The sequence below is a fragment of the Pinus tabuliformis genome, chromosome 3_1, assembly GCF_031772625.1.
Source record: "Pinus tabuliformis cultivar Carrire ecotype Pingquan chromosome 3_1, CPIR1, whole genome shotgun sequence".
Lineage (NCBI taxonomy): Eukaryota > Viridiplantae > Streptophyta > Pinopsida > Pinales > Pinaceae > Pinus > Pinus tabuliformis.
In genome coordinates, this window is record NC_142301.1 from 893,887,375 (window position 1) to 893,959,463 (window position 72,089).

General features: G+C 36.5%; 1 protein-coding gene and 1 pseudogene across 1 annotated transcript; one reads left to right on the forward strand and one right to left on the reverse strand.

Annotated features, from left to right (window-relative positions):
- Positions 1 to 14,378: 14,378 nt before the first annotated feature.
- LOC149190504 (chlorophyll a-b binding protein 8, chloroplastic-like) lies at positions 14,379 to 18,117 on the forward strand. The gene is made up of 2 exons (XM_089410531.1): positions 14,379 to 14,671; positions 17,730 to 18,117. The coding sequence occupies exons 1-2, from the start codon at positions 14,379 to 14,381 to the stop codon at positions 18,115 to 18,117; spliced, it is 681 nt and encodes a 226-aa protein (XP_089266657.1).
- A 43,134-nt stretch (positions 18,118 to 61,251) lies between these two features.
- LOC149190505 (UDP-glycosyltransferase 92A1 pseudogene) lies at positions 61,252 to 62,978 on the reverse strand (annotated as a pseudogene).
- Between the last annotated feature and the right edge of the window lie 9,111 nt (positions 62,979 to 72,089).

The following is a 72,089-nucleotide window of genomic DNA, read 5'->3' on the forward strand; positions in this document are numbered from 1 at the left end:
ATTTGGAAGAGGAAATCTACATGAAGCAACCTGAAGGCTTTGCGGTGAAGGGTAAGAAAGAACTGGTATGCAAGTTAAAGAAGTCTCTGTATGGGTTAAAACAGTCACCAAGGATGTGGTATCAGAAATTTGATACATTTATACGGGGACTTGGCTTCACCAGAAGCAAAGCAGATCACTGTGTGTATTTTAAATTAATTGGTGACCGTATTATTTATATGGTCTTGTATGTGGATGATATGTTGCTGGTTGGAAATGACAAAGAAATTATCCAGGATTTGAAGACCCAATTGTCCTCCAAATTCGACATGAAAGATCTTGGTGCTGCAAACTATATTTTGGGCAAAGAAATTAAAAGAGATCGGTCAAAGAGGAAGCTCTGGTTAAACCAGAGGAAGTATGTCGAGACAATACTCCAAAGGTTTAATATGCAGGATAGTAAACCGGTGAAGGTTCCTATTCCTGTAGGTGTGAGGTTATCTGCTGAACAGTGTCCCAAGACACAAGAAGAGGAAGAGGACATGTCTCGTGTTCCATATGCAAGTGCAGTGGGTAGCCTGATGTATGCAATGGTCTGTACTAGACCAGACATTGCACATGCAGTGGGAGTATTGAGCAAGTTTATGTCAAAACCCGGGAAGGAGCACTGGACAACAGTGAAGCGGGTTTTCAGGTATTTGCGTGGCACTAGTGATTATGGTTTGTGCTACCAAGGAAGACCAGGATTGGACAGAGTGTTGGATATTCATGGCTTTGTTGATGCAGACTGGGCTGGAGATTTGGATCAGAGAAGATCTACAAGTGGGTATGTGTTTAACCTATTTGGAGGTGCAGTCAGTTGGATGAGTAAGAAACAATCTGTAGTCGCACTATAACCTACAGAGGCAGAATACATGGCATCCACTCATGCAAGCAAGGAAGCAGTTTGGTTGCAGAGATTGTGTTCAAGTATGGGGTTAGTACAGGGAGCTATAAGAATAGACTGTGACAGCCAAAGTGCAATTTTCTTGGCAAAGAACCCTGCTTATCATTCAAAGACAAAGCACATTGATGTTCAGTATCACTTTGTGAGGGATATGATAGAAGACAGAAAGGTGTTGCTGGTAAAGGTGGACACTTTGAAGAATACTGCAGATGCATTGACAAAATCTGTGAGCTCTGAGAAGTTCTCTTGGTGTAGAGAAGCAATGGGAATCTCAGGGTTGAAAAATGACTAAGCTCTCCTGTGGCCCCCTGTGGAAAGAAAACAACAAGTGGGAGATTGTTGGGTTGTGTTATATTCTTTCAACGTAGTTATAGGGGGTTTGAAGGGCACCCGTAACCCCACTTTATGGGGTCCGGGGCAGTGCCCCGGAAAATTTTGGTTTTGTACCATATGTTAGGTTGGGCGGACCCACCTATGGTTTTGTGCATGATTTTCACACATGTTTTTTGGACGCGATGGTTTTTTGGTCCATGGTATTGGACGCGATGGTTTTCAGTCCATGGTATTGGATGCTTCGGCATGTATAAATATGTATTGTAACATTGAGAGGAACATAATGAGAAATCAAGCTGGTAGTCCCGATTTTGGGATCCAGGGAAAAATCTCTGTGCATATGTGTTTTATGGGTTATGCTCTCGCATTGTTTATTTTCTTTGTTTAAGAATTCGTATGCAGGTAATTTTTGTACAGGGTTAAAACCTACAGACTTATCTTTTATAAAAGAACAAAATATGTTACTATTATGCACAAGGGCTCATATGAGTGCATATTATATATTTTTCTAATATACAAACAATAAAGATAAAATTTAAATATGTCCTAAACTAGATATTACAAATGTGAAGTATTTAATAATTTGCAACATATTTGTGTGTCCAAACCCTCACAGTTGTTTACACACCTACCTAAACATTCCATGAACCATTGTGTGCCTCATTAGCTCTCTTATGATAAAAAGAGAATCTGAGTCCATGTAACATAATAAATACAAATTAATGGTAGGTGGGGCCCTTACTCTATGGGTGAAATAAGGTGGATATCATACTTATTTATTTGTGCGGTATAAGAGAATATGCACTCAGTCTTATTGGTCATAAAAGAACTATCAAGTCGTTAAGTAATTTCTAGTTACCATCAATAAAAGCACTATTATGATGATGGTTTATGCTTCTTTATACTTTGAAGTTTTAGTTTATAGATGTGGTGCACAAAAGTATCTTTATAAGGCTTCCCTCTAATCCTTTATCACTGGGATTTCATTTAGGGAAATTTTAAAGGACAAAAGAAACAATATTAATTGTTTTTTTTGGGTAATAACACACCTAAGTTTTAGAGTTTGTAATTCGCATCCATATTACTACCTTTTATTCAAGCACCTCATGTTATGTCTTGCCATATTGATATATGGCTCAAAGTTATTATATTACAAAGACCTTACTATACGAATATAAGTGCATGGACTCATAAGAATCGGTGTTTCTTTTAAATAAAAGTTTCACCTTACAAGTATAATTGTAAGAGCATTTATTTGAGGTGCATAAAAGGTTTACATTACAAGTGGTATAACAAATGCATTTGTTGTATGTAAAAAATATTTTGGTGATAATCACATAGAAGAAAATATTGTCGACGCATTTTGAACTAACTAGTGTGGTTCATCTTCAGGAAAAGATGAAAAACCATATCTTGGCATCAAATTAAATAGATGTAGAGAGATTTTTTCTCGCAGTTAGAATATAATAGCTAGTTTTGACTCAAGAATTATTATTTATTAATAAACATATTTTTAATATAAATAAAGAAACTAATGTTATTATTATTATTATTGTTTTAATCAAAGGATGGTCATAAAATTAAATAATGATATGTTCTAACAAAATTATTCGAAAAAAAAAAAAAAAAAAATCTTAGCAAATAAAATAAATAAATGAATAAATAAAATAAAAATATAGACAAATTTATTAAAAATAATAATAATAATAATAATAATAATAATGAATAAAACCAATTTTATTATTACTAATAATATTATTAAATCAAAAGGAAGGTTTTCTATAACTAGCTTTAATTAAATAAAAAGGTCAAACAAACTAAGTAGGAAGACAAGGTAGGGATCCAATACTTGCTAATACTCCAACCATCGTCTCTATTCAAATTGAAATTTACAATGATGAAAATGATAAATCCTTGCAATTACCCTTTCCTCTTCAATGCATATGTGATGATTTGTCTTTTCAACACGTTCTGTTAAAGTGGATGAGCGGTACCTTGAATGTTTGATGTTTGTTGCATGCTCATAAATCCTCTGATTTATTGACTGGCCAGTTTCACCAATGTATGTTGTCCCACAAGATCATGGGATGATGTAACCACCTTTCCCATCTTTACGGTTCATAGGGTCCTTTATGGATCCTAGAGAGCTCTGAATAGTGTTTAGGGGTCTAAATGTCAAAGGAACCTTATGATTTTTCAAGATCCTTGCAATCTTATCCATGGTCCCTTGAAAATGGAATATGCAATCCTGAAAACCGATCCTTAAGATATATTTTTTATTTTAGGACATTTTTCAGCCTTAAGGAAAGCTCTCAGCCATTGGTTTATGTTATAACCATTCTTATTAAAAACATTAAGGAGATAGGTTTTTAATCATTGAGGTGGTTTTCATCAGAAACTTATAACGCCCGAGTGGCTAAGGTGTTGAGAAAACCTATTTTTTTAACAAGGAAATGATGCAAACTAGCCTGAAGTTATTGCTATGTGTGAGTATTCTTCCGAAAAACCTGATGGGAGAAAGAACCATCATCTCTTTTTGAAATAAGAATGTCGAGGAAAGGTAGACTACCATCAACTTCACATTCCATAGTAAACTTTATGGAACTAGATTGATCGTTAAGATGCTAGAAAAAGAGCTCCAATTTTTCCCTACCATGAGACCAGACAATGCAAGTGTCATCCACAAACCTTTTCGAATTTTAGGTTGGAATAGAGCTAAGGAAAAATGCCTTGGATTTAAATTCCTCCATGAATATATTAGCTACTATGGGGGAAAGGGAGGAACCCATGGTAACGCCACATGTTTGTTCATAAAATTCCCCTTTGAAACTAAAGAAAGTGGAGGTAATACATATTTCAACTAAATAAGTTGTATCTAGATCCGTAATGTGTTTGATGACTTTAATGGCCTCGTTAATGGAAATATTGGCATATAAGGAGAACACATCAAAATTCACCAAATTATCACCAGGATCCAACCTTATACCCTTTAACTCGTTGACAAACAAAGACGAATCTTTGACAAAGGATTCAGTTCAACCAACAAGAGGTTTAATCTTATTGGCTAAAAACTTTGCAAGGCCAATAAGCTTAAACCTCTTGAAAATTCAAAAAAAATTAACCAATTTCATCAGATTGGTTTTCTTAACTTAGGTGGCCAACAAGCTTATTTCATGGCCCCTCCACCTTCTAATTCGCTAACCAATATTAGTACCCATGTCTCCACGTGTTAGGCTACATTGTCATCCCGACCAATAAAGGCTAAAAAGATGTTTTCCATATCCCTCAACACAAAGTCCAAGGATGGCCCATTGTTTCTTTCCCACTCCCACCACCTCCTCCACATGTACATCCAACTCATCATGCTCTATCTATGGCCTCACATGCCCACTTTGCACTACATAAAAAATTCCAAAATGCATGAAGCTCAATGAAAACAAAAATAAGTGGCTATGAAGTCTAGTTCATCTCAGAAGTATTCTCATTTAGTCACATCACATGTCCATCATGATTAGCATTCTGCAAAGGTAGACTCACACACCATAAAAGAGCAGTAATTAGAAAGCAATTGGAAGAGGAAGGTTGCATCACATAGAAAATATGGTTTATGGTTGTGTTCAAGATGATGGATGGTTGTTGGTTTCTTTTTACATGTTTATTTTATAGACAACTTTTAGTTTGGTTTCAACACTTTGATCTTACCACACTTTTCAGTGCTTTACACAATATAATTTAGCTTGATATTTTTGGTGATCACATTATATTTTTATACTTTCATGGTGGATAGCACATTGAATTTATGAAGATATATATTAGTATGCTACAACTTGGTTTTTTTATTTATATGTTGATTTTTTCTTGCCGCTATACACATTCTGACGGGAGATACAAGCATCTTCATGGAATCATTTTGTATGATGATAGTTTTACAGTACACACATTTTGTCACAAAATTTGGCAGGCACAAGGTGTATGTTTATACTTCAGTTTTTCACAATCATTGTTTTTATGAGATTTGGGTGCTATATGATATGGTTTCTTTAATAACATGTATATAATTCTAGTTGATGGCACATGTGATGGGATGAATAAGGAGGATATTTTTCAGAATATATTTTTCATATTATTTTATTTATTGTTAACACATAAGGTGCTAGAAGTCATGAGTAATGTAGTCTATAAGGTATACCAAAGGGAGCATCTACCGAATTTTATTTAAAGTTAAATTAAATTTTAACATATCCTTTAGAATACTCCTTTTCCGAATGATAATGAAAGATATTAAAATAAAAATAAACTAATCACTCAAATAGTTTAACTGCCTAACTCTGGAAATGAGCCTCTGAAGGAAAGGGGGAATTCTCTATGAGGAAAACTATGCACAAGTTTTAACAGTTGTTATTTAATCCTCTAATTTATCATTCAGTGAGTTCAAGAAGCTAATATATTTGGTGGTATAAAACTCATTCAAAGGAGAGATCGAGTAGAAACACAGATTCATCTAATTATTCTGAGGATTTTTTAAGTTATCTTGATTTCCTGCAATTTTATTATGCTAGTAGGGTATGGTTTTTTATGTTAGTGCTAATAGATGTTAATTTTGTAGAGAAGGCTTGTTGACTTAATTATATTAGACTGCCCAAAGGAATTTCTTGTAGTTGTTTCACATCATTGTTTTCTCTCTAAATTTATTTTACATTGTAGACATTTCAAATGGAGTTATGGCCAAGATTTTTCACAAAGACTTGCTAAACAGAAGGTTGTAACCACTATTTTTAATACAAATAAGTCATTTTCAGCCACTTATATATGTGCATACTTCTATAAATTTATTCATTTTCATGCATAATTTGGCATTAAAGTTTGTTTAATTCTTTGATAAATTTTACAGTAGAAATATTTCAGTTTTTGTGTAGCCTTGTGGCTCATGGAACACTCTATAATTGTTCATTTATTGTTTTACTTTAATTTCAAATTGTTCATAATTTTACATGTTTTTATATTGTATATGTGTATCTTATTTCACTTTCCTACCAAAAATTTTGTATAAATTTAATCTCTTGTATTTTTCTTTAATTTTGTACCTGTCAATAATTGATTTTCTTTGTTGTAAATGAACCTGTAAATTTGAAAACCACTCACTAAATTCTTGCATAAAATACTTGGGCCAAGTCTTGTTATTTCACTTTCCCGTTGAGATTCGAGGGCTTGATGGATAAGATCAAAAACTTCCCTCATCAACAACAATCTTGTTATTTCACTTTCCCGTTGAGATTCGAGGGCTTGATGGATAAGATCAAAAACTTCCCTCATCAACAACAATCTTTTTATAGTGAGCACAGTTGGACTTGTAAACATCAGCAATTTCAGGCACCAAAGGGCCATCTAGATTGGGGTTAAATAACATGGAACACATTAACAGAAGGACGTTGGAAATAGTAAGTCTAGTGCTCCATTGTTCCTTCAATATACATAACCATAGGCTTCCATTTAGATTAATATTTGGGTGATTAATCTGGAAAAAATATAAATCTAGTCAATCGTTTGATGTAGATATAGTTTTCTAAACCTGTGAATATTTGGAATATTCATTCACTACTAGATTTTTCTATCAGTTCAAACTTCAAAACTGGATGGCTAAATGGATTGAAGGGTGGAAAATTCCTATCTCTTTTGAGGTGCTACAAGGTCTCTAGTCTCTTGAAATTGAAGAGATTGGTGCTGCAAAATCCTTGAAGTGTACACTAATGAAAAATTAGTTGGCTAAATGGATTGAAGGGTGGAAAATACTTGATCCCTTTGAAGAACTACAAGGCCTTCAATCCCTTGAAACTGAAGAGGATGGCACTGCAAAATCTTCGAAGCATATGCTAATGAGTCCCAAAATTGTTACATAGGTTTCCTTGCCTACTTCCATGACAATGCATTTAGAAGAAAACTTGGTCATTTCTCTTCAATACTTCCTTCATCATAGCTGATGAAACTATAACTGATATTTTTTTGAGATGACAAGTCATCAAAGAATTGGAACTAATCACTTTAAACAACCACATAATAGGAGGTTTATTGTTGTGAAAAAACAAATCGTGTAGTGAGCTAGTGCTTTGAGGCGGAGGCGGTGGCAGTTAGGATTAAAGGTTACCCGAGACTATGTTACATGAACATCGACTACAGGAGTAGTCACCATTATCACAATAGTGAGGGATGTCAAAGAAGTATGATAGCACAGGGAAGTGTCAGTGTTAGTGCTACCCAAAATGACAACTTAAAAAATTGTTTTTCTTAAATTAATTTATTGATCCTGACAATTTTGAAAAAAAAAAATACGACAGGGTAATTAAGTCGAATCTCATACATCTAGACCAATCATAAATTGGGATTTTCAATTTTTTAATTAAGTAAAATAAATTTGGTTTCTATTGAGTAGTATCCAAACTTTTTTAAGAAGACTTGGGAATGCATGTAAAGCGAGTTTAAAATTAAAAAACACTTTGGATATCCATGTAAAAGTGAATAAATTAATAGGTTATCAATGTAGTTTGACCACAAGATAAAAGGTATAGTCCCTCTTAATAATAACTTATTTGAGCAATTCTTAGATAAATAATTTAAATCGTAGTATTTTTGTATCATTATATTTATGGTGTTGAAAATAGCAACAAGAAATGATAAAAATAGAATAGAGAATATTCCAATTTTAATTTGTCCTTGAATTAAAATTGTGAATTAAAATCAAATTTAGTCTCACCAGCTGCTTGGAAATAATTAATTAATTCATTATGGATTAATTAGTTGGAGAAATTCAAGTTAGAAGTTTTTCTAAAGTCATGCAACAGTTATCCCTTAAATTAAGGAGATTATCCCTTAATTAAGGAGATAAGATTGAGTTATATTTGAGTTGTAATTAGTTAACTCAGTTTACTGAGTTAAGTCCAGTTAAATTAGTTCCAAACTGTTTGAGGAACTAATAGAGAGTTAACAATCAGTGGATGCATGCATGCACTCAACTAGTGTACTCCAGTTAACTAAAGATTCCCTCATTAGAAACTCATGCATGTCTATTATGGGAAAGACCCAGTTGAGATTAAAGACAAGGACAATGTACTATCAGTTGCATGTGTTTTCCTATAAAGGAGACTCATACATGCAGTTAAGGTAAGGTTCCTTGAGGATTGCGCAGTTCTGACAGTGTGAGAGTAGTGTTCCACTGGGTGAAGGAGAATCATCCTAGAGGTACTGTGCAAGGAAATAGGAGCTTGGAGGGCAGAGGAGAAGGCTTTTGAAAAGCTTTGATTTCCTGTGAGCATCTATGAGGATTGTACTGAGAGCTGGCTAGCTGTGAGAGCTAAGGCTTTGTATAATCTTTATGTATTTCCGCCTTGTATGATAATACATATAGTGGGGTTTTTAGATGAGGTTTTCCCCAAAGTATGTTCATGTGTATTGTGCATTGATTCTTCTTCTTCTGGTTATATGTGTTCAGCTCGATCTTGCTCAATCTTTAAGCTTTCACAAAGCAAATTGATAGTAGAAGTAGGTTATAGTATTTTGCTTTGGTATATTGCATTATCGGGTTAATTTGTAGTTAGATTTTCTACATAGGCCTCAGAGTGAGATTTGTAGAGAATTTGCAGAATTTCTACATATGGTTTGTCTGCATAAATAGGGCATGCATTCTTTTAGACGATGAAAAGAAAAATTATGGCTCTAATCATTCACCAAGCGAGTTTGATATATCCTTTTATGCACAGATAATTAAATGTTTCCCTAATTCTGGACCTCCATGAAAGATGATTGTACTTTTTTAGATTAAAATAATCCAAATAAATGTAAGCAGTCAAATTAAAATATTCCAAATAAAGAATTTCATATGTGGACATCCCAAACAATGGGTGATTAGTAAAAGTTGATCCCACAAATCCAATAGTCATAGTCATGGCAATCCTCAACTGAGTTTCTATTCCTACACCATAAAAAACCTCAAAAATCATTACTTAAAATCCATATTGATAATGTTGTAGATTAGATCATGGATTTTATGACTCCTAAGTTTCTTAGAGGCCACACTTTGTCACTTCCAGTGAAAAGACCTAAGAGCTTCAAAACAGACTTAGACTTAAAAAAAAATGAACAGATAATCCACAACCTTAAATTCTTCCATTCTTATTTTACTCATGTCATAATGCATTTCGACATTTGATTGATTTCTTCCGCCCATAACTCATTTTTTGAAATTTTGGGCTATGATGATGAAATAATCAGCTCCCTCCTCTCGAACAATGTCATGCTTTCTAAAATGAAAATAGAGAAGAAAAAATAGAACAACAAGAAGAGAAGAAAAGTAATCAATGTCTTGTGAGAGTAGGATAGGATCTTGTGGCCTTCGACTGCTTCCATCACAAGACAAAGAGCCACCTTAACATTTGGAAAAGCCCAAGCTTTTTGTGGACACACTTTCTATCGAAAAGAGAATGGGAAATGTGTGATTTGAATAGTATAAAAATAGAAATATAAAATTAGTGCAATCATATAAATTGTAAAACATTAATTCATAATACTTATAGTCATGATACATCTCACTTTATTATCCCTACCACAAGCGGTAGATAATGCATTGTGTTTTTTGGTCAAACCCAATGCATTGTGTTTTTTGGTCAAACCCATATTAGTTTGGGTTTCACCATAAGAAATCGTAAATTTCTATATTTTAACATTGTAAATTAAAATATTTTATTTTTTAGCAATAATTTAATTTATTTATCTTCAACCTAGCTGACTATCAATTTTCATAGCAGTTGTTTATAATGCGACTTTTTGGAAGCCTTTCCGGTGGGTTTTTCTGGTCAAAATCCGGCAATAATTTATTGGAATCGCAAGTTTGATAGGTTTCTGCACAATCAAAGAGTCCTAGGGGTTTTCCAGGGCGCTGAATCCAAATATGCAGTTAAAAAACCATTTTAACTGCAATAAATCAAGATTTAACCTCAATTTCTTCGGCCGGATTATAGACAACTCCATTTTCATATATTATTTCTCATCCCTCAATTACCCAGCGAAGAGTACAAAGGTCGTATCAAGAGTACAAAGGTCGTATCATGGGTGGGTGGTATTGGGACGATACTAGGGTATGAACAATGCCTAATACGAACAATCCCTGAGTTTTCTCAGACCGAGGATCACTGGTCACAAGTCAAATCTGAAGCCTTTGTATATTTTTAGTAGCATACTTTTATGGAAAGCTTTTGAATTTGGTTGTTACTTTTTAGAGCTCAGGGCCCTAGTTTCATCATTTCCAGAGCTTTTCTCTTCCACAATTCAAATTTTCTTTGTAGTTTCAAAACTTTCAACAATTTTTCTTTAAGTTCGAGGCTTCATTCTTTCATTGAAATGAAGAAATGGTTATGGTGAATGAAATTGTCCATTTTCTATGAGATTTTGTAGTTTTGATGAATGTTTCAGTAGCCATACCTAGTTTTTGACCCCTGAATGGTCATTTACCATCTCAACTTAATTCATTGTCCATATATTCTAAGGCTTGGAGCTATGATGTGCTTACATTACTCTGCTTCTTGCTACCTTTTTTCCACCAAGCATCCCTAAATTCGATGCTTTCGTAATCTTTTAGCTGCGGCTTTTAATTTATGTGACCAATTCAATCTCGCAGAAGGCTAATTCATCAAACATTTTGTGCAAAAGACTTTGGAGCTAATGCTTAGGAATTCTTCTGAGTGAAGTTTCTATAACGACGAGCCTTTACTCTATTTAAGCTCCAAAATCTTAAATCTTCACTAGTATTTGAAGCCCTTCGATGCAGAGTAAACTTTATATTACTGTAAATTTTCAGGAATTTGGGTTCTTCATCTTCTTCAAGCGAGTTTGTTGTTTTTTAAGAAAATTGCAACATATGAGTGCAATATTTTACTGTTTGCTCATTCAAGAGAATATTTTTTTGTTTTTAAATCAAGTTATAGAATTTGAGTGTTATTTTCGAAGGCTTTCTCCTCCAGAAGGATCAATTATTTTGCTCTTCTGGAATAGAGATGCAGAGTTTGAGGGCTTTATTCAAAGAGTTGATCAGTCTCAAGCACGTTTCACAGTTTTTTAAAGGACTTGTAAAGCTTTAAGCTCGAGAGGACAACATTCCTATTTTGTTTCAAATATTTGGATTCAACTGAACCGTGATATTTTGTTACAAAGAAAGTCAGAGGTCGATATTATTATGCAACTTTCTTGCTGGTGATATAAGTAAATGCCAGTGTCGGGAACCTAAAGTTCAAAGGTTGTAGACATCGTTTGGTGAAAATTTTTACCTGTCAACGCATTTCAGCTTTGACGCCATTAATATATTTTCAAGTCAGTGTTGAGGGGTCAAGCTGCCGTAAATTGATTTTATTTTTTTAGCCATGGCTCCTAATGTAGAGAGACCTGCTGGAGAGGAGGGCTTTATGGTTCCGAGCAATAAGACTTCAACCTGCTCAGGGCAACAAGAAAAAATGACATTGATAAAAGACCAAAAACAAAGTATTTTCACAACCAACATTGCAGTCGGTCTTAACATCTCCTTCTTCCTCTTATTCATCCTCGACATCTTTTTCACCAATTTCTCCCCCTTGTTCAAACTTTAGAGCATCAAAGTCAGTGGAAAACAACTATAACAACAACATTATCTCCAATTTTTCCACCGACTCAGAAAGGGAAGAAATGTGCACAACACCCAAGGTAGAGGAGTATCGAATACCATAAACTATATTGTGTTGACTGGCTCTGAGGAAGCGAAGGGTTCTGTCAAGGTTTTTTGTAGTGACTTCAACAGGTTTTTTCATTGCTCCTGATTTGGATTCCATGTTTCCTCTGCATAAAATATCAGTTAAAATATAGAAAGAAAAGATCAGATCCACGGTCATCCTATATGGATTTTTAGATTCTACCTGAGGGTCCTTATGAATATAAACTAGCGACGAAGCCAGATGGTATATCTTCCTTTATACGATCCTACAGTTTGCACAGTGAGTATAGATCAAACCCTCGTTTGTTTTACTACATTCTTCGATATATGAGAATGGTCACACATTTCAATGTGATGGTTAAAATCAATCACACATTCATATAAATATTGACATGTGCATTGTTGTTGCCCTGGTACATAACCCATATGTCACACGACTGAAGATAATAACCCATATCTCACACGACTGAAGAGAAAAACACACTTTATTGTGATGGTGACCCTTAATGCCACATTAGATTTGGCGCAGTGTTCATTCCACTCTCAGCACCTTTGTTATGCCCCTATGCCACCATTTATAATATTTATACATTAGATTTGGCGCAGTGTTCATTCCACTCTCAGCACCTTTGTTATGCCCCTATGCCACCATTTATAATATTTATACACGCGTTGTTTACCGAGGCCACAATTTTTTTAAACAACTAGCTCATGAGATCACTAATATGAGGTATTGGGTTCATGAAAATATTTAATAAGTGCTTATAGCTTTAAGGTTCCTTGTAAATAATTTTAATAAGTGTTTATAGCTTTAAAGTCTCACATAAATAATTTGTGGTGGAACCATGCTTAATGCACATTAGTATACAAATAACTATATGCTGAAATTGAATCTTGTTAGCATAGTGAACCACATCCACATCATATCAAAATGGTCACCATAAATATCCTATTAACTTTATTCAAATCCTTATTACATCACTAAAAAATCTCACCATATACTTTTACAAAATAATAATAATAGTAACATATTTAACAAAAACATATATTTTACCCATGAGGTGTAGACCAATTGATTTGTGTTGGGTTTAGTCCCGACCAGGTGATAGGTTGAAATCTCATGGGGAGCGGGAGGAGTGGCAACCACTCTTGAGTGAAATTAATTAAATATTTTCCGAGGGGAATCCAAGCTCGGAGCTCAAGCCTTGTAAAAACCCAATGAATAACATCCCATTAGTGGGTAGATCCTTCCATCTTACAAGCAGGTGGGAGCCACTCTTGAGGGAAAGTAATTAAATATTTTCCAAGGGGCATCCAAGCTCGGAGCTTGACCCTTGTAAAATCCCAGTGAATAACATCCCATTAGTGGGTAGATCCTTCCATCTTTCGAGCAGATTGACCACGGCCTCGACTCAACCTAGTAAAAAAAAAATAACATATATAAATAATATAAAAAGAATTAATATATAAATTATATAAGGGCACTTTAATTAAGAGATGAAAATGGTTATTTTGGTCAATATTTGGAAATTCAATTTCAAATGTGGTTGTGATCTCTTGTTGTTTAAAATGCACTCTTTAATATATGGATAGATTCAACACCCTAAAAATTCCCCAAGGTACTCAAACATTGTAAATTAAGAAACATAAACTTATGATTTAGAAAAACTTCTACCAAATTTTGGACAAAATTAAGTAAAAAAAATAAGAAAAGAGTCATTTTGTATAATAGTGAGATTATGCAAATATATATATATATATATATATATATATATATATATATATATATATATATAAATATAAAATATATTATAAAGCTATAATAAACATTTATGGATATGATATTTTTATGTTGTAAGGCATTCTCCTTTGAAATCAACTCTCTTGGGTGACACCGTGTACTTTTAAGCGTCGTTGATACTGTGTGTTAGACGATTAAAGTATTTTCCCTCGTCGGATCACAATGTAGGTATTACGCTGAAGGTAGTTATAAGTGTAACTGGAAGGTTGGCTTGGGTTCATTACAGTCACTCCAAGGAGGTTCCTGGTTAAGATTCAGGGGCATCTAATGAAGTAATGCAGAGAAAAAAAACCCATGAAAGGGAAGCTTGAGAGCTCTTTAAAATCGTGGAGGAGCCTTGGTGCTAGTTTTGTAACAAAGCATTGTTTCCTGTGTAGGTTCCCATAACCATAGCGCTCACGCCCCCCATTGTGAGGTGAAGACAGGTCAAGGATAACATCAGGTATAGTTTTGGGTTTTATTTGTGATTGATGATGTGTGTGAGTTAAATCCTTTTGCTTTAAGGTTTCTTATGTTGTTAGTAAGGTTTTCAATATGCTATTGATGATCTCCACCCTTTTAAATCTGTGCTTAGTGGATTTGTAGGCGTTTAAATGTTTGGAACAAAGAACAAAATCAAGGGCATGTTCCTTTCGTTAAGTTTTATTTTGTGGAACAAGGACTTTGGGAGCTCCGGGTTTGCTTTGTTCGGTGTAGAATCTGCCGCCATTGTGACAAAGAAAAAAATCAACAAGTCCAAGTGCCTGTTCCTTTCTTTAAGTTGTGGCTTCAGAGTCAGACACTATGTTACCAGAAACGGGACGGTTGCCACAGTTTCCCGTAAAAAACCTGTAAGAAACGGAAACCAGACGGAAACGCTGTTTTCTACCGTTATTTTAGCTAACGGGTGCATATATTTTATGGGAAATCTTTTACCGGTGGTAGTTCGCTCTTTTGCATGTTATTCTCAGCCCTGTATTTTCACTTTTTATTGTAGATTTCACTCATGTATTCATTCAATAATCTAGAGGTTTATGCCAAGTATATAGAAAGTTGATCATTTCTGTACTATTGTCTCTTTTTTTAGTTTTGGTTGATTTGTTTTCCTTTAACATATATATTGTTAAAATTCATAGTTTAAACACTATTCTATATGTGGCTCAAGAAATTCACATTTAATTGCAAATTCTATTTATTGTTTATATATATATATATATATATATATATATATATATATATATATATATATATATATATATATATATATATATAATTATTTGGAATTTTTTTAAGGAAACAATAATTAGCTGATAAAAATGTATACACTTAATTGATTAGGAGGCATAAGAATGTATATATTTAATAGTCAATTTTCTAAGCATCAGTTTCTTATTTAAATTATTTAGGTTTTTAATAAAATTTGAGCTGGAAATTTAGTTGAAACTATATTGAAAATTGAAACTAACGCTGTATTTTTTATTTTTATTTTCATTTTCTCTCTCCTCGTTTTTTGAGTGCGAAACTTCCAAACTCCGTTTCTCGTACCGTTTTTGTTTCTCGTTTCGTTTCCCGTTTCTCGTTTCTGGTAACATAGGTCAGACAATACCACACCTCCGCATGTCGGTAGTAGATTATCAATGGATATAAATTCCAAACCCAAAACTCTCAAGCATAAATTTCCCAGAATCCAATTATCGAAGGTTTTATCTTCTTCCCCTATCTAGTTTAAAAAAAAAAACACATTATCTGAGGGTTTATCTTCATCCTATGTCTATTAGTGTTTTCTGTGTCTAGTAGTGTTTTAGAAGTCATTATTTGAGGTTTTATCTTCTTCCTCTGTCCACTTTCTCATGCTTGCAACATCTAATGTTTCATGCTTGAGTAAATTTGGATGAGCAACATATATCATGGAGAATAGAAGGCATAAAGGCATGCCTGGCGATTTTATAGTGAACGCTTTGGCAAATGTTAGAGCGCTCTCCAGGAGAGAGTATTGAGTCAATTATGGATGGCACTCAACGACCTATATAGAGAACTTGGAAAGAGATCAAATAATGATAGGGGCACTGGACTGAAAACATTTGGAAAGAGTGCCTCTGCAGGGAGTGTTTGGAGAGCCTCAGAGGATGATGCTACTCTCGTTTGCAGGGAAGAATGGAAAAACAGACCTATTGGATCCATGAAAGAAAAATTGAAGACCAAATACTTTCGACACTAGCACTAAGAAATTTAACTTCTAGAAGGACAAGGCATGAAAGTAGCATTTTCTGAAGTGTTTGGAAACTTGTTATAGACTTTCTCTGAATGGGAGATATAGACTTCGCATTTATAGAGGTCCTCTGTCCTGTGGAAGATCTAAAGGTATGCCTCTTCCAGAGCCAATGCTCCCTTAACCTATGTTTTCCTTTCCAAAATTCTAGTGAGGAAAAAAAATATCAAAGTCAAACACACTCACCTATTACTATAAACATCTCCTTAGGCTGGTCATTCATGCACCATTAATATGTTTGGAATGGTGATTCTTCTTATAGTTATTTAAATATATTTGGGTAATTACAGGCTTCCTGGTGACTTTGGATTTGATTTGTTGGGCTTGATGGATCTTGAAGGACCTAGAGGTTTTGTCGAACCAGGTTGGCATGCTTATGGAGAAATCATGGATGGTCGATACGCAATGTTGCTTGCAGTTGGAGTCATTGCTCCTTAAATATTAGGCAGCCTTGGGCTAATCCCACAAGAGACTGCACTTCCCTAGTTCAGAACTGGGGTCATTCATCTAGCAGGGACATATTATTACTAGGCTAACCCTTTCACTCTTTTTGTGCTAGAGATTGCCTTAATGGTATTTGCAGAACACATAAGATTACTATATTACAGAAACCATGGATCGATGGGAAAATAATATTTATTTCTTGGGATTTCAAAAATACTTGGGTGGTTCAGGTAATCTGCATACCCCGGGTGATCACCATTGTTGCAACATATTATGTGTAAGCTACATAGACAAAATGGTTCAATCTGTTTTGCAGACCAATTGTGGTAATGATATTCATTCCTGCAATGCACACCTGAGCTGCAAGAATAACAATATGGGGTTTGAATGAGGCCGACCAACTACCCATTTTTTCATAGTAAATAGAGGTTCTCATCTTACAAGGATGTCTTCAAGCTCTATCTGCTGAACTATGGAAATTATGAACAAGAAGTTATTATGAATGGACAACAATACCTGAAGATTGACTCCTAGGCCAAAAATATAGAAGGAATTACACTCTTAAAGTTCTTGAGTAAATTTGGATGAGCAACACATATCTTGGAGAATACAAGGCATAAAGGCATGCCTAGTGGTTTTATAGTGAACCCTTTGGCAGATGTTAGAGCGCTCTCCAGGAGAGAGTATTGAGTCAATTATGGATGTCCCTCAACAACCTATATAGACAACTTGGAAATAGATCAAATAATGATAGGGGCACTCAACTGAAAATGTTTGGAAAGAGTGCCTCTGCAAGGAGTGTTTGGAGAGCCTTAAAGGATGATGCTACTCTCGTTTGCAGGGAAGAACGGAAAAACATAGCTATTGGATCCATGAAAGAAAAATTGAAGACCAAATACTTTCGACATTAGCACTGAGAAATTTAACTTCTAGAAGGACAAGGCATGAAAGTAGCATTTTCTGAAGTGTTTGGAAACTTGTTGTAGAATTTCTCTGAATGGGAGATATAGACTTCACATTTATAGAGGCCCTCTGTCCTGTAGAAGATCTAAAGGTATGCCTCTTCTAGAGCCAATGCTCCCTTAACCTATGTTTTCCTTTTCAAAAATTCTAGTGAGGAAAAAAATATCAAAGATGAATACGCTCACTTGTTACTGTAAACATCTCCTTAGGCTGGTCATTCATGTGACATTAATATATTTAGAATGGTGATTATTCTTCTAATTATTTGAATATATTTGGGTAATTACAGGCTTCCTGGTGACTTTGGATTTGATTTGTTGGGCTTGATGGATCCTGAAGGACCTGGAGGTTTTGTCGAACCAGGTTGGCTCGCTTATGGAGAAATCATGAATGGTCGATATGCAATGTTGCTTGCATTTGGAGCCATTGCTCCTGAAATATTAGGAAACCTTGGGCTAATCCCACAGGAGACCGCACTTCTCTGGTTCAGAACTGGTGTCATTCCTCTAGCAGGGACATATGATTACTGGGTTGACCCTTTCACTCTTTTCATGCCAGAGATTTCCTTAATGGGATTTGCAGAACACATAAGACTATTGGATTACAAAAACCCTAGATCGATGGGAAAACAATACTTATTTCTTGGGATTTCAGAAATACTTGGGTGTTTTAGGTAATCTGCATACCCCGAGTGATCACCATTGTTGAAACAACTTCTGTGTAAGCTACATAGACAAAATGGTTCATTCCATTTTCCAAAGCAATTCTGGTAATGATATTTATTCTTGCAATGCATGCCTAAGCTGCAAGAATAGCGATATGGGGTTTGAATGAGGCCAACCAACTACCCATTTTTTCACAGTAAATAGAGGTGCTCATCTTACAAGGATGTCTTCGGTTCAATATTTTTTCTTAGTACATGCTTGATCACTCTGCAACTCTTTCTTGTACTAATTATGTGACTGATTCCCTTTTATAATTTGAAATACCTTGTTGATCTCTTGACAGGATGCATCAAAATTGTTCAAGTGATAATATGCCCATATTTAAACAATATAATCACAATCCATGTCCAATTACCAAAGGTACTACTATGACTGATCTAAACATAGAGATTTAATGTTTTGTTACAATGACAAGTGAGACTTCTCCATGCAAGCTTACTAGACTTCAACTAAGGCAATAAGGGCAAGATAAAACAACCTTGTTTAGAGGCCATGGGGAACTAAATCTCAACAACTGAATGGATAAGATCAGATAGTGTCAAAAGGCTTATTGACATTGATGGAGCTCTTCATGCATGCGCTAAGAAAGGCTATAGGCCGAACTATGGAAATGGGACTAATAGAGTAGTCTTTCCTAGAATGGTAGAATGAACTTGCTCTAACAACAACTCCTGTTATAGGGGTCCATGGTAGTTCTGTTGGGAAAAGACAATATTTGTTGCATATAGGGTCCCATATGGGCTTCCATTTCAATTAGTGGGGACTAACCACACCTTCTGCCTCTGTCTCATGGGTGTGCTACTATTGGGAAGGCAAGTTGTATCCGCTGAACTATGGAAATTATGAATAAGAAGTTATTATGAATGGACAACAATACCTGAAGATCGACTCCTAGGCCAAAAATATAGAAGGAATTACACTCTGAAATTTCTTTTGGCTTTGCCTGGTTCATGTCGGTTCATATTTTAAATATCTTGTATAATGAACCTTCTGTATCTGTAAAATTGCAATGTAAAAATAGAAGGATCACGTTCATGTTGAATAGTATTACTATTTATGAAATGTGTAATGAAACATATCAAATTATGTTGCAAAGTGATATTCAATTATCATCGACTACATTCATTGTTATTACAATAATATGCTATAGATTCGATGTATGTGTAGTTACAACAGCATTCAGTATGTTTGAGATTGCATAAGAAAATATGGCGGAAGTGTCTATGAGGCTTGCAAAGTAAAAATTCTCAAATACTGTGATCCTGCAATAATATGGTTAGAAATATTGAATACCTCATTAGTCTAATAATATTACAATTATTAGTTTAGTAATAATTAAACTCTAAGTTTAATTGATGATAATTGTGTTACTAAGTATTATGTAAACAGTAATTCAAGCCAAGCCAATTCTTATAGATCAATCCAACTGAAAAAAAAAAAGAAAATGATAATGAAAATTCCATTTGATTATGCACTTACCCACAAAGTGCAAGCAAAAATATCTGGAAAAATTTGGGGCAGGTCATTGCAGGATGTTTGTTTATGCAAAAACATGAAAATAGAATAATTTCAAACATTTAATAGATTAGAAATCATCAACATGTTTTGTTCCAGTTCAGACCAGACTTTCCAACTGTTAAAAACTATCTATCATATACTATACCTTTCTAGAAAATAAGCAAAAGGATTGATCACCATTGTTGCAACAACTTTTGTGTAAGCTACATAGACAAAATGGTTCATTCCATTTTCCAGAGAAATTCTGGTAATGATATTCATTCCTACAATGCATGCCTGAGCTGCAAGAATAACGATATGGGGTTTGAATGAGGCCAACCAACTACCCATTTTTTCACAGTCCAGCCCAGAAGAACTTAACCAATCAAAATTAACCTTTTCAACTCTTTGGAAAACTATTATGTAAGGGGATTTAATTCAAGTTAATTTCATTCTCTTCAAATGTCATTTGGTGAGGATAGAAATAAGTAGGTGAAGAATCAAGACTATTAGGTTGTTCTGTGCATAATGTTTGCAATCACAACACTGTAAATAGAGGTGCTCATCTTACAAGGATGTCTTCGGTTCAATAATTTTTCTTAGTACATGCTTGATCACTCTGCAACTCTTTCTTGTACTAATTATGTGACTGATTCCTTTTTATAATGCGAAAGACCTTGTTGATCTCTCGACAGGATGCATCAAAATTGTTCAAGTGAGAATATGCCCATATTTAAACAACATAATCATAATCCAAGACCAATCACCAAAGGTACTACTATGACTGGTCTAAACATAGAGATTTATTGTTTTGTTACAATGACAAGTGAAACTTCTCCATGCAAGCTTACTAGACTTCAGCTAAGGCAATAAGGGCAAGACAAAACAACCCTGTTTAGAGGCCATGGGGAACTAAAGCTCAACAACTGAATGGATAAGATCAGATAGTGTCAAAAGGCTTATTGACATGGATGGAGCTCTTCATGCATGGGCTAAGAAAGGCTATAGGCCGAACTAAGGCAATGGGACTAATAGAGTAGTCTTTCCTGGAATGGTAGAATGAACCTGCACTAACAACAACTCCTATTATGGGGGTCATGGTAGTGTTGTTGGGAAAAGGCAATCTTCGTTGTATATAGGTCCCATATGGGCTCCCATTTCAATTAGTGGGGACTAACCACACCTTCTGCCTCTGTCTCATGGGTGTGCTACTATTGGGAAGGCAAGTTGTATCCGTTGAACTATGGAAATTATGAATAAGAGGTTATTATGAATGGACAACAATACCTGAAGATCGACTCCTAGGCCAAAAGTATAGAAGGAATTACACTCTGAAATTTCTTTTGGCTTTGACTGGTTCATGTCGGTTCATGTTTTGAATATATTGTATAATGAACCTTCTGTATCTGTAAAATTGCAATGTAAAAATAGAAGGATCATGTTCATGTTGAATAATATTACTATTTATGAAATGTGTAATGAAACATATCAAATTATGTTGCAAAGTGATATTCATTTATCATCGACTCCAGTCATTGTTATTACAATAATATGTTGTAGATTTGATCTACTGGGTAGTTACAACAACATTCAGTATGTTTGAGATTGCATAAGAAAATATGGCGAAAGTGTCTATGAGGCCTACAAAAGTAAAAATTCTTAAATAGTGTGATCCTACAATAATATGGCTGGAAATATTCAATACCTCATTAGTCTAATAATATTACAATTATTAGTTTAATAATAATGAAACTCTAAGTTTAATTGATGATAACTGTGTTACTAAGTATTATGTAAACAATAATTCAAGCCAAGCCAAATCTTATGGACCAGTCCAATCAAGAAAAGAAAATGATAATGAAAATGTCATTTAATTATGCACTTACCCACAAAGTGAAGCAAAATATCTGGAAAAATTTGGGGCAGGTCATTGCAGGGTGTTTGTTTATGCAAAAACATGAAAATAGAATAATTTCAAACGTTTAATAGATTAGAAATAATCAACATGTGTTGTTCCAATTCAGACCAGATTTTCCAACTGTTAAAAACTATCTATCATATATTATACCTTTCTAGAAAATAAGAAAAAAGATTGATCACCATTGTTGCAACAGCTTCTGTGTAAGATAGACAAAATGGTTTATTCCATTTTCCAGAGCAATTATGGTAATGAGAGTGAAGAGAAAGGTGCCACAATTTCCTTTCCCCCTCTCCTCATACCATGGCAATATAATGATAATTATCATAAAAAATCCTTAGCCAGCCATGAAGCTAAAAAGCCTCTCACATCCAGGCATGGGCATGATCGCTGAGATCCCATTTTTTCAGACCCTAAGCCAATTTTTGAAAGATGTATGAATCTGAAATAGAAAGATGCTTGATCTAATAAACAATTTCCCTCCCTTTTAACTTTGTAATAATGAAATTTATTTTTGCAAAGTTGAATGAACAATCCAAGGCTTCTCATTCAGAATATGAAACCAATCATTATGATGGTTGAACTTCCAAAAAAAAACCCATTAAATATGGGAGTTAGTTGTGTAACAGGAGATTGGAGGGAAGAGAGAAAAAAGAGCTCGATGATGAAGGGCACAAGCAAAACATGAAAAACTCGGGATGAATAAAATGCATTATCAAAGTCAAAGGCTATCTCCACGCCAAAGCTACTGCGTTCTTACGACTGAGTGAAAAATACATGAAATCGCTTTTTGAATGTAGCTCACCATTTTAACAATTTCCTGAGCATATTAAAAGCCCCCTTCAATGTTGGTTTTCCTGTTTGGAATTTCAGGGTAAAAGCTCCGCTTCTTTGGTGCATCTGAATTCTCGGTGGTTACCTAATCATTGTGTCAATAGTATTTATTTATGATGTTTGCTATGTTTTTTTCTCTAATACACCTGTTTATGCTCCATTTGAAATGGATGTGCCATAGTATCATTCTCGCCCATTAACACTCCCAACGAATTAAGGTTGTTGGAATTTTTGGGTTTAGTAATTGAATGCTCAGACAACCTCTCTTTACTTGCCAGTGGCCATTTAGCTATGGATTCGTTTGATCAGATAGTGTGTGTAATCTTCCACTGGCCTCTACCTTGGGTTTATTAGCATGATGGCTAACCACAACAACAAACACATTTATTTGCCATTCGTTTCCCCGCGGCGTCATTTTACACTAAATGATCTTTTTAACCATGCCAGGGGAGTGGCGTGGGATCTTCGGGGATGGTCCTTGGTGCAGGACGATCAGACAAAAATACATGAAGGGCATATGCCTTGAATTCTGGTTTAGAAACGACACTATTGGCATTAAAACAGGATCGGCTATCTGGTTAAGTTTCAGGAAAGTTGAAAAGTTTTTCCTGTCAAGATTAAGATGGAGGATATTTACTGGTAACAGGATCTTTATTGGCCTCGATCCCATTGCTGGTAGACGCGATCTTTCCTTCCCAGATGTTCTTTTATCCGCCTTACACAGATTGCGTATCTTCACGTGGGATAGACTCATCTCAGACTGGAATGGCCTCTCCCCCACGTGGAAGGATGCAAGTGACATCGCTCTGCCAATTGATCTCCACCCTTCATGGTTTCTGTTCACAGCCGCATTACAGGATAGTGGGATTATTCGTGCAAGCACTCCTGATCATCTATCATGGTTCTCCTCAAACAGCTCGGCGGTTCCAAGAGTAAAAGACATTTACTCTGCCTCCATTTGCTCAAAGTCTTTGATCTCTCCACCTATCTTCCCGGTCGCTCTTTGTAATCCGGCTGCTCTCCTAGAATGATCCTTTTTGCTTGGCTGGTTTTTAACAACCATAATCTCTTTTGGGACAATCTTAGAAAGTGGCGCTAGCATGGCCCCAGTAGAGGCTCAATGTGCGAGTCTAAAAAGAGACTAACTATCATATGTTCTTTTTGTGCAACTCTTCTCAGAAAATCTGGTATGAACTCGCCATTTATTTTGATTTCCCTCACCATGTTTTTGACTCTGTTCATGCAGCTTTCCTTTGGTGGTGCTCACAATGCGAGGCAAGGCGTCCCCTTCTAGTTATCACGTTATGGCATGCCTGGAAATGGCGGAATCATCAAATTTTTAGAGATTCCAGGGCCCCTTTCTCTTCCATCCTGCATAGTATTTGCACTAGCTATGCTGCTATCACAGGTTATAAGGCATAATACTATCGTCATATCATGTCTTTTTTGCTCCCTCTATTTGACTTTCTGCTAAAGCATGCTCATCTCCAGCCGTCTAGCTTTATGTGCAATCATTGTATGTATCCATCTTACTCAGAGTTTTGCTATATGACATCCTTCCAACATGATCCAGCTCTATCTCACTGTATATCCACTCAAGTCCTTCTCATATGTTTTACATTGTAGCTCTTTATATTGACTTAATATAATCTATATCGCTTTTTCTTCTCGAAAAACCATGTCAGGGGAGTTTTCACTCCAGCCACATAGCCTCAATTTCTAATTTACTGAGTCAATTTCCAGTGGTATATGTTCAGGGAAAACATGTATTCCAGCCCGAGAGGCATTGAACATTTTATCCCCTTGGGCGAATTGCTAAGCATTCCCACAGCTCGATTTCACCCATCTCTCAATTGTTGTTGTACGTGATTGGGTACAGCCATACGCTTGCCTGAATGTTATGATAGAGTAAAGTTTGGAATGTGTTTGGGTTCTCACCAACAACCATTGTGGACCCGGTATAGAATCCACACGCCCACAGCAATTACATTGATTGTGTTTTTAATGTTTTGATCAGTGAATTGGTATAATTGACTGTGCTTTGTAGAAACCAAAGTTAATAGCTCATTTATGTGTATTATCCAGTTCATTCAATCATATGCTACAACCAGAATCCCTCTTGTGATGCATTTCCTGGCAGTTACAACCTTTAGGAATAGTTTATTCAATAGGGGTATATATCTAGATTCAGTTGCTCCCAGCGATGGGCATGGTATCTCACCTACAACGAACTGTGATTTGGCAGATGTGCCATTGTTCTAGACGTTGGATATAATTTTGTTGTAAAGCAAAGTATATTTATATATACATAAAGGCTAAACGGAATTTGAGGCCCACTTGAATCCTCTGCTGAATTGGGACCTTGGTATTAGAAGGAAGCAGGTCCCAAACACGCAGAGCCTCTAAGCCAAACTAAAGAATACTCCGCTGGATCTATTGATGACCATTGGCTTTGGAAAATAGTGAGCAGACCAAGCTTAAACACTTAAAGAAATAGAATTTGCATAGTAACAACTGTTTATTTTCATCAAGGATCTATATTTATGAGATAGGCCATGGCCTACTGTTCATTGTTAGGGTTATGAGGACCCTTTGCCCATTAAGAATTTCATTCTCTAGTCCGCTGGATCTATTGATGACCATTGGCTTTGGAAAATAGTGAGCAGACCAAGCTTAAACACTTAAAAAATAGAATTTGCATAGTAACAACTGTTTATTTTTATCGAGGATCTATATTTATGAGATAGGCCATGGCCTACTGTTCATTGTTGTTCATTGTTAGGGTTATGAGGACCCTTTGCCCATTAAAAATTTCATTCTCTCACCAACATGATTTATGTTTCTAACTTTGTAGAATGTTCTATTAGTCATTTAGCTATATTTATTAGTTTTACATATAAAAATAATAATTTATTTTATAAATTAAAATTTAGCTAAATACCAAATTAATGTATAAGACTCTTTATTTGTCAAAAGAAATAATAATTTATTATTTATTTTATAAATTAAGATTTAGCTAAATACCAAATTAATGTATAAGACTCCTTATTTGTGAAAAGAAGCTTTGAAGCAATTTTGATTATAGGTTCCAAGACACCTATCTTGTGAATGCTTCCTACGTATGCCACCCACTCACATATTTTTATTTTTATGATCTTGATATTTAAAAGAAGCATTTTATTCAAATTTTAATGCCAATTTATGAAGTCTTCACATATAATTCTACTACACGCCTAGTATTCAACTTGAGTGGACCTAATGGTTAAAAGCATGTGTTTCCTCCTAATAGGTCACAGGTTCAAAACCAGAGGAGGGTAGAGCATGTATGAAGGTGGGTCCCTTGTCCCACAATCAATAGTAAATACATTGTTATATAAAAAAATAAAAATACCATGTATTTTATGCATGTTTCATGCCTAACTCAAGAAACAACAAATCATTGGACAAGGGCACACATTCACATCAGCACCATTTCGTTGAATAAATATAAGGAAGCATGCAAGTTCCTACATCTCAGACGGTGTAAGTCCCCTTTAAAAGTAAAAATAAAACATATTTTATACATTTTTCATGCTTGACTCAAGAAACATCTAATCATTGGACAAGGGCACACATTCACATCAGCACCATTTTGTTAAAGAAAGACAAGGAAGCATGCAAGTGCCCACATCCCAGACGGTGTAAGTCCCCTTGTTATAATAAGGAAACATAGTGCAGGACCTATTAGTAAATCCACAAATATGGGGCTTATGGAGCTATCCAACTTTCAGGGATGAAGGTAAAGTATGTTAAAAATAAAAACATACAAACAACTACACAAATAAGCAAAAGGACTAATAACCATTGTTGCAACAACTTATGTGTAAGATACATGGGAAAAATGGTTCATTCCATTTTCCAGAGCAATTCTGGTAATGATATGCATTCCTACAATGCATGCCTGAGCAGCGAGAATAATGATATGGGGTTTGAATGAGGCCAACCAACTACCCATTTTTTCACAGTCCATCTCAGAAGAACTTAACCAATCGAAATTAACCTTTTCAACTCTTTGGAAAACTATTATGTAAGGGGATTTAATTCAAGTTAATTTCATTCTCTTCAAATGTCTTTTTTTTTTCACGTGTGGTTCATGGACACCCGTGGTCACTGGGTTGCCGCTACGTCCACGGAAATATCTAAGCTTGATCAAGGGTATCAAGCCCTACAACCAATAGCTAAGCCTAACCCTAAGGGCTTCGGGGAGAATTGACCCTGTGACCTCCCAAGCTGTGAGGCACTTATTTGACCAGTTGAGCTAACCCTTGGGGCTATTCTCTTCAAATGTCATTTGGTGAGGATAGAAATAAGTAGGTGAAGAATCAAGACTATTTGGTGATAAAAGATGAATATTATTGTTCTGTGCATAATGTTTGCAATCACAACACTGTAAATAGAGGTTCTCATCTTACAAGGATGTCTTCAGTTCAATAATTTTTCTTAGCACATGCTTGATCACTCTGCAACTCTGTCCTGAGATATTTATTGTTTTATTACAATGACAAGTGAAACTTCTCCATGCAAACCTGTATATAAATGGGAGGAATCTAGTTCTGCCACTACGGAAAGAGATAGGGAAAGGGATATTGAAACTCAGAAGGTTAGAGAATTGAACTAAAAGTGAAAACTATAGATAGGTTCTATGCTTATAGAAAATCTATATAGTGGAACTACAACACTGATAGAGCTAGAATTATTAGATTAAGGACATGGAATAGATTTTGAATTTGGAACTACTAATTACTGACTGGATGCACTAAAGAGGAGCTCTAGTCTGCCAATATGAGAAGAGTTATAGAGATAGAATCAGAACTAGAGAGATTGTGAACTTACAGACTCGGACCTACGACAAGATCAAGGCACGACCAATTGAGACAGAAAGCTAGAGTCTCTCCATTTCTAGGAGGAGCAGGCACTACATAAGAGCTCATTAAAACTAGTTGTTAGATTCTAGTAGTTACTTTACAACTTATGGAGAGATAGGTGTTACAGTATACTCTTCATGACTTCTTAGTTGATGGAGACTTCCATAGCATGGCAGAATGTTTTTGTCCCACTGTTAAATCTAAATCAGAGCAGTGGTTGGGTTCTCATGTTGATTGGAAGCTTCAAGAAAAGGAAACAATGAGTAAGGTATTTGTTCTAAAAGATATCAAGGGGGTTATGGGGTTATTGAACAACTGATTGTAGCCACTATGACAAAGGAACCTAAATCGCAATAAACAAGAAGAACTTTGTTGCAACTTGCAAGTCTGCATAAATTGTAGTGCATGCAACCTTAGATATAGGAGAAGAAAGCAGAGATTTCAAAGCCCTTAAACAACATTCTATATGGAAAAGAAGAGACCAGATTCCCCAAGAGACACAACCTCATTTTTATCTTAAACCAAAAATTGGTGGTCAAAATGAAGAGTGATATTGAAACTTTTTGTCATATAACATAAATTGATTATCAAATCCAGTTGTTTTAATATCATTTATTTATAATACATTCTATGCTCAACTGAATAGAGATGTCTGTGGTCTGCAAATTTTTTTTCCAATGATGTTGAATTATAATTACAACTAATGCCACTTCAGACTTCAAAAGTGTGTGTTATTATTCTTAAATTGTACACTTGCATCAATATTGAAAGATTAGTTTAGTAATAAAAAATAAACTACAGGACTAGCCTAGTGGAAGCATGATGAGTGTTTTGAGTTGGGATTTTCTTTATATCATGAATTCAATGTGTTACATATTTCACCAATAAGGCTTTCTTAACTTCTTCCACCATGCTTTGGTTAGAAGGCTAAGATAAAAAGGTAGTTTTGTCTTATACTAATTATTGCATAATTGAAATTATATTGCATTTCATGTTTTATTTGGAATGCTTGTTTTATTTGGAATGCTTTATAGAGACAGAGGCATAGTTTGCTTCAAATGACAGAACTTATGTGTAGAGAGCTCATAGCTCATGGAGTTCCAAGTACCATAAGTTCATACAATGATTTAGTTCTGTTGTGTTGTGTGTGGAGAGCATTGAAAGAACACAAATAATAGTCAACGGTTATGCATATGACAGAGCGAAGTACAAAGAATTCTTGAGCGAATCCAATGTGTATATATATGACTCATATTGTTTATACAATGTTTGTTGGTATGTTACCACGTAGTGAGTGGATTTTAGGGTTGATTCATCTATTGCAGAAGTCTATGATGCCTTTATATGCATTTCAATTGCAATTGCTGAGTGAGAGAGGCTTTTACTGCTTATGTTTCGCATAACAGACTTACCAAAATATTGACATTTGATGTTGGGCCATCTCTTGCAGCTAGGTGACCCTTCACAATATGAAGGATTTTTATGTCTATAGTGGTTAGGAGAGTGGAATGGATAAGCAACTGTGAGATCATAAAATTGCAAAAATTTTCTCTTTTCTATGCTACTCTTTGTTTCTGCCTTACGACGTTTCCTTTGCAACATGTGGTGCAATTGCTAGTTTAAATCAAATTGAAAAACAAAAAGTACATGACTACCTTTAAGTTAAATCTCAACACTCTATCCTTATTACTATTAAAAATAAGTTATGCCTTACGGCATTTCCTTTGCAACATGTGGTGCAATTGCTAGTTTAAATCAAATTGAAAAACAAAAAGTACATGACTACCTTTAAGTTAAATCTCAACACTTTATCCTTATTACTATTAAAAATAAGTTATGAATATTTCCTAGATGTTAAATATTTAGCATCAACTATATAAATTAATGGTGGTTAAATTATAAATTTATAACGAAATTATAAGTTTATTTTAAATTATTCTAATGATTATTGTTATTAATTATAGAGAAAATTAATATATGATTTAAAAACATATATATTTAATAAGAATATGTAACAAGATTCTTAATAATGGAGATTCACCCCACTTTATCATGGGGATTCTTGACCTGTAAATAGCCTTTGTTACAATTCCATGGGCCAGTACCATGGTTTATTAATACCACATGTCTACAAAATCATAACTCATTTCATAGTCAAAATACTTTATGTATATTTTATTTTAATTAATTTTACAACATTTTTTAATTAAATTGAAAAACAAAAAGGGTATAACTATTTTTGACATAAATCTCTATCATCTATCCCTTATTACTATTAAAATTATTCCATGAATATTATATAACTTTAAATTCTTACCATCCACCTAGTAATTATTGATAATTAAATTAAACAATTTAAAACCCTATTCCAAAACAAGCATGCCTATCAACATAAAAATTGAAATATGTAACAATCAAAACATTTATTCTTAACATTTAAAAAAATTACTACAATACCATGGTTTACTAATACCACATGCCCAAAAATCATAACTTATGTTTATATGACACATGTTCATATGACAGTTTTATGCCTATAGGTGGCTATTTTGGAATAGAGCTTCTAAAATTTTAATTCAACATTCAATAATTATTAAGAAGATGGTATATATTTAACCTCCACATAATATTTTAGGATATTAATAGTAATATACACAAATCAATCCAAAGTAGTTATGCATGTTTTTCTCTTTTAATTAAATTTATTAATTAAAAAAATGTCATATGAAATGAGTTATGGTATTTTGGGCATATGGTATTGATGAGCAATGGTATTGGCCCATGGTATCATAACAAAGTCTATTTAAAAATTAAAAATATTCATGGTAAAATGAGAGTAAATATGCATGATTAAGAATCTTATTCCATGCTTTTTTAAATGCATATTTTTTCCAAAATAGAAAAAAACATTTTTAGATTGATAAAATGAGAAAGTACAATAACAAAGGATGGAGATCCTACTGATTGCCTGCACATAAGCAACAACCTGGAAGTGTGATTAATACATTTATTCTCTAAGATTCATAGATTGTTCTCTAAGATTCATAAATGGTAAAGAGTAGTCTTGTTACAATGATCTATACCCGAAGGTACTTTGCACAAAAAAGGAAAACAAAGAGGAAGCAGGTTTAATATATAGATAGAGTTAGATCAAAATGTATCCCGACCACTGAAAAGAGCAAGAGGCGAAACATTTGAAAATGATCTTACCAGGATCTAAGTTGCAACCTTCCTTTCAGAGGTGATCTGCTTCGCCATTCTATCTCTGATAGATGTGAGTGATGGAGACAGAGCATAACTCCTTGAGCAGGGATTTGATTCTGCATTTCCAGGTGTCAAGGTTGGGAGATTCTAAGGAGCTTCAATTTTTATCCTAGTCGATTATAGATGTGGAATCCCCAAAAACTTTAAGTGCTCTGATGCCAAGCCAGGAAGCACAATATAGGACACCCCAGAGTGTGAAAAGTTCAACATGAGTATTGGAACCAATTCCACAATGCCATTGAAACCTGTAGAATCTCTCAGGGTCTAGATGGATGGCCATGCCACAACAAGAGTCAAATGAGGAGACCCCTTCAAAAGAACCGATTGGATAAAAGGAATAAAGGTTTTGGGGAGGAGAGGGGAATTTAGTGGTTGATTTCTTAAATGATGAGTATTCAAGATAGGAGAAGAAAAGTTTTCAACTGGTTTGCCAGATGTCTGGTTTCACATTCTCAAAGATAAGGGCATTCCAAGATCGCCAGATCCCCCAGATGATGAAGAAATCCAATGTTCTGTGTCAAGGATGATCACCAGTCCAACTACCAAGACATGATAGGATATCCATGCAGTCCCAATCTACAAGGGAGTTTGATAGTTGTAGCACATTTATCCATATATAGGAGGCAAAAGGGAAGTGGAGGAAGAGGTGGTTGATGTCCTCTCCAACTAATAAGCAAAGGTGACATCACCTCGGTCCCTGGAATCCCATCTTACAGAGTATTTCCCAAGTCAAAATCCTGTTATGAGCCACCAACCAAGAGAAACACTTGATTTTGAGTGGGAAATTCCATTTCCAGCTTCTAGCTAGCCAAGAGAAGTGTGAAATATGCCTAGAAGGCAGGTAGATTATCTAGCAAGATTCATTTTTCGTCACCCTTTACTGTTGTGAGCCGTCGTACCATAGGAATCTATCATCTTTTGTGGATAGGACAATCCTATAGAGTTTGAGATCAATGATGTATGATGTCCATTCCTGAATTAGAGGTGTTGGGATTTCCATCTCTTCAACATATTTCCAATGTGTAAATGTGGAGGAGGAGAGATATTCATTTGCTATATCGTGTATCACAGAAAATCCTTGATTATTCAAAAAATTAATGAGCGGAGGAGATAAAAGGTGTGGACCTATTAGGCTGGAGAGGGGGTCCAGGCCGATCTTTGGGGTGGATCCCAAACAACATCCCATTTCATGTTCCCAAAGAGCCAATGCTTGGTGTGGAGAAGGGTGCGCCATGAAAACGAGTAGTTGGGAGGGTTCAGAACACCAACACGAATCCAACCAATGAGATCTCTATTCTGAAGGTATTTTGACTTGATAATTTGGTTCCAAAGGCCCATATTTGAGACAACTCTCCAAAAAAATTTGAGAAGTAGTGCCAAGTTGAAAGAGGAAATGTCCAATAGTCCCATCCACTCAGTTTGACCAAAAGGTTGAGGATCTCCAAGCTGACGAGATGAAATTTGTGTTTTGGTTGTGTTCCAACCCATATGAAACATATGATGACGACATTGAGTTTATAGAAAACTCCTTTGGGGATTCTGAAGATGTGCATCCAGTATATGGGTATGTTGTGCAAAAAATTACTTGACAAGAATAAGGTGCCCTCCCAAAGAGATCTAGCGATGAGACCACCGATTAAGTCGCTTGATAATTTTTTCAAGGAGCCAAGCCTTGGTTATTACCCTGAATATATTGGCAATATCCTTGGTCCCGTCTAATTTTGTCTTGCTTGAAATCATATTAGACTTTGACTGGCTCATGAGAAGGCCTGAGGCGAGTCAAAAATTTGTGAGGGTGTTGAAGGTCATATGTCATTCAGAAGGGTAATATTTTCCAATTGTGAGGACATCCACACAAATTAAATGGCAGAGGGGGAACCTGTTTTTTATTCTTCATCTAGAAATGAGACCATGATCACGTGTATTTGATAGTTGTGTGGACAATCCATCAATAATGATAAGGAACAATAAAGGAGACAAAGCGAAACCTTTTCTAAGTCCTCTGGAGATTGAGAAGAAAACAGTTGGAGGGCCATTAATCATGATAGAAAGGGAGGTGGTATTTATACAAGCTTTTATCCAATTTATCATTGAGAACCCAAGGCCAATTTTATACAGAATCGTCCACATTAGCTCCCAATCAGCTCAGTCAAATGCCTTGGCGAGATCAATTTTCATAAGGAAGGCATCTAGGTGATAGGTCTTGATTGAATTAATGTGTTCATGTGAGATTGCAAAAACATCATGGATCTGTTGATGCTCAAGGAAGCTAAACTATTAAGCATAAATGTGTTTTGACAAGAAAAGTTTGAGTCAGTTTGCAATGGTTTTCAAGATCAGTTTGTAGATGGTGTTGCACAAAGAGATGGGACGATAATCAAAGAAGGTGGAAGGATGAAGAACCTTTGCGATGAGAGTGATGAATGTGGAATTTGTGGCACCTGAGACCCAACCAAGGCTACGAGATTCCTCCACCATCTCAATGAGCTCAACAATCATGATCTCTTGAAAATGGATGAATAGTTCCATAGTCCAATCGTTCGTACCAGAGATTTTTCCATGGGACATTTCTTTTAAGGCAGAGAGGAATTCTTCTTGAGTGATGGGGTGGTCCATGTGCCTGGTGTCCTCCATTCTAGGTGAAAAAGGGAAAATGTCACATATTTCCAACTACTTGTTGAGAGAGACTTGTTTCCGGGAAAAAAATATGTTTCTAAAATGTCTCTTTTCCTCCCTTTCACTTATGTTCACCTGATTCCAATTTGATGCTCCATATGGAATTTCTTTTTTGCCTCATTTTGATCTGTTTATGGAAAAAATTGTTGTTCTTATCTCCCTCCTCGACCCACATGATGTTCCTTTTTTCCTGCAATTCTTTAGTCTGTCTTGTTAAGATCTGTGATTTGCAAATCTCTAGTTGTAGGATCTCTTGTTTTTTGGGTTCAGAGAAATATGTTGGGTCAGATGGGTCCTCCAGTATTTTGACCTTTTGTTCAATCCATATAAGCTCATTGGTCATATCCCTTTTCTTTTTTTGAGACCATCTTCGGACCCTATCTTTGAGGGCTCTCAATTTGCAATTAATCTTGTCCATTTTCCAGGAGCTAGGGTCTCCAAAATGCATCTGCCAGAAGGTCTGGACAAGGTCTATGAAGTCTGGCTCCTTCATCCAGAAGTGGTTAAATTTGAAAATAAGAGTTTTTTTTTTTTAGTTACCCAGTCCATTTCAAATAAATGGGAAAATGATCAAATATTTTCATTGGGACGATCTTCAAGTTCAGTTCCTTAAGTTTGTTGACAGTGTATTCATGAACATAGAATCGGTTTAGTGGTTTTGCTATACCCTGTGAGCCTCGTCGTCCATTTTTCTATGTGGGTCCAGTTGGAGTTGGTTTGATGTCTTGGAGACTTTTCAGATTGAATAATTCCTTGAAGTAAGACCCCAACGAGTTGGGCATGTAGTGGGAGCCCCATATCTTTGAGGAATCCAGGGAGAAACTGAAATCCCTTACTAGTATCAGTGAGTCGAGCTCAAGGAATCTGTTATCACTAGGCTAGAGCAGGTTGGGCTGTGTCAACCTCCAACAAAGTGTAACTATTTTAAACCAACTTTTGACTAGAAGTTAGCCCTTTCAAACAAAGAGGGCTCTCTCAAAATATTTATGAAATTGATTGTATAAAACTCAAAGTTTAGATGGCTAACTTTGGATTTTTATGTGATTTTTGCAGGTGAAAGAGAGTGATGGCTGCCACCATTAGGCATGGAGTCAGTTAAGAGAAAATTCAATTACAAACAACATTTTTTAAAGGAAGCTGAGGTATTTTTGGCTTTGAAATGGAGTGAATTAAACTTTTACAGTAAAACACAGCACATGAAGGAAGTTGGAATTTGATAACAACATAAAAGCATGATAAGAAAACATAAAGCCAAAGCTAAATCTCAGGTAGAAAAACAAAGTATGCTACAAATATATATTAACTGGATAAAAATTTACATAAAGTGGCATTCTCACATCATCGATCCCTCTCTTTCTCATTTGTCCCTATGAATATATAGAATGAAAGTTTTCAAATCCAATTCCTAATACAAATAAACTACTGGGAAATACTTGACACATATTAACATTATGCTTCCACATAATCTAGCTGAGTTGTGTTGTCATTCATAAAAGTCTGGAATGCTGAGTATACTTGACAAATACTACTTGAAAAGGAAATATTCAAATTATTGGTTGTCTCATGTTGCCACCTCTTGACTTCCCAAATATCAAATCCTAGTATGGGGAATCGAAATCCATCCTTTGTTGAAGATAGAGTCCTATTAAAATACTTGAGGAATAAACTATTTGAAAAATCTCACCATATCCTATTATCTAGGATTTGAATTTTGACCCACTAAAAATGAGGAAACTAAAGAGTAAATTTGGGATTTGAGAGAATATTAATCAATCTTCATTATCCAAATCAATTTGGAGTCAACCTTTCTAAGATGGACCTCCATGAAGTCGAATTTCAAAATTTTTGCAACAAAACTAGCTAGGAAATATTATGTAAAATAGGCCTCAAAGATAAATGTGTATCTTTCAAACCCTGATAGTTGTGTAAAAATTAAGAGGGTCTTTTGTAGATGAGCTCGTTCCGAATAAAATACTCCTTCATATTTCCAAAATTCCTTTCCATTTGGTCAGAAAGTGAGCTTGAAGTTGACTACTAAAACAGTGATTTCTAGAATTTTTGTAGCAAAAAATTGGTAGCAAGTTACAAAAAACACCCTTCTCCTACCATTATGATCTCTCTGAAAGTTCTGAGGTCTTCACTAATTTTTTTAGCTAAAAACATGCCATTATAACTCCCTTAGCTGAGATTTTTACTTGCATTCTCCTCCATGAAAAGCTACAGCATTTCCGTTGCAAATATCCAGCTTAACTATGGGGAGTTGCTACAAAACTATGAAATTTCTGAGTTTTTGATTTTTTTATGATTTCTTGTATCTCCTTATCACTTCTAATAGCCTATTCAACTATGAATAATGCTAAAACTATTATTTAAACATAGTATAGGAAAAAATGAGTGTTTTACCATATTTAAGGAGTGTCATCTACTACAACAAAAAATTTCAGATTTCTTGATACTCAAATATACATGCGATAATAATGGCTCCAACTAGGGATTTTGTCCCCCCTATGGGGCAGCAAAGAACAAGCAGCTTCAGTGCTTGACCATTGGGCTAATCCCAATTTGAAGACTACATTCAAACCCACTCACCAAACTGAAAAGCAAACTGCAAACCAACTGGAAACCAACTACTATTGCTGCAATATGATATCAAACTGTTGTACAAACTGAAACTAACAACTGCAAAATGTAGCCTAAAGCTTAAGGAAATGCTTTCCCAACAAGCTTATTTATGTACCAATAACCCTACTCTAACATCTGAAAATCCACTTACTTAATTCAAGCAATATGAAACCTCCAGTATAACTAGAGAAAGAGATGATTCAACGCTTGGGCTCCTTGACTGTATTTAAGTGGACCATCTATTGGCAACTCAGAATAAAAACAGAATCCATCACCTGATCTTATAAATGAAAGAAACTCCACCTTCACTGATGACTCAAAAATATTTAACAAAGGATCTTGATAATCATGAAAAATCACCTCTTCTTGATATGTAAAACCATGAGGGCTAAATTTATTCATAACTAATGGCTTTTTGTGTCCTATGTCTTCAATTCCAAGAACATCATCAAATAAAAATACATCAATAGATTTGTCTTCCCTTTCATGTAAATCAACAAAACCATCCATGCATCCTTGAACATCTTCAAACATGACATCCATATTGTGTGTATCAAAACTAATCTTTTTCTTATCAAACAAATTAGATATAACCTTTGGTAGTTTTGCTTGAGGAATGTCATCTTGATTTTGAACACTCGCAACTCCTATACAAACAAATTTATGCGTATCATCCATGTCATTTTGATGATCCCTAAATAGAATAGGTAAAACATGTATATTCATCTCTTCATGTAGCTCAGGTTTACCTAAAAGTGAAATTTCATGCACTTTAACCGAGACAACATCATTATGATTTTCAATGGAAAAAAGTTCTTGTCTAGGTAGACAACTTTCATCACATGTTACCTCACTGTTCAGAATTTTCATGCATGTATTTTCAATAGCCTAATCTTGAGGAGTATCTTCTTGAAATAAAATCTTAGAAAAGGAATGGGCTGAAAAATAATTTGAATGATTTGGCTCATACCTTTGACTGCATGTAGATTGACAAGGCTACAAATCCTCATGGATTTCATGTACTATGACTTGAATTTCAAATTGTTTATCCATTTCATATTCAACTAAAGAAGAGACAACTTCTTGTTGGAAAACTTCGTAATCATCATGACAACTAGCTTGTGAAGAAAATTCATAAAGTTCCTCTAATATCTCATCATCATCCATACATTCTACATCATCATTAATACTTTTGAGATATTGAATGAAACCTTTCCAAAAATTACAACAATCTTGAAACAATGGCGATGAAGGATAAGACTTCCCATAATGTCCAAAAAATATTCTATGGAAATCTTTAAGAGAACACAAGCTTCTTGATGGAAACCCTTCATACCATACTCTAGCTTTTTCTTCTAGGGTAACCATAAACATCTTCATGAGACAATCCTCGGGAAACTAAACCCCCAGTCTACATACATGTATATGAAATTTAACCAAATGCAGACTAGCATCATATTTATTTTCGTCTTTAAACATGAGAAGATGGGTTGGCCAATCAACACAAGGCATATGATCTGGAAAACCATAGATGTTAGACTGATCCATAGGAGCATACTTGGTATTTCTTCTTGCAGTAGAACTCATCTTGGAACTTCTTCAAGTTACTGATCTTCAAGCAGTGGAGTCATCATGAAGCTTTGATCTTCTGTATATTTTGAGATTGGAGTCGGCAGGGTAATATCACAACCATAAAAAAACTCTGATTTCTTGTTACCCTCAGGAATTAGAATCAAGAGACTCAAATAAAATCAGAAAATGGAGCTTTTCAACTCCCCGACAGTGGCGCCAAAATGTTATCACTAGGATAGAACAGGTTGGGTTGTGTCAACCTCCAACCAAGTGTTCTATTTCAAACCAACTTTTGACTGGAAGGTAGCCCTTCCAATTTGAGAGGGCTCTCTCAAAATATTTATGAAATTGACTGTATAAAACTCAAAGTTTAGATGACTAACTCTGGATTTTTATGTGATTTTTTCAGGTGAAAGAGAGTGATGGTTGCCACCATTGGGCATGGAGTCAGTCAAGAGAAAATTCAATTACAAACAACAGTGTTTAAAGGAAGCTGAGGCATTTTTGGCTTTGAAATGGAGTGAATTAAACTTTTATAGCAAAACACAACACATGAAGGAAGTTGGAGCACGTTTAACATGAATTCCAAGTAATCAATATGCTATGAACACTGATAAAAACATGATAAGAAAACATAAGGTTAAAACTGAATCTCAGGTAGGAAAACAGAGTATGCTGCAAATGTATATTAACGGGATAAAAATTTACATAAAGTGGCCTTCTCAGATCATCGATCCCTCTCTTTCTCATCTATCCCTATGAATATACACAATGAGAGGTTTAAAATCCAGTTCCTAATACAAATCAACTACTGAGAAATACTTGACACATATCTTAACACAATGCTTCCACATAATCTAGCTGAGTTGAGTTGTCATTCGTAAAAGTATGGAATGTTGAGTATACTTGACAAATCCTATTTGAAAAACAAGTCTTCAAATTATTGGTTTTTGGATTGTTGCCACCTCTTGATTTCCCAAATATCAAATCCTAGTATGGGGAGTCGAAATCCATCCTTTGTTGAAGATAGATTCCTATTACAATACTTCAGGAATAAAATATTTGAAAAATCTGTCCATATCCTATTATCTAGGATTTGATTTCTGACCCATTAAAAATGATGAAACTGAAGAGTAAATTATGGAACTTTAGAGAATATGAATCAGTCTTTATTATCCAAATCAATTTGGAGTCAACCTTGCTGATTTGGACCTCCACCAAGCCGAATTTCAAAATTCCTGCGACAAAACTGGCTAGGAAATATTTCGTAAAATAGGCCTCAAAGATAAATGCGTATCTTTCAAACCCTGGTAGTTGTGTAACAACTGAGAGAGGCTTTTGTAGATGAGCTTGTACTGAACAAAAACCGCCTTCAAATTTCCAAAATTCCTTTCCATTTGGTTAGAAAGTGAGCTTGAAGATGATTACTAAAACAATCATTTCCAGAATTTCCGTAGCAAAAAATTGGTAGCAAGTTACAAAAAACACCCTTATGCTACCATTATGATATTGCTGAAAGTTTTGAGGTCTTCACTGATGTTTTTTAGCTAAAGACATGCCGTTAGAACTCCCTTATCTGGATTTTTACTTGCATTCTCCTCTATGAAAAGCTATAGCAATTCCGTAGCAAATATCCAGCTTAGCTATGGGGAGTTGCTACGAAACTGCGAAATTTCAAAGTTATTTTATTTTTTATGATTTCTTGTGTCTCTTTATCACTTATAATAGCATGTTCAACTATGCATAATGCTGAAACTATTAGTTAAACATAGTATAGGAAAAAAATGAGGCTTTTACCATATTTAAGGAGTGTCATCTACTACAACATAAAAAATTAGATTTCTTGATACTCAAATATACCTGTGATAATAGAATCCATTGTGGTCAGCATTGGTATTGAACACCTTTATGTTTGAGTATGGAGCATATATGTTGATGATTTGAAGGCGGAATTTAGAACCTCTATAACCTGCCATGATGAGTAAGCCCACATTTGTGTTGAAGGCCTTGAATTTATATTTTTCTAGATTCCACATCACCGCTAATCCTCCAGATAATCCAGAGTCATTGAAGCACATACATTCTAGTTTGGACACCTTGCCTTTACTAGTCATTATTTCTTGAATGAGAAGAATTTCAAGATTGTGAATGGCAATTAGGCTTTTCGGGGATCATCTTTTATGGGCCAAATCCAAACCCCTAACATTTAGAGACATTATGTTCATTATGGAAGGTCAAGTTTGGGGGGCTCTATTGTAAGGAGCTGAGTTTTTGGGGGAATCAGATCTCGTGTGTCTATTCCGAGAGGATGCAAGGGCGATGATTTGTGCAGGGTTGACAGGTGAATTTTGGAATTGTTCTAGTAGAATAGATGGGGAAATGGTGCAATTTTCTATTTTATTAAGTTTAGGGCCTTTCTTCCGATGGATGGTAACATTTTTATAAGCAGCAGGACAAGGAGGAGCGTCATCCAGATCAAAAAAATGAATTTTTATGGTCAGGGGTTCCAGTGAGAATTGTGACTCCCTAGCAAGCACTTCGGGCTCCAATTTCTCTAAGAAAGGGGAGAATGTACATCCAGAAGGAGATCCAAATTTGATGGGGGAAGAGAAAATTGATCAACATGTGTTTGTGCCACTAACGGAGGGCCATGATCAATTCTAGGTTTTGCTATCTGGGAGGACATGGAGTTGTGGGTGAGAAGTGATGATAGGGGCTTATGTTTGATGGATGAGGAATACTTGATGATCAGATTGAGGCGAGTGTTGGGGAAAGATGATTGGGGATTTGTGAAAGTGTTGTGGCTACTTTCCATGATGAGGCGGGAAATGGGGGATGAGGGATGAGGAATTGCGAGGATAGGTTTATTAGAGGCTATGAGGAATGTTTTTTTGGTAGGGCAGAGGAGAGAGTAATGGGGATGTTTCTCAGAGGAGGGGATTTTGAGTGGGGAGAGACATTTGTATTGATGTTTGCAGAAGGGAGAGTATCTAACTTGTCATGAAGAATCGTGGAATGAGCCATAAAATTTGCGTGTCTCTCAAAAACTTTAGAATATTGTTCTCTAGTGTGCCTGCCTGGGAAAATTGTCATCAGGTCTTCGATGGCATGACATATGAGGCAACGGAAAGGAATTGACCAATAATCAATAATTTTCTTGCGCGTACATGGCCCCCAATATAGGTCAATTTCCACAAGAAGTCCCCCTGAGAGTGATATTTCGATCAATACCCATGTAGTATTTTTTATCATCCCTCCAAGGATGCTTTCATCAAGGTAGTAAAATTTTCCAATCGAGTTTGCAATATCCGTTGTTTCTTCCCACATCCAAAGTTCAAGAGGGAGTCCCGAGAGTTTTTCCCAAATAATGTTCTCCGAGGAGTGTTTGTCGCAGGGTCAAAACTAAAGGACCATCATTGGAGTGATAGGTATCCATGACCTTGACCCATGGCCTGGCAGCAATAAGATTCACATCCTTTATAGTAAGAAAATTGAATGCAAACCAACCATTTTGCAGAGCACCAATTCTTGGGTTGTATTTGAGGAGAGCTTACCACCATGTTTCAACTTGTCTTTTCATTTGGACACCATTCATGCGATAGAAAACCCATCGACTGACCAGAGCTTGATTTTTTAGTTTGGTGGATTCTTCACAATATCCCTCCGCTTCAATGACCAGACCATAAGTATGGTTTCCAACTTTGATTTCCTTTTGTTTGTGAGGATGTAGGGACATTCATGGAGGGAGGTTCGTTGATTTGAGGAGGCGATGTTGTTGTAGTTCCACATGTGCTTCATCCTTGGAGTGTCTGTATTGTTCTTCAGCACCAACCGTTATGTCTATCAACAGTTCCTTTTCTGAAGGGGAGAGAACGATCAATTGTTACATTTTTATGTGTTTAGGAAATCTCAGCCAATCCTAAAGCGCATCGGGATCCTCCGTGTCTCTTAGTATTATTCCCAAAGTCCAAAAACCAGGTGAAAAACAAATAGGTGTGCCTCTGTATGACAGATCAGCGCCTTAGTGTTAAGAGTGTCCTCAAATAGTTTTCCCAATGATCTGCATGCCACTATGGAAGTTGTCAGGTGATTTGATGTCGTTTAATGATAGGATCACTACAAGATTCATAGCTAGTAGAGAAAGCAGTGACTGTTTTCTAGTGTGTAATTGGTTGATCCCTAGAATGTATTCAGGGCTCACCACTTTAATGTCTAATTAGTAGGAATGATTCCATAACATGTATTCGAGTTAAGTTTGCTTGAGGTGATCCTCCATTTTGATGGTGGGGGAGAGGACTAATCATGGCATCAGAATCCCCAAGTTTATTAGGTAGGTGTATGAGATTTCAAGTTATCCCACAAATGCACCAACCACACTCGAATCCATTAATGCCTGGAGTTTTAAATTTTTGAAAATCGTTGTGATTCAACTCCGACCTGTGATCGAGTCTTTGGTGGAAAGCCTACTTGTAATTCGCAAAGAAAATTGTTCAGTGGTGGGAAGGTTGTGTCTTCCTAATACCCCTCCATTAAGTTTTCCACACAACCGAAACATATATGGCACAATCTCAAGCTAATCCAAAGCCAGCATAATCTACAATTCCAGCCAATGCATTCCTTTATGATTTCTTTGTGTTTATCAGGCATCTCCTCTCCCAAAGTGTAAAACATTGTGTCTATGTAGAGATCCTTATTTGAGAAAGCTATTGTCTTATGCCAAAAAATATTTGTTGGCTTTCTCTCAGCATTTCCATATTTCCCTAACCAATACAGAATGTATTGTTCCTTCTATTAGACCACTACCTTTGCAGGGTCCAGACTTGCATTCTTAATGATTTATTGATGGTGTTCTACAATATGATTCTTCCAAGATTCTCTTAATTCTCTAATCATGAGGTGGAGGATAAAAATGGCAACAAAGATCAATACCACCTGTTAGAGTCGGTCTAGTAGCCCTCCATCAGCAATCAAAGCTCTTTGCATTTGCATAAGTAGGTGTCTCATCTGTGTCATCTTATTGCATTCCATTAGGCATGCCATAACCCTGATGGAGGAGCTGGTGTCTTTATTCCCCTCTTGGCACTGCTGGATCAAGTTGTTTCAGTCAATAAACTATATCAAAGTTGCTTGTCTTGTCTTGAGGTCAAAAGTCTTAGGTCTAGGGTTTAGGTCCAGTTTGTCTTCAAGGTCATGTCTCTAAAAGTCAATAAATGCCCAGCAGTCTAGAGGGATTATTATCAAAGTGTTTCTTTAAAGGATTTCATCTTGTACAGTTAATTTTTACCTTGGATTTTAAAACCCTGTTTTTAAAGCCAAGTTCATTTCTCAAAATTTTGTAAAAATTGTAAAATTTTAAAATTCTTCGAAAGGCGACACACAACCCTAGTCCCCTTTGCCAAGACTCTTCAGAAGCTATCCCTGCAAAAATTATTAAGGAAAAACATCAATTCAACCAATTTCAGGACAAAAGGAAACCAAAAAGTCAGCATCATTCAAAGTTTAAAAAGTGTCATGAAAAACATTAGAAAGAGGGTTTTGACATGAAATTAATTCAAAACAAGGCTATAAAGTCTCTCTGTCCCTCCATTAAGCTTCATTGTGCCTTCAAGCAATTGAGCAATCATTTTCAAGAGCATTTGGGCGCATTTGGTAGAGTGTGAAGGCACGCGACCCGTCGAGACTAGCGCGCGACCCGTCAGAGCACCTCCGCCAGTGTAAATTTTATACGGGCGCGACCCGTCAGGCGCGCGCGACCTGTTGGGCAGTGCACATGACCCATCAGGGTTTCCTCCACCGAAAATTACCAGCAAGCTGCCAAGCGACCACAAATTATTCAAGCTTGTCAGGTAGGCCTTCAATCATGTAAATTATGGTTTGCTAAAGCTTGAGGAGATCTTGATAACATTTTTAAAAGCCTTCATTTGCAAGTAAAGACTCCATGTGCTTTTGCTTGAAAATATCAAAGTTGCTAGGGTTAGTTTTGCTGTTTTAAGGTATTCCTTTTCATTCCTATTTTTCCTATATTTTCCCACCTCCCATTTCTTACTCCCTTATCACTGTTATTTAATTTCCCTACCAAAAATATAAAGAAATCAAAAATCAAATCCTAAACCCTACCTCCCATAACATCCTTGCAAATGAAATTATATGATGATGTATATGTCATGATTCTTCCCCAAAACTCCCTTTTCCATATATTTTTCCCAATTTCCCTTCCAAGTCTCCCTTCCCTAACATTTCCCTTGTGCTACTTGTCCCCTTGAAACAACATTTCAAAACAGTTAAAACAGCAGATTTCAAAGCAGAAGCAGTAGTACATTTCAGCCACGTTGCTCCTGAAACCATATCAAAAACCGAAACTGATTATCAACAAAGTGATGACCATGAGTCAGCTTTAGAGTTTGAGGTACATAGGAGGCCTCACAGGGGAGGTAAGAGCGGTCACCATAAGAGAGAGGAGCCCACCTCTTTGACTGATTTGCAGGCTTGTCCAATTGCAGTCACATGTTTCCGTTATATGTCATGTTATGAGTTTTGCGAGAGGATCTCTCAGATTCAGCATCACAGGGAGTTGGCTCGCTTGTTTGTTTTGCATTTGCATGATGGGCATGTGAACCTTGCAGGGGTGGATTTTACATTGACACCTGAGATGATTGCACAAGCAACAGGGATACCAAATGTTGGAGAAGTGTGGAACAAGCGCAAAATATTGGACAGTGTTCAGTTTGAGCCTTACATTAAACCTGCATTTATGAGACAAGTGACGGGTTTATTTCCTTTCATATTTTTGAGGAATGAGTATGCTCCTTTGATGAGGCTTATCATGCGCTATTTCACCTGTGAGGGCAGATTTTCACTTGTGTATTCATACCATATTCGCTTATTGATGCATTTCACACGGGTACGGATGATGAACATCCCGGTTTTCTTGTGCCAGAATATTGAGAGGATGGTGCCTTTGATGCAGAGGAAGAGTCCAGCACAACAATATAGGAGCCTCTATCATTATGGTTTGATTCAGCTTGTGGTCATACATCAGTTGGCACAGCGTGGCATCCCATGGGAAGAGTTTATCTCTCATGAGTTTTTCACAGCACCACTACCACATCCTGAGATTGTTCATGAGGAGGGAGGACCATCACAGCAACATGATATCCATGATACTAGACATGTTAGCTCTCCTCCATTGGTCACTTATCAGAGAGACCATAGGGCCTTATTTGCAGCAGCTCGGCGAGTATTTTCTCCACACCAGGTGGAAGGGGTCTCGACTTCTTCATCAGCACCACGAGTGTTATCTCCACATCAGGTGGAAGGGTCCTTGTCTACGACAGCAGCACAGGTATCAGAGAGGGGTAAACAGCCCAGGATTGATGAGGGGCCATCAGGTGTTCCAGACATAGAGGTGGTTGACCTTGATATTAGTTCTCCTAGCCTAGAGTCAAAGGAGATCATTCAGCACCTAAGAGCTGAAAATGATTCATTGCAGCGAAGATTGGAAGGGGCACAATGGACGATCACCTATTTAGAGCAGCGCAACAAGCAGTTGGAGGATGAGCACACTCTTGATGAGTTGCGGAGGATTCATGAGGACCGTAACTTGGCTCGAAAGAGACTCGACGATTTGGTACCTGTTGAGTGAGAGGCTATGCTTCTCCAGGTCAATGCTCATTTGGAGAGGTTGCTGGCCAAGGCCAACCAAGATAAGGACTTGCTCAGGAACATGAAAAATCATTATTGGGCGCGGATGCACGTATGCAAGGCAAGAATGAAAGTGCTCCAAAGACGGTAGGCCAAAGCACAAAAACGAAGGAAAAGGCCCGACCCCCTCCACATCTTGGCTGAGGCTTCTTTGAAGGAGCATGATACTAAATAACTCAACTCTAGCACAAATTCCAAAAAATTTTGAGTATTTTGGGTCATTTTTTATTTTTCTGGCAAAAAATAGGTTTTCCTCCCTGGCAGCGTGCAACCCTTTCGTTTGGCAACTCCATTTTGAAAAAACTCAGCATTTCTAGATTTTTCATGGAAAGTTACACTTTCTCAGCCATTACTAAGAAATTTCACCAAGTTTTGGGCCTCCAGAAAGTCAAAAAACAAGCAAAAAATGACTTTTTGCCACATTTTTGACACACAGGAAGCATTCTTGGGAGAGTGCAATTGTGGAGGGGCAAATGACAACCAAATTCAGAAATTCCACTTGGGTTGGAAAGTAGACATCCAGACCTTTCCAACAAGCCCGCGTTTTCCTCATTTGGACACCTGGAAGTGCCTCCAAAGGCGCGCGACCCGTTCAGGAATTGCGCACGACCCATCAGGCAGTTTGCACAGGAATTCAACCTACAGCTCAGCAAAACGCAGTTTTGACTGGATTTGAATTTTTGGAGTTGATTTTTATCCTCCTTGTTGTAAATGATGTAATTTTATGATGTTTAGACACTTATTTACTTGCTCTAGAAGATTCATTCATGAAATAACATACATTTAATGAATGAATTGGTTTCCTAGCTTATAGAGGCAAGTTGTTTTGATTGCCTAGTTTTCAGTGCTTAGTTTAGAATTGGTTGAAACAACTCCTAGGATAGTGAGCTCAACCCCTAGAGGAAGGGAAAGATGTTAGATGCCGTATATTATGTACTTTCTTGCTCATTTTCATGGTTGGACTCTTCAGGGAGAAAGCTTCTATTGTATTACTCATTGTATCTCTGCAATTTTGGCAAAGGAAGAAAGACCAAGGTTTTGCAGTCCTTTTTGGGATTCTTGTGGTCACATGTATTGATGGTGTGTTTCTCTTTGTACTTGTAAGTGTGTTATGTGAATCATTTCCTTACTTTTCCTTCTGCAAATTAGGCAAATGAAGTGTTAAAGTAGAATTCATGATTGTCATGCTCTGCTTTTAAGTTTGCTTAATATCAATGTTTTCAACTGTTTAAGGGGAATTCAAGGTTATTGCTTGCTCTCCTTAACTCCTCACCGGTCATTCTCATCCATCCACCTCTATCAAAGGCATCAATACTGTTTCCTACCTCGCCCCAAAGAACCCCCTGCAGAAACTGTGTCCAATCCCCGCACCCAAAATTGCCATTCCCCAATTTTCCACCAAAACATTAAAAATCCCAAATTAAACCTTTTGATCAGTTTACTAGCCTAAAATCAGTGTTTCCTTATTGGTTATCTCCTCCCTTTGAAGATCTTTGCTGAGATATACCGGAGAGAGCCCTCTCCTGCCCCGTAGGGTTAGCTACGAGGCTAAGTGGTTTGATGTTGCCTTGGAGTTTACCTTTTTCAGCCTGAGGTGAAATTTCAAGCGCTAACATATTGGCGAACATACTGGGGAGAACAAATTGTTTGCTGACTGATGTGTTTATTTCATTAAGTCTTAGACGGAGTCTGAAGATATGCCAGGTAGCCTTCGAAAACGCTCTTGCTTTGCATCAGCGCAAGTAGATAAACGCTGCTTCAGTCGACCTCCGTGAGCTAGTGAAAGTAACACTTCATCTGCATTTTTACCCCAGTTCATTTGTTAACTTTGAACTTTTGGATGATTAGTTAAGATTTTTCATAGGCTGATTAGTTATTTGTTCCTTGATTTCCAAACTGGCTTCCAATTCTGGTCGTATATTCAAATCTCATTCATGTCCAGCTATTTTTGAGTATCTTGAAGACATTGATTTTGACGAGAGTTTTGAGTTGTCTTTGTTTAAAACCAAATCTGAAAGTGCACTTGATTCTCTAGTTCTTAACCCTGATTTCGCAGCTGCTCTTGAAATTGAGAGACACAATAAATTGGTTGACAATTTCATCTTAAGATCTCTTCAGTCGGATATTCACGCTACCAATCTTGCCGAGTTCGTTGAAATTATATCTGGTCATATTGGATCTACTATCACGACGCATGAGCAGTCCAATCCTCCTTTTATTTCTGTTTCTCCCATAATCACTTATCCCGCATCTACAGTTGGTTCACCTTCTACATCCCATACCACTTCTCCTCCTCATACTCCTCATACTACAGCTACACCTACTCCACCCGCTACTTCTAGACCTAATCTACCTAAAGCAATGACTGCTCGTTTTGCCCCACTTGCTCTTCCCCAAAATCTCCATGATATGCCAGCTCACTATCAAAGTAAAATTCCCATGTTTGATGGCACTCCACAAAGTATTTCTGCTCAGCAACATATTGACAAAATGACGACTTTCTTCGATCTATATGAGATAGATGAAGAAGATGTTACCATGCGATTGTTCGTGCAAACATTTGGAGGAGAAGTTAGAAAGTGGTTCAGAGGGTTGACAGCTAGAAGCATTCCCACCTTGGAAGCACTTCAGAACCAGTTTCTAGATTGATGGGAAATCAGAAAGGATCCACTTCAGATCAATGCTGAGTACAACAATCTCAAATGTAATCATGGTGAGTCAGTCCAAGACTACATTATCAGATTTAACATGGTTTACAATGCTATTCCAGATGATTTGAGGCCATCTAGAAAATCAACACGTCTCAAATTCCCGGATGGCTTTGATCCGGAGATGGCTTATTCATTGCGAGATAGAGATCCCCCTACCTTGGAGGATATGCAGAAAATTGCTGTCAGTGTTGAGGCAAACTTAAATGATAAGAGGGCAAGGATGAAGGCAGAAAAGCGAGTCACAATCAAAGAGGAAGCATCCACATCAGATCAGCTTCTTCGTGAAGTTGAAAAGATTAAAAGGGCACTTGAAAATGTTCGTATTGACAAGCCGGAGCCGCAGATCCATAATCCTAATTTCCGAGGTGCACAGCAGCCACAATATAGAATCAAGAAGCGTGAAACAAAGGCACAAGAGGCAGCAGTTCAGCAGCAAATTAAACCTCCTTTTCAGCAGAATTTTGTTAGCCAAGAATCAGAGGATGAAGGTGATACGGTGGGAGAGGAAAATCACTTCTTCACTCCTGATGATCTGCCCACTTATGTTACGGAAGAAGAAGAGTTGATAAGTCACTCCATCATCCCTCAGGATGAACATTATATCTTGTCAAATGATGCAGCACTTGAAGAAGAATCAGAAGAGTATCAAAGAGGGTACCTAAATGCTTTATCCGCTCAGCAGAGACAATTAAGAAACCGAGTTGTTCCCATTAATCCCATTCAGAAAAGGAAAGATACTTCAGCAAAGAATGATTCAGCTTCCCCACACACAAAAGGAAAAGACATAATTGATCCTTCAACAAGTCAATCATCATCAGCAAGCAAGACAGATCAGCCATCAAGTACACCAAGAGAGAAAGTTGAAAAAAGAGACAATCCGGCTAAAGAAGGTGAGAAGGTTTCAGCTTTCAGTTTGGAGAATGAAATTTCAAAGTTGAAAGTGTCTATTCCCTTGACGGAAATCATGAAAAACAGCACTTACCGAGGCCAAATTTCCAAGATGCTGAATTTTGATCCAATGCTAGACACGGTAAATGTAGAAGATGATCAGCCGGAATTGATCTTTGGGCCTGCTTTAAATGGTGAGTCTCCCGAAAGTGATGTTCCTCCATTCTATATCAGTTTGATTGCATGAGTATGTGTTGCACAATGCCATGTTTGACTCGGGAGCTTCGCATAATTTGATGCCGAAAACGATTATGGAGAAGCTTGGACTTGACATCACAAGGAAATATCATGATTTGTATTCGTTTGATTCCAGCCGGGTGAAATGTATTGGTTTGATCAAGGACTTGGTGGTGAGCCTAGATCAAATTCCAGCGAAGAATGTTTTGATGGATGTGGTGGTGGCGGATATTCCTCCACGATTCGGCATGTTGCTTTCAAGATCTTGGGGAGCCAAGCTCAAAGGTACACTTCAGCTCGATTTTTCTTATGCTACAATTCCGGTCTTTGGTTAGATGAGGAAGTTATATCGGGAACAAAAGATGAAATACATGATCACTAGTAAGGAAAAGCCAATCAATCATCCTGTAAATTATGTACATACAGATTTAGAGTCATTTGTTTTGTTTGCGGATAATTTCAATGAGATATATAGTCAGTTAGTTCAAGTAGAAGATATACCAGACATTTCAGAAAATTTCAGAGAAATTTTAAGAAAGGAAAGTGAAGAAAGGTCTGCTGTCATAAAGCCAACAACTGAAATAAATGGGCAGCAAACAGAAAATGCAGAGACATCACATTTTCAGCACTTAGAGGATGATGAGGATGGTCTTTGGACCATGGATTTTGATGGCACTGTGGGCAGCGATGGTGCTGGTATAGGCGTGTGGATCCGAAGCCCATTTTCTGTCCGAAACAAAGTCCCAAGCAAGGTACGAGTATGCTCTTACAAATTGGCATTTGATTGTTCAAATAATGAGGCAGAATATGAGGCTCTCATTGCTGGTCTGAAATAGCAGTATATGGCGACTCCGAGTTGGTTATAAAGCAAGTGAAAGGTGAATTTCAGGCCAAACATCCTCGTATGCGAGCATATCGAAATGTTGTCCTAGATATCTTGAAACTATTTTCTGAACATACTTTGACATGTGTGCCCCGTATCCAAAATGGTGTTGCGGATGCATTGGCTAAAGCAACAAGCAATCTAAAAATCCCCATGAATTCCAGCAAAAAGTTTGAGATTTATGTCAAGCACCGTCCTACAGTTCCAGATAATCAAAGATGTTGGCAAGTTTTCCAAGATGACGAAGAAATCAAGGATTTTATGCAAGTTGAAGGTGATTTCAAAGACATCTCCATAGACACGGAAGCTGAAGGAGTAAACCAGATGGATGTGTTGCAGCTAAAGGACAATTTCATTCCTAAAGGCTTAATTCCTTTGGAAGAGTTTTTTTATCAAGATGATGTGGCCCGCAAACCCACCTTAAGGCCCACGGAACAAGGTGTTGAAGAAGTGAATCTCGGGACAGCTGAGAATCCAAAGATGGTGAAGCTATCGAAAGCATTGTCACCCAAGGTAAAGAAAGAATATATCAGATTATTGTCTTCGTTTTCTAATGTTTTTGCATGGGACTATTCAGATTTGAAAACTTATGACACAAGTATCATTCAGCACACCATTCCCATAAAGCCAAATCAAAAGGCCTTCCGACAAAAGTTGAGAAGAATTAATCCTAAGTTGCTGCCATTGATTGAGAAGGAAGTCAACAGGTTGTATAAGTCTGGAATCATAGTGCCAATCAGATTTTCCGACTGGATTTCCAACTTGGTGCCCGTGAGAAAGAAGACCGGCGAGATTCGCTTGTGTATAGACTTCAGAAATCTCAATAAGGTGTCGCTAAAAGACAATTATCCGCTGCCCAAATGGATCATATATTGCAGCGAGTAGTTGGCGCATCAAGGATGTCTCTACTTGATGGTTATTCCGGGTACAATCAGATTTTGGTGCATGAGGATGACTGCGACAAAATTGCATTCACAACTCCATGGGGGACATTTCATTATGCCAAGATGCCATTTGGATTGAAAAACGCAGGTGCTACCTTTCAGCGGGCGATGGACATGGCCTTTGCTAATGAGAAGGATGTCTTTTTGGTCGTTTATCTTTATGATTTAACTGTGTTTTCTAAATCTGATGAAGAGCATTTGTATCATTTAACAATGGTGTTTCAAAAGTGCAGAAAATATGGTATCTCATTGAATCCGAAGAAGAGCCTTTTCGCTATGAGCAAAGGCAAGCTGTTGGGCCATATCATTTCTAAAGATGGCATTCGTATAGATCCTGCACGTGTGGAAGCAATTCAGCAGTTAGAGCAGCCCCGAAACAAGAAGGAAATTCAATCCTTTAATGGCAAGTTGAATTTTCTGCGTCGCTTTATTCCCAATCTTGCCGAACATCTCAGAGAAATAACCAACATGCTCAAAAAGGACAGCCAGCTCAAATGGACCGAAGAGGCGGTAAAGTCTTTCAATTTGGTAAAGTTAATTTTATCTTCAACCCCAACTCTAATCAGCCCGGATTATACACAAGACTTTATTTTGTTTTCATTTGCTTCGGAGCATACGTTGGCAGCTGTGCTGATGCAAAAGAGAGATGGAGTTGAGAAGCCCATAGCTTTTTTCAGCCGTATCATAAGGGATGGAGCGCTGAAGTACAATATCATTGAAAAACAAGCATTGGCGCTGGTAAAAGCTTTGAAAGATTTCCGTGTGTACATATTAAATTCTCATATTTTGGCATATGTTCCTAATGGAGTTGTTAAAGATGTTTTGGTACAAGCGGAACCGGAAGGAAGGAGGGGTAAGTGGATCGCTGCACTATTAGAGCATGATGTGGAAATTAAGCCTACCAAGTTGATCAAGGGTCAAGGTCTTGCTAAGTTGATGGTTGAAACAAATCTCCATGTCCTATACATCAATTTGATTGCTGCCTTATCCGATGAAGATGAAGAGAATTCAGCTCTACAGGTATCCGGTATCTTTGTTTCCTCTACTTGGTATGCTGATATCGTATATGTGCTTCAAAATTTGTCTGCACCCCCTGAGATGCCTCGAAACAAAGCTAGGACATTGAAATTAAAAGCTACCAAATTTTGCATCATCAAATCTGCACTTTATTGGAAAGACCCCGGTGGTATATTGCTGAATTGTTTAGTCGAGGAAGAAGCTAAGAGAGCTGTTGAGGATTTTCATAAAGGTGACTGTGGGGGTCACTTGTTTTGGAAGACCACGGCTAATAAAATCCTAAGAGCAGGTTTCTATTGGCCTTCATTGTTTTCTGATGTCTATAAAGCAGTTAAGAGTTGTCATGAATGTCAAATTTTTCAAGGAAAGCAGAAATTACAGCCGTTACCTCTCAAGCCCATTGAAATCAGTGCACCATTTCAGCAATGGGGCTTGGATTTTATTGGCGAAATCCACCCAGCATCTTCCGGGCAGCATCGATGGATATTGACCGCCACTGATTACTTCACGAAGTGGATTGAAGCCATTCCCACCCGGCAGGCCAGGGACTCGGTAATTATTTATTTCCTTGACAATAACATATTGTCACGTTTCAGCTGTCCACATAAGTTGATTACAGATAATGCAGCAGTGTTTAAATCAAAGAAAATGGTTGATTTTTGCTACAAATATAACATCAGCTTGGGGCATTCAACCGCCTACCATCCGCAAGGAAATGGGCTGGCCGAATCTTCGAATAAATCTCTAGTAAACATCATAAAGAAATTGTTGGAAATCAATAAGAAGAGCTGGCACAAAAAGTTAGTCAATGCATTATGGGCTGATCGTGTAAGTCAAAAGAAGTCAATTGGTATGTCACCCTTTGAACTGGTTTACGGGACAGATGCAGTGTTTCCTACTTCACTTAGTATTTCGGTAGCTAAGTTGCTTCAAGAAGCTGATGGTGAGGAGGATCCTATGCAACGGCGGATTAGTCAAATGATTCATTTACAACAGACACGAGAGGAAGTTCTTCAAAATTCCCTTAAGTTGCAAGAGCACATAAAGAAAATCTATGACAAAAAAGCCAAATCGGATGACTTTCAGATAGATGATGTTGTTTTGAGATGGGATGCCCGAAATGAAGACAAAGGGAAACATGGAAAATTTGACAACTTATGGAAAGGTCCCTACAAAATTGCAGCATACCGTGGTCCAAATGCCTTTCTTCTCAAAGAAATGAACGGTGATGATTGTCTCGGTGGGTGGGTAAATGGCCGGCTGCTCAAAAGGTATCATGTTTGAGCATTTTCTGCTCTAGTCACTATCATTGTAATTACCATTTTACTTTCATTCTGCAGCAAGTGTGAATTGATCTTTCATCTTTAGTCTGGGGCCCGCGGTGAAGGCCATAAGTCTGAAGATGGAGATTAGTTGGTGTGGGTTTTTCAGGTTGTTTTAATCAGTCCATTTTCTGCACAAAGTTGAGTTAGTGTGTGTCGAAGTTAGTTTGATTTTCAGTCAAGTGTCAAAGTCAATAAAGTTGTCCAAAATTGGGTCACATGTGTAAATAATGACTCCATTGCCCAATGATTATAAAGCACTGGTCTGCTCTTCCAGAGGTCTAAGGTTCTTGGTACCTCCAAGGAGCTACCATCCCCATTGGAGCCAATGTTAGAGTCGGTCTAGTAGCCCTCCATCAGCGATCAAAGCTCTTTGCATTTGCATAAGTAGGTGTCTCATCCGTGTCATCTTATTGCATTCCATTAGGCATGCCATAACCCTAATGGAGGAGCTGGTGTCTTTATTCCCCTCTTGGCACTGCTGGATCAAGTTGTTTCAGTCAATAAACTATATCAAAGTTGCTTGTCTTGTCTTGAGGTCAAAAGTCTTAGGTCTAGGGTTTAGGTCCAGTTTGTCTTCAAGGTCATGTCTCTAAAAGTCAATAAATGCCCAACAGACCAGAGGGATGATTATCAAAGTGTTTCTTTAAAGGATTTCATCTTGTACAGTTAATTTTTACCTTGGATTTAAAAACCCTGTTTTTAAAGCCAAGGTCATTTCTCAAAATTTTGTAAAAATTGTAAAAATTTAAAATTCTTCGAAAGGCGACACACAACCCTGGTCCCCTTTGCCAAGACTCTTCAGAAGCTATCCCTGCAAAAATTATTAAGGAAAAACATCAATTCAACCAATTTCAGGACAAAAGGAAACCAAAAAGTCAGCATCATTCAAAATTTAAAAAGTGTCATGAAAAACATTAGAAAGAGGGTTTTGACATGAAATTAATTCAAAACAAGGCTATAAAGTCTCTCTCTCCCTCCATTAAGCTTCATTGTGCCTTCAAGAAATTGAGCAATCGTTTTCAAGAGCATTTGGGCGAATTTGGTAGAGTGTGAAGGCGCGCGACCCGTCGAGACTGGCGCACGACCCGTCAGGCAAGCGCGACCCATCAGGGCACCTCCGCCAGTGCAAATTTTATACGGGCGCGACCCGTCAGGCGCGCGCGACCTGTTGGGTAGTGCACGCGACCCATCAGGGTTTCCTCCACAGAAAATTACCAGCAAGCTGCCAAGTGACCACAAATTATTCAAGCTTGTCAGGTAGGCCTTCAATCATGTAAATTATGGTTTGCTAAAGCTTGAGGAGATCTTGATAACATTTTTAAAAGCCTTCATTTGCAAGTAAAGACTCCATGTGCTTTTGCTTGAAAATATCAAAGTTGCTAGGGTTTGTTTTGTTGTTTTAAGGTATTCCTTTTCATTCCTATTTTTCCTATATTTTCCCACCTCCCATTTCTTACTCCCTTATGACTGTTATTTAATTTCCCTACCAAAAATATAAAGAAATCAAAAATCAAATCCTAAACCCTACCTCCCATAACATCCTTGCAAATGAAATTATATGATGATGTATATGTCATGATTCTTCCCCAAAACTCCCTGTTTCATATATTTTTCCCAATTTCCCTTCCAAGTCTCCCTTCCCTAACATTTCCCTTGTGCTACTTATCCCCTTGAAACAGCATTTCAAAACAGTTAAAACAACAGATTTCAAAGCAGAAGCAGTATACATTTCAACCACTTTGCTCCTGAAACCATGTCAGAAACCAAAACTGATTATCAACAAAGTGATGACTTCAGAGTTTGAGGTACATAGGAGGCCTCACAGGGGAGGTAAGAGCGGTCACCATAAGAGAAAGGAGCCCACCTCTTTGACCGATTTGCAGGCTTGTCCAATTGCAGTCACATGTTTCCGTTATATGTCATGTTATGAGTTTTGCGAGAGGATCTCTCAGATTCAGCATCACAGGGAGTTGGCTCGCTTGTTTGTTTTGCATTTGCATGATGGGCATGTGAACCTTGTAGGGGTGGATTTTACATTGACACCTGAGATGATTGCACAAGCAACAGGGATACCAAATGTTGGAGAAGTGTGGAACAAGCGCAAAATATTGGACAGTGTTCAGTTTGAGCCTTACATTAAACCTGCATTTATGAGACAAGTGACGAGTGTATTTCCTTTCAGATTTTTGAGGAATGAGTATGCTCCTTTGATGAGGCTTATCATGCGCTATTTCACTTGTGAGGGCAGATTTTCACTTGTGTATTCATACCATATTCGCTTATTGATGCATTTCACACGGGTACGGATGATGAACATCCCGGTTTTCTTGTGCCAGAATATTGAGAGGATGGTGCCTTTGATGCAGAGGAAGAGTCTAGCACAACAATATAGGAGCCTCTATCATTATGGTTTGATTCAGCTTGTGGTCATACATCAGTTGGCACAGCATGGCATCCCATGGGAAGAGTTTATCTCTCATGAGTTTTTCACAGCACCACTACCAAATCCTGAGATTGTTCATGAGGAGGGAGGACCATCACAGCAGCATGATATCCATGAGACTAGACATGTCAGCTCTCCTCCATTGGTCACTTATCAGAGAGGCCACAGGGCCTTATTTGCAGCAGCTCGGCGAGTATTTTCTCCACACCAGGTGGAAGGGGTCTCGCCTTCTTCATCAGCACCACGAGTGTTATCTCCACATCAGGTGGAAGGGGCCTCGTCTCCGACAGCAGCACAGGTATCAGAGAGGGGTAAACAGCCCAGGATTGATGAGGGGCCATCAGGTGTTCCAGACATAGAGGTGGTTGACCTTGATATTAGTTCTCCTAGCCTAGAGTCAAAGAAGATCATTCAACACCTAAGAGCTGAAAATGATTCATTGCAGCGAAGATTGGAAGGGGCACAATGGACGATCAACTATTTAGAGCAGCGCAATAAGCAGTTGGAGGATGAGCACACTCTTGATGAGTTGCGAAGGATTCATGAGGACCGTAACTTGGCTCGAAAGAGACCCGGCGATTTGGTACCTGTTGAGCGAGAGGCTATGCTTCTCCGGGTCAATGCTCATTTGGAGAGGTTGCTGGCCAAGGCCAACCAAGATAAGGACTCACTCAGGAACATGAAAAATCATTATTGGGCGCGGATGCATGTATGCAAGGCAAGAATGAAAGTGCTCCAAAGACGGTTGGCCAAAGCACAAAAACGAAGGAAAAGGCCCGACCCCCCCCCCCCCCACATCTTGGCTGAGGCTTCTTTGAAGGAGCATGATACTAAATAACTCAACTCCAACACAAATTCCAAAAAATTTTGAGTATTTTGGGTCATTTTTTATTTTTCTAGCAAAAAACAGGTTTTCCTCCCTGGCGGCGCGCGACCCTTTCGTTTGGCAACTCCATTTTGAAAAAACTCAGCATTTCTGGATTTTTCATGGAAAGTTACACTTTCTCAGCCATTACTAAGAAATTTCACCAAGTTTTGGACCTCCAGAAAGTCAAAAAACAAGCAAAAAATGACTTTCTGCCACATTTTTGACACACAGGAAGCAGTCTTGGTAGAGTGCAATTGTGGAGGGGCAAATGACAACCAAATTTAGAAATTCCACTTGGGTTGGAAAGTAGGCATCCATACCTTTCCAACAAGCCCACTTTTGCCTCATTTGGACACCTAGAAGTGCCTCAAAAGTGCCTCCAAAGGCGCGCGACCCGTCAAAGAATTGCGCGCGACCCATCAGGCAGTTTGCACAGGAATTCAACCTACAGCTCAGCAAAACGTAGTTTTGACTGGATTTGACTTTTTGGAGTTGATTTTCATCCTCCTTGTTGTAAATGATGTAATTTTATGATGTTTAGACAATTATTTACTTGCTCTAGAAGATTCTTTCATGAAATAACATACATTTAATGAATGAATTGGTTTCCTAGCTTATAGAGGCAAGTTGTTTTTGATTGCCTAGTTTTCAGTGCTTAGTTTAGAATTGGTTGAAACAGCTCCTAGGATAGTGAGCTCGACCCCTAGAGGCAGGGAAAGATTTTAGATGGCCTATATTATGTACTTTCTTGCTCATTTTCATGGTTGGACTCTTGAGGGAGAAAGCTTCTATTGTATTACTCATTGTATCTCTGCAATTTTGGCAAAGGAAGAAAGACCAAGATTTTGCAGTCCTTTTTGGGATTCTTGTGGTCACATGTATTGATGGTGTGTTTCTCTTTGTACTTGTAAGTGTGTTATGTGAATCATTTCCTTACTTTTCCTTCTGCAAATTAGGCAAATGAAGTGTTAAAGTAGAATTCATGACTGTCATGCTCTGCTTTTAAGTTTGCTTAATATCAATGTTTTCAACTGTTTAAGGGGAATTCAAGGTTATTGCTTGCTCTCCTTAACTCCTCACCGGTCATTCTCATCCATCCACCTCTATCAAAGGCATCAATATTGTTTCCTACCTCGCCCCAAAGAACCCCCTGCAGAAACTGTGTCCAATCCCCGCACCCAAAATTGCCATTCCCCAATTTTCCACCAAAACATTAAAAATCCCAAATTAAACCTTTTGATCAGTTTACTAGCCTAAAATCAGTGTTTCTTATTGGTTATCTCCGCCCTTTGAAGATCTTTGCTGAGATATACCGGAGAGAGCCCTCTCCTGCCCCGTAGGGCTAGCTACGAGGCTAAGTGGTTTGATGTTGCCTTGGAGTTTACCTTTTTCAGCCCGAGGTGAAATTTCAAGCGCTAACACCACCAGTAGAAGAACTTCAAAGATGTCATTCTTGTCCATTTTTTCAGTATTAATAATATACCTTATACCAAAAAACTCTAGAAAAATTCCATCTTTGAACTACACAACAATCTCCTAGGCTGTAATACTGAAGTTGAAAACTTGTTGGCTAAACGATTTTTTTCTATCGTAGGTTTTGTCGGTTTCTTCCAGAATGCCTACAGCTGCTTGATAGCGGTAGAGGAGGGAATGATCGCAACACCACCAACAGTTTAGCCCAACATCCATGACCCTTGCTCAAGAGATTTACCCCTCACTCTCCTCATGCTTAATATTAACTAAGATAACAGTCCCTAGATCAAGCATGTATGAGATTCTGCCATCAAAGAAATTTGAAGTTGAACTTGTTTCAGGTAGCACACAAAGAAGCCCTTCATCGTCGTTGTTTCTAAGATGCGAACCATTTCACTTTTTAATCAATGCCCGACTTTAGCTTAAAATTACTCATAGAGCGTTACAGTAGCCCTCCATTCATGGCCATCCTCATGCTTTATCTTCCCACGACAACCAATTGCATTACTAGCGTCAAATTCATCAGCACCAACTACAGCTGCATCAACACCAACACCAACAGATTGAGGTTTTTTGGGCCAACCAAATGTAAGAAATCGAGCAAGCTGTCAATTTCATAAATCACAGCCTCCCTCTTGCGAGAATCCCAAGCATTTTCTACCATTTACAACCATTTTTTAAACTTATATATTAATTATTTTTATTATTTATCTAATTCTTATGCTTATTATGTATTGATTTCTATAAGAATTTACCAATCATTTAATTTATATGGTTGCATAATTTGCTGAAGGATTCCTATTTCAACTTAAGGTGGATGAGGTCTGTTAACTTTTTTTTTAATTAATGGCCTTCCATACCTAATTTTAGAAAAAAAATGCCTTATATCTTGGTTGTAAATGATAGAAACTTTTCAACGCTTATGTTTTTTGTCAAGACCTTGGATTCTTAAGGGTTAAGTAAATCAAAGTTAATAATGATATTTTTGTTGCAATAATTAATAATGATATTTTTGTTGCAATAGTTTTTTTTGTTATATATTTACCAATGGTAGATACAAATAAAGCCTTCAATTATATCAACCACATTAATGCTTTTAATGTGGTTGTACTAGTTAATGAATTTTTGTTGCAATAGTTAATAATAATATTTTTGTTACAATAGTTTATTTGTTATATATTTATCAATGGTACATTCAAATGAAGCCTTCGACTGTATCAACTACATTCATATTTTTAATGTGGTTGTACTAGTTAACCAATTTTTTGTTGTTGCAATAATTAATAATAATAGTTTTGTTGCAATAGCTTTTTTTGTTATATATTTATCATGGTAGATACAAATGAAGCCTTTCCCTATAACAACCACATTAATCTTAGATATCATTATTTGGGATTCAACTACATTAATATTTTTAATGCGGTTGTACTAGTTAACCAATTTAATTAAAAGGGGAGAAAGAGAATAAGTGCTTTTGAGATAAACTGATTGCACTAGCTTTTACTTCATCAATTTAATTTAATTAACAGGGTAGAAAGGGTATAATTGTTTTTGAGATAAATCTCAATTTTAATATGCTTCTAAAAATATCTTAAAATATTTCATAAAATTAAATTAAAAAACCATTGGTTTTATTAGTAATAAGGTAAGCCAGTAGGTAAGTTTCCATCATAGGAGATTGACATATATCCATCCACCAATAGAAAAACAAATGCATCATCCAAATATTGACACAAATGCTTTCATACCAATCATGTACAGGAAGATAATCATTAGGGGAATATTGAGGTCTAAAATGGGCATTCTAAGGAAATTATAAAATAATAGTGGAAATAATAAAATAAGATTAGATTACATAATCAAATTTTAGAGGAAAAAAAAAAAAAAAAAACTATTTTTTCAACTCGTATTTTCAACTTAACTCCCTTTGGGTTTACTCAAATTTTGAGTGGGAACACTCATTGGATGCAGAATTTGATTCCTCATCCAAGGAGTACCAATGTTGCATACTTTTGATGGACTCTGTTACATGAAAAATGAGAAATACATGAAAAACGTAATTGCAATCAAGTTTTTTCATGTATTTCTCATTTTCCGTGTAGCAGAGTCCATTGAAAATATGCAACATGGGTACTCTTTGGATGATGAATTAAATTTTGCATCCAACGAGTACTCACGCTTGAAATTTGAGTAAAATGTTAGGGAGATAAATTGAAAAAGTAGTTTTATTATTTTATTATTTTTTAATCTTTTTATTTTTATTTCAAAAATGGTGAATCGCCCCATAGTTGACATAATCATCTTGAATCCTATTGGTTCTTATAAAGTTTATTTTGGTTGTAAATTTTCTTAGGAGGCCCATTTTAGACCTCAAAAGTCCTCTAATGAACCATGAGTAACTAAATATGATATGTCCATCATAAATGTAGCTAAGATGTTTCAACACAAGAATGAGATTGTCAAAACATATATCACATATCCATTAAAGCACACCACCAAATCTCCTCGCAACTATTCGCTATGGAAAATCTATGGAGCCCTCATCAAAGATTGCCCCATCCAAGAAGTGACAGTATTTAATGGTTTCGTCATCAGCACGAAATCCAGCTTTGGAGAATGTATCTGCAGTATTGTTTGCTTCCTTGTAGACATGTTGAATGTGAAAGTCCTCGAAAGATTTGATAAGAATTTTAATACGATCCAACCAGCCTCGGAGGTTTGGTGGGTCATAAGATGTGTTTGTCTAGCCTAACATCAATAAGAGTATTGGAATCTCCAAAGACACGGATGGTCTCCAGAGATTTCTCCGTGACAAACTAGAAAAACCCCAATAAGAGTCTTAGAATCTCTATAAACATAAATGATCTACAGAGATTTCTCTCTAACAAACCAAAAAACCCTCCACAAAGCAGATGTCTCTGCTTTGGTATTTGTACTAGTCCCACCATACCAATGTAGCTTATAATGTTCCCTTCCATTAACTCTAAGCGAGGCCTGCATACATACCTAATTAATTTTGTTCTTCCCCACATAATTAATGCCTACCATGATGATGTAGGTAAAGTTTACGATATTAAATCCAACCTTTGGAGGAGAGGATGAAAGCGATTATCTTTTAATTGAATCCTTTGCACTCGACAACGATCCTCTTTTAATTAAATTCTTCCCCCTCCACACACTTTGCATGTTTTATTAATTTAATTAGGGATGATATTTGCAATAACTCATATAAATTCAAGCATTTTAATTACTCTATACGGTTTTACCAAATTCTAATATGCACGCAAGCACCACTTCATTACGCTTATATTGGTTTCACCAAATTCTTACATAGATCACATAAAATGAAACATGAGTTATGCCCTGTCATGATGCAATTTTGATGTCCAAGAGTGGGATCAGCCCAGCAGATGGGTCACACAACTCTAGGCCGTGTGTTCTGCTGTAAGCTTTCTTATCATGTCATCCATGTCACACACAGATGACCCTTTGTGTCCTCCATCTTCATCTTCACTCACTGCTTTCATGGCCGCTTCTCTGATCTCCCTGGCTCTCTTTCTCACTCGATTTCCTTTCTCTTCCTTCATCAACATTCTTACACTTCTCTCCACCGTCTCCCGTTTCAACTCTCCCTCTTTTCCCCTCCACATCTCGATGCACACCCCCACCTCCTCCTCCAACATTTTCGAATTCGCAAACTGGTCGGCTGCCATAGGCCACCCAATGATGGGCACCCCTTGGCTTAGGCTCTCCAGCACCGAATTCCATCCACAGTGACTCAGGAACCCTCCCGTCGAAGGATGGGACAGGATCAGCAGCTGAGGCGCCCATTTTGTGATAAGCAAGCCTCGCTTCTTTTCTTTCACTCGCTCTTCGAATCCCTCGGGAAGAAACTCCGCTGAGAACTCTGAATTCAATGGGGCCTCCGACGGCGGCCTGACGACCCAAATGAAAGGTTGTTGGCTTGATTCCAATCCTAGCGCTAACTCCTTCATGTAGGACGACGATATCACACTTTGGCTTCCAAAAGAAACGAAGAGCACGGTGGAAGGCTCCTGGGATTCAAGCCACTGCAAACATGCCCTTGCAGATTCTGCCTCTTCCTGGTTGCCCGGATGTAGAAAATCAGAACCGATCCTTTCATTTGAAGCAGACCGCGCAGAAAGCAACGAAGAGGGTAGGATCGGCCCGAGTGCCCAAACGGGGCTGCCGGTGGATTTTCTCATGTGTTGGAGACTGCTATGCTCCAGCTCTTCGAACGTGTTACATATCGATCCCCAACTACGCATATTGCGAGAAATCTGACGATTGATGACCAAGCTCCACAAATCAGATCCTGTGGCAATTTTTATGTTCGCGGGGAGCTGAGATTGGTGCACTGTAACGTGTGGCATGTCTGGCAGAACAAACGCGTCGGCGCTGGTCTTGGTGTGAGGCAGATGAGTACAGAGGGAGTTAAAGACGGAGGTGCCATAAGCCCCACCAGTGCAGAACTGGATCCTGGGTATTCCCAACCTGTTCCCCACGTCTAGCGTCCACCCCAAGAACGCGTCGCTGATAATACACAGCGGCAGGCGCCCACCCTCTTCTTCAGAGATCCGGCGGATGAGAAGCTCAAAATGGGGCTCCAGGTGCTCAGAGGCTTCCAGGAGATAGGGGAAGAGATGCCGAGGGAGAGAGTCCGTGTTTTCGGTGTCAGGAGGAAGACCGTGGGCGGCACTGGAGAATGGCAGCTCCGCCAGGCGGATATCCAGACCGGGGCCAGCGGATTCGATCTTGGGTCGAAAGCTTCGGATGTTGAGAGGCGTATTGGCGATGGTGATGGCGAATCCGGTTCGTTTGGCAAGCTTCTTGGCGAGCTCAAGGAAGGGGATGATGTGGCCCTGAGCCATGTACGGGAACATAACCACATGGTGCTTGGTGCTCAAATTCTCAGGAGGGAAGGGAGTGGGAGAATCCATTGTGGGTAGAAGATCTATGCAGCGAAATGACCAGGGAATCCGTCGGATGTGCAGGCGGGGAGAAGTTGCAGCTACCGGTCAATTATTACAATTCACAGAAGGAAGGCAACCATTGAACGAAGCCTCTATCATGGGCATTTAAAATATGCGCATCCGTTGAAAGTGTAAGTGATCTTTTTCCGTATATTTTTAAAATCATATCTTCTTTATTTATTTTAATGATTTGAACAATTATATACCGTTTAAGTTGGAGTAATGTTCAAGAAGTATGTGTTTTTTATAATGGAATAATATTTAAGAATTACTCCTTTTCTTTTAAGAGTTCAAAATTATATGGACAAAGTAAATAGCTTCACTAGATTTAATTGTTAGTTGAGGTGGATCTCTTGTCCTATAAATAAAAGTGTCTTATATACTAATTTGGTATCTATCAACATAATAATAATTTAGTTAGTTTTTTATTATTTTATAAATTTTAATAACATAAGATGTATAATAAAATAAGGGTTTGATGTTTATTATAAAATTGATTTATATTGCTTTTTACTAACCATTTAATTTATATGGCTCAAAAATAAAATATTGCAATATATAGGGGTAAGTAATATTGACATGTATTTAAACAAAATTAATGTTGAGAATGTGACTCATAAATAAAATATTTCAATATTAATTATGTATATAAAATATTGCAATATATAAGGATAAGTAATATTGACATGTATTTAAAAAAATTAATATTGAGAATATGACCCATAAATAAAATATTTCAATATTAATTATGTATATATGATATATGGTTAGAAAAATATGCATATGTTATATACTTAAACAAAATATTTTTTTTTATGGTTAAAACATTTCAAGTCGTCTTACTATTCTACATTCTATCCTTTATTAGGTATGGTCAATTTTTTTCTGAAATATATCAAAGATTTGTTGGAATTACAACTTTAAACCTTCTAGAATACTCAATCCAAATACTCAATGATATTTTCAAGGTATTGAATCCATTTATGCATTAAAAATGCAATTTAAATAATGATATCAAATCTCTCTAATCTTTTCAAATTTTGAAGTTAAAAAAAATGCATTTTAAGAGATTTGATTCCTTTAGACATTTACTAGATATGTGATTAATATTAATTTAAATTACAAATAGTATTTGTTTTTCAAAATTTATAAAAATTCGAAAAAAAAAAGAAGACAATAATTAAAACAATGAAAAACAATAATACTTTTACAACAATTAGTTCATGGGATATCAACTAACTTTCGCATGTCCTTAACATGAATGAGCCAAGCAAAGATATGCCAGGTAATGAAAATAGTTGTAAGTTCAGAAGTTGAGCAATCAAAATCTAGAACAATGGCTCAATAGTTTGGTTAACTCAAAAATGAAACCCAATGAAACCAAATAAATTATTTAGGGTCTTGTTAATTTGGCAGCTCAGTGACAAATTCCAACATGGGACGCGATTCCTCTTTTGGAGAGGACCAATTTTGACTAATGAAACACTCAATTTGGACAAGGGAAAGTGTATTTTTGAACTAAAGCCCACATGTGGAGATTTGATCAGGTCGGGCCTAAAGTAAATCAGACCCCCTTGGAAGGCTATAAATACAAGTGACTTCAACCTCATTTGGACATCAACTTGGATGATTCTTCTATTCTCTTTCTTTGTTTTGGCTCGCTCAGGTCTAAGGTAGGTTCAGAGAGATTGGCTCACACAGGTCCGAAATTGTCTGAATCTCGCGTGTGTGTTTCAGGGTTTTGGTTCTGAGCCACAAGCATGACACAAGAAGATTTCGATAATAATCGCAGACTAACAGGTTCATGCATGCAGTTGGAGGGTTTTAGCCACATACACATCACTCTCTAGGTGCGATTGGGACTTAGGATTTGGTTTTTCAGTTGACCGTAGGGTTCAGCAGTTTACCGTAGTCAATGAAAGTTGACCACATGCTTCTAAATCAAGGTTTTGAGTATTAGCAATGTTGGGTTCACCTCATGGATATTGTTTAGTTAATTTTGCTAAATAGGTTTATAATTGCTGATATGGATCATTGTACTCTTTCTTGCTAAATCATTCAATGACAATGTAATAAGAAGAAGAATTTGAAAGGGTTTTCCCCATAATGGGTTTTGCCTTGGTCTCCAACCAATCCTGGTGTCTCTATGTGTGAATGCATTTCTTCTATTGTTCCTTTATGTTCTATTGCATTGATGATGATGATGTTGTTCTTTCTACATAATTGTATATGTTGTTGAATAATGTTGTAAATCTGAATAATGTTAAGTTGTTATGGGGTGAATTCAATATGTAAATGTTTAAATGCAAGTATTAAAAGAAATACCAATATAACCCTAAGAAAAATTAACATGGGATCAGAGTTGGGTTGAAGAAAATTCATTGAGATCACCCTAAGAAGACACCATTGATGGAAGCAAGAAGAAGATGGTGGAGACCTAAAAGAATGTTAAAGTTTGAAGGTAACCCTGGGCTATTTATGCATTAGGGTTTGACGGATATTATGAGGTTAGGGTTTGGAACAAACCTTGGTTTATGCCAAATATTTGAGATATGCAATCTAGAAACCCTAGCATGATCAATTTGAATATGTTCTAGCACTTACGACAGATTTGATGTAGCCCCTAAATGGGATAGTCTCAATTTCACCTTGGTTATTAATGAATATGATGAATGTATTGAAGACAATAATGTTATATGGACAATGGATAGTCATGACTCTTGAAGGCTAGTTCAAGAGGGAGATGATCACCTCTCATTGAAGATAAGTACCCTTTAGATTTATGTTACCTCTTTGTGATTCTTCCTGTCTGAGTTTATTTTTATTATTATTACTTATACTTCTTCTATGTATATTTGAGTATTTGGATATTTTATCCTCTTGTTGAGATGTGATAAGCTGATCCTTCTTGAGGATCATCTGAGATACTGGAAAAGACGACTAGTGCAGGAAGAGAAGAGCTAAATTGCCCATGATAAGGAAGTTGACAAAGTGATTTTGCTACCAATGTCAAACAAGAAGACACATTGGTATCTGAATACTACAATGTATATATTATGTATTGTTTCAATGGTATGTTTCAACTGAAAATATTGGATGGAAAGGTAAGCCCTAAGGTATGATGAAGGACTCATATTGCATATGAAAGTAGGTTTTATTCATGGTACTTATGATGAAATGGTGCACTTGGTATTGAACAAGTATCTTACATTCTATTAAGTCATGGTAAAGCTACTTAGAAACATTGAATTTTATATACTTGGCAAAGTATCTTACATGATGAACTTCTAGATTTTGTGAAGTAAGCTATATACATTGTTTTTTATATGATGAATTGATGTTATTTTTAATGCTTCTGACAACCATGTTAAACATGTTGATAGATAATGTAATAATAACGTTGTTGCTCAAGATCCCCTTGTTGACCTTGGATTAGTAATTTTGACAATATAGTAAATATGGATGCTCTTACTTGATAAAGCTATATAAGTGATATTGTGTTCATGATCTTTGATGATACACCTGCCAGCTGTCTTAATCATATGACTATAACCCTTGATGAAAGTTTGATGTCATGATGAAGTAGCTAGTTCTAACATGTTATGGCCATGATGGATATATGTTTTGGAACTTGATATAGTTTGATTTCATGGTCTAACAGTTTTACTGAAGCATGACAGTATTATGATAGAAAGGTTGATAATGATGAATTCTAAAGTGGCTTCTCATTAAGAGGGATATTCCCCATAAGATCTCTACACCTATTATCATTTGCATTAAATATATGGAAGATTATTTACTATTGAAATAAGTTTTCTAGACATAATAGGTAATATTTGACATTGTTGGTTTACAACAAGTTCTGCTCAAAGAGAGGTTTTCCCTTAGTTTAAGCCACAATCACAAGGGAACAAGCTTATCGGTATGGTTATAAGGCTCCAACTGCACAGAAGAAAGCCTATGGGTGTGGTTATGTTTGTAGGTCACAAAATTGAAGCTTTATGCATAAATTCAGGAATGTGACTGTCCTACAGATATGGAGCATACATCAGAATATCCTATGAGCAAGGAAGTTTGAATGTTTGACTTACTATAGAGAATGTAAATATATTGACTAAACTTGTGTTTGCGGGGGACCGGAATATGCATATTAGTATGTTATTTTGATTTGATCATTGAAGTTAGTATATGACAGTATTTGATAACAATTACAAGGGTTTGAAAATATTTGGCTAATTGACTTAACTTAGTTGGCTTGGATAATTGGTGATGCCTTAAAACTTTGACATGATGCTTGATGGTTCATAAACATGTTTTGGCTTATGGATTGTTTGAATTCATAGTGATAACAAGTTAGAGTTTTGATCTGATTTGGTATTTGATGACTGATGATTTTCCTTGATGACAGTGCTATGTGGGCATAGTGACTTTCATTAATTGATGTTGACATTGATTTTATATTGCCTTCATTGACTTTGGCACATTGGTTGAAGTGTAAACAATTGTAACTTATCCTTGGTATATGCGTTCACATCTAGTGACATAAATGATTCATATTATGATTGTGTGAATGTCCTGATGGAATTTTATATTGCTTAAATTTTTTGACATGACAATAGATGAAGTCATGACTTGGTATTTGGATATGAGATCTACGTGTCACCTGGTTCAAAGAGTTTACTATAGTGATATTGGTAGAAACTTTTATGATTTTGATATTAGTTTTGATCTGTCATTTGAGGCTTGATAAGATGACTTGGTTGATTTGATTGCATAGTATTGATTTGTGTAAGGATAAGCATATTGGTTTGGTCAAGTGTTATATTTGTAGAAAGAATTGTATAAAGCAATCTCCGTGAGCCTGGTGTGTTTTCATTGGCAATTACCTTGTGAAGCCATGAAGATGTGCAAATCCAAGCCTCTACTTCAAAAGAGGTCCAAGGTATGACTTTGATTTTTGTTTTATATACTGATAGCCTATTCTTAGTAGGTAATGAGCCTCTAGTGATCAAAGTAAAAGGGAGTTGGCCTCTAAAGCTCAAAATGAGGAATCATGGCATGATGAATAATTTTCCGAATATTGGAAAAAATATATATATCGTGAAGTTATTAAAGATTTTTTTTTTTGGAAAATGGAAATGCAAATCCTTGGACACTCCAATGGAATGGAATTTCAAGAAATTATGCAAAGATATTGTTGAACTTGCCTTGGTAATTGCTAGTTGATTGAAGCATTGATGTTCCATGTGAACACCCGTCCATATATATGTGTGTGTGTGTGTGTGTGTATCTTCATACACATTGAGTTGTCATCGAGCACACTTCGAGATATTTGCATAGGATGATAGATTTTTGGTCTGAGACATTCTTCCTTTCATATGTGACTACATGGATATACTTATGTTGTTTGAGATCGTTATTTATAATATGAGCACATTTGGGTGTTTCCTTAGTATGATATCTGCAATGATGTTTTGATGAGAAGGTTGTAGCTTTAAGCACGACTGAGGTTGAAAATGATGTTGCTGGCATAACTAACTATGAAGCGGGTTGAAGAAGCTCTCTGGAGGGCTATTTGAGTAGGTTTTGGATATGACAAGGATACATTGTGATAATATTGAGTGGGATCTGATTAGCGGAGAATCTCATATATAGCTAGGACTGAGATCTTTTCATATATTGAGACAACATTGTCATACGAGACAATCTTAGGCTTGTGGTTGCTGCCACCGTGAGAGGGAGGATGAATAAAATATCCTTTTACTGATATATATATATTTTAGATATGATATTTGATTTGATTTTGACATGATGATTAAGCATGTACCAAATATGAGCACGATGATATGTTTCTGATCTACGGAGAGAAGGAATGATCGAGAAAACTGAGACAACTCTTCCTCCCTGTCTAAGCTCCCAGGGTGAGGAATTGAGATGAAGGGAAACTAGGGTTGAGGTATCTCTGGACAATAGGGTCGTAGATGTTTCTCACTGATATGTTACCCATAGGGTTGGACATGTTTCTCCCCTATCTTGGTCTTTGCAGAGTATACCCCAGTTGACATCATACCCTCAAGCTGGGCTTGTTGGGATTATCCCTCCTTGTTTGACCAATGGGTTGAAGAGGCTTGGGGGTGTGTGATTCTTACTTTTGGTAAGTTGGGTATCTAACCCAAGCTTGGATTATGATGCAGGTGTTCTACCATATGACTCTTGAGGGTCATTATTGGGAAGATCAGTGGGGAAATATGATGGGTTAAGATGTGCTCCCCTATATCACCTATTGCTGATATGGGGTTGGAGATGCTTTTCTCCCCGGCAAGATTTTGGGTTGAGATGTGCTCCCTAATGGTAATCTCTCTGATATTTCCCAAGTGGTAGCATTGGGCTCCCTGCTAGCAGTGATTCTAGGTGGTAGCAGTCGCTCCCTGATGAATAGAGGGTGGTAGCTTAGGCTCCCCTCCGATATCAAATTCTTCTTCTTTTAGATTCAAGGTTGTTCAACATATGAGAAGGAACAATCAAGAGATAAACATGAATAAGCAAGATATGAGTAGAGATAAGCATTGATGACATTTGATAATGAGATACTTGAGATTGGATATGATTTTATGACAAGATTCTTGTGATGATTACATGATGTAGTTGGAATTTCTCCCTATTTAGAGGGAGTGTTAATTTGGTAGCTAAGTGACAAATTCCAACTATGGGACGAAATTCCTCTTTTTGGGAGGACCAATTTTGACTATTGAAGCACTCAATTTGGATAAGGGAAAGTGTATTTTTGAATTAAATCCCACATGTGCACATTTGGTCAGGTCAGGCCTAAAGCAAATTGGACCCCTTTGGAAGGTTATAAATACAAGTGACTTAAACCTCATTCGGACATCATCTTGGATCATTCTTCTATTCTCTTTCTTGGTTTTTGACTCACTCAAGTCTGAGGCAAGTTCGTGGAGATTAGCTCACATAAGTCTGAAATTGCAAGGTTTGAAGCTTGCACATGTGTTCTAGGGTTTTGATTCTCAGTGGCAGACATGACACAAACAAATTTTGGTCACAACCACAAGCTACCAGGCTCATGCGTGCAGTTGAAGGGTTTCAGTCACATGCACGTCACAATCTGGGTGTGGTTGGGACCAAGGGTTTGGTTTTCCAATTCACTACAGATTTCGCTCGTTGACCGTATGGTTTGACAATTGACCTCAGTTGGTGGCAATTGATCACAAGCTTCTAAATTAGAGTTTTGAGTATTAGCATTGTTGGGTTCATCTCATGGATATTGTTTAGTTGATTTTGCTAAATAGGTTTATGGTTGCTGATATGGATCATTGTACTCTCTCTTGCTAAATCATTCAATGACAATCTAATAAGAAGAAAAATTTGAAATTGTTTTTCCCATAGTCGGTTTTTCTCTGGTCTCCAACCAATCCTAATGTCTCTATGTGTGAATGTTTTTATTCTATTGTTCCTTTATGTTGCGTTGCATTGATGATGATAATGTTATTCTTTCTACATAATTACATATGTTGTTGAATAATATTGTAAATATAAATAATGTTAAGTTGTTATAAGGTGAATTTAATATGCAAATGTTGAAATACAATTATCAAAGCAAAAAACAATATAGTACTAAAAACAATGAATAGATCTCTCTTCTAATAAAACTAAATTAAAATCCCTAAAGACTTGAGACTTTAATAAAATAGAATAAAAAATAAACTAACAAATTATAATGTTTAGAAAATTAAAACAGATTAACACTTAAACCATTATGGAAATAACGTAAATACTTATTTGGAAATAGTGCAAACTAACAAAGTAATGACTCAATAGAATATTTAAAGCATTATGGCAACAATGCAAAAGTGTAATTTAAAAAAAAATGTGGAAAAACAAAATTCAATTAAAGCGGGCACACATTTGCAAAGCAGTTACGTGGACTCAGTCAATAGCACAAGAGGGTTACGTGCACTCAATCAATAGCACAAGAGATGAAAAGAATATTAATAATTACAAAGTTATAATGAAAACTAATTTTATATACTTTAGTTAGTTTAACACGTCAATTAAATATCAATTTATGGCTAAAAAGAACTCGAATTCTGTTGTTTCAATATATCATAAAAATCACATCATACTAAAATTAACCTTATAAAAAATACTAAAGTTAACCTTATAAAAAAGAGTGTTGAAATGGATGCAACTCATCAAAACCTACAATTACATGTTATGGTGAAGAAAGCAAAAGCAACTAGCCTTATAAAAGCATCATTAGTTATATGATAGAGCACAATGAAAAATATTACCACATTTTTTTAATGGGCAGAACACATCAACTTGCAACCATTTGCAAACAGAACATGACCTCACCCAAAAGTAAAAAAAAAAGTCATGTGGTTGCAAAAACATAAATTATCACTAAAAACAATGAAAGGTATCAATCACAAATTTTCTTATTTCTAAGGCACACTCAGAAGTAAAAAAAACCAACCACAAAAAAATGCAAATGGCCTGGAAAAGCATCAATTATATGACTAAAAACACTTAAAGGTATCCATTATAATTCTTATTTCTGGCAACCAAACAACAAACCAAAAAAAACATAGCATAAAACCATTCCCAAGTAGCATATTCAAATACAATAAGCTTACCATGATGTTAACATAAAAGTATTCAAAATTAATTAAAATTATAAAACAATTTAATTACAAAATATTATAAAATAAATATATAAATGTCTTAGATTTAATCGTTAAAAGTAAAATATTTTTTATTATATGGTAAGGTTTAAATTCAAAATAGAGTTAAGTGGTCACAATAAGTAAAGCTAAGCAAAAGAAAAGAAAAGAAAAAAATGAAGTGATAATTTTTTACATAGGTTAGTAGGTAAAATTATTAATATAAAAGGTTTTATTATAATTGAACAGTAATAGAAGTATGTATATTTTTCATATGAAATAGAAAGATATTTTTCACATGCATAAATTAAAAAACTAAAAAATCTACAAATTGTTGGAATTTTTTTTATTAAATTTTTAAAAAATAGAAAATGTGTCCAACACTACTAAACTAAAACTTGAAAATAAGACCAAATAAAAACCTATCTCGAAAATCCAAGAAAACCTTCATATCTAAATTGTAATTTTTCTA

Coding starts and splice junctions, on each gene's coding strand:
- LOC149190504 (XM_089410531.1), top strand. CDS start 14,379: ATGTTTGGAACAAAGAACAAAATCAAGGGCATGTTCCTTTCGTTAAGT. Junction 14,672..17,729: donor ACCGTTATTTTAGCTAACGG/GTGCATATATTT, acceptor GGGTAATTACAG/GCTTCCTGGTGACTTTGGAT.